This window comes from Puma concolor, chromosome A1, assembly GCF_028749965.1.
Source record: "Puma concolor isolate L17-30 chromosome A1, mPumCon1.1.hap2, whole genome shotgun sequence".
NCBI classification, from domain to species: domain Eukaryota; kingdom Metazoa; phylum Chordata; class Mammalia; order Carnivora; family Felidae; genus Puma; species Puma concolor.
The window spans coordinates 158128028-158200116 of record NC_141667.1 but is presented as its reverse complement, the minus strand read 5'-3'; the positions used below and the strand labels follow the sequence as shown (position 1 = coordinate 158200116).

The window sequence follows — 72089 nt, the reverse complement described above, 5'->3', positions numbered from 1 at the left end:
CCCTCCCCCACTCATGGTCTGTCTCTCTCTCACACACACACAAATAAACATTAAATTTTTAAAAAAATATTAGCATTAATTGCTTTTCTTTACAGTATGAGTGGTACTACTAAAAATAAGACTACTTAATGTAATGTATATTTGTTATTATTTTGTCTTTAGAATATATTTCACTAGCCTGTGTTTAGGATACTGAATTTGCAATTCTTATTTGTATTGATTTTGCCATCAACTTTTCTATTTCAGGTAAAATATCAAATGTAAAGCCAAAAATTACAACACTTATATCAAGATATTTTCTCATAAATGGCTGCTCATTTTATGGTCATGCATTATTTTGTTATTATATTTTTAACTTATCTTTTCTCTTTATTTTGATCAATCTCAATTTTCCAACCTTTGATTTTTTGGGAACCGTCTATTGTGTGTTTTCCTTAGTTGCATGTTTCTACTCTTATGCTTGCTATTCCATTCCATCTTATTCTTTTGTAGATATTTTGCTGAATTTCCCATTATGCAGATTAATATTTATCTCAGGTTTATATTACTTTCCGTTTATAATATGTGTATGTAATTCCGTATAATTTCTGTTTAAAATTCCTTATTTAAATCACACACATTTTTAAAAATTATATTATTTGTTGAAGTATACCAAATACAGGAAAAATGCACACTTTAGTGATGATTTTTCATAAAATGCACACATATATATTAAAAAATATCTCACAATTTGTAAAAAGCAACAAGCATGTTTTCTAAAAATCAATAAACACCCATCTCCCAAAAGAAACATTTTAATAAATTCCAAACAATGACAGACTCATATTGCTTATATTCAAATTTGCATTAGTAGAAAGATATACCATACATCCCTTTTTTCATGGACTCCTCAGGCAAATATTTTATTTGTGACAATCATTCATGCTTTGAAATTATCAGTTTCATTATTTACATTATTTTAGAGTAGCACCTACCACTGCTGTAAATATGAGACCCACAAATGCTAGTCACAAATATAAGGTTAATTATCTGTGCAACCACTTTAAATAAGAATAAAGCAATGGTAAGCGAATGTCATTTACTCCAATATATCCCAAACATTGCCATTTCAGTGCATAATTATTGCAAAGTTTTACTGAGATTTTTTTATATTATTTTTACATATGTAGTTTTAGCAGTATAGTGTGAATTTTACACTGGTACTATATCTCAATTATGACTGATCATATTTCAATTTCTCAATAGTTTTATGATGCTGGAGTGTGAAAACTCTACAATGTAAAAGTTAAGGGTGCTCATTGCTCAAACTATAACACGATTTATGTATATATTTAATTTGTTTTCATCTTTCATGAGGTATAATTAATATACACAATCCTTCTAATAATTAATGTATAAAATTTAGTGAATTTAGGCATATGCAATGGGTATGTTTATTACTTGGATTCTGGGGATGGTAACACAAGTGTACATTTGATTATTGACATACATTTAGGCTTTTTAGAGTTTGAAACTATCATAATAAATGATTGACATTCATATCTGTGTCTTGGTACATATCATGAACCATAAGGTTTTTATGTGTTCAAATTCAATAGATGTCAAATATATTATATTACTTTTTTATTTCTAATTTTATCAGTAGATTACTAGTGTTATCTAAACTACAGTATCTATTAAAATATCTTAAAATACATGTATGTATTTTGCATATATGAATATTTATAGTCATAGATTGTATTTAGACAAAAATAACCAAGGAATTAGGTGATTTTAAGGGAGTATAAATGAATAATTTCAAAAAAGACAATTTTAGTATTTTAGAATATAGAACCCTGAAGTAACACACCCATTAGAGGACACCTATGGTCTTTAGTAGAATGAATATTTGCCTGTAGAAAACATTAAGCACCTCACTACACACATATAATAATGTTAGTATAAGTAAATGTGTTAATCTGAGAAATATTACATCTTTAATTATACATATATATGTCATGAAATATATGATATTTCATATATACCTATTGTGTATACATATATGTATACACATGTATATGTGTATATACGTATATGTATATACATGTACATATTTGGTAAGTATTTATATTTAATAAAATTTACAGTTAAAAATAAATAAATAAATACAGTCAAAATAAATAAACATTTATTTTGCTCATTTTATAACCAAAAAGTTCCATACTCTAAAACATTTTCAGTCACTGAATCAAATAATAAAAAGTATAACATTTCTTTATTGTTAGAATATTTGATGTTATTTTGAAGTGAAAGCATATCCACTTAAAAACTTTCCCTGTTGAAGTTAAGTAAATTAATCAATTCAGTATCATTAGCCCAAATTCAAAGTTAAAAGTAACTTTATTACTAAAGTTTTTACATAAATAACTCTAAATTTGGGGTACCTGGTGGCTCAGTTGGTTAAGTGTGAAACTCTTGATTTCTGTTCAGGTCATGATTTTACATTTCATGAGTTTGAGCCCAACATTGGGCTCCACACTGAGAGTGGGGACCCTGGTTGGGATGCTCTCTCTCTCTCCCTCTTTCTCCTCCTCTCCCTTTGAATGCTCTCTCTCTTAAAAATAAATTAATAAACTTCAAAAAGAAAAATTTTAAGTTTATTGGTGTAAAGAGTGCTCTTCAAATTTTTTTTGTAGAGTTTGCAATTTCTATAACCCTGATGAAGAAAGTTAAATTATTCTTCATAGAAGATGTAAAATTATTAAATTTATATGATTATATTTATAAACTTTCAGGTTTTTCTAGCCAGATCAAAAATAAATATTTCTTTTTTGGAGCTTCAAATTTAGCTGATGCATACATAGTATACTTCTGATAAAATATAAGCACTGTCATTTGTTGTCTTAATTATTTATTTAAAAAATAATGTTTATTTATTTTTGAGAGACAGAGAGAGACAGATCATGAGCAGGGGAGGGTAGAGAGAGAGGGATACACAGAATCCGAAGCAGGCTCTAGGCTCTGAGCTGTCAGCACAGAGCCCGAGTTGGGGATCGAACCCATGAACTGTGAGATCATGACCTGAGATGAAGTCAGACACTCAACCGACTTAGCCACCCAGACACCCCTGTTGTCTTAATTAATTAAATGTATGCTATATATTATAATATATACTTGATTTCAAGATCTTGGATTGGAGTAAAAGTACAGTAAATCTTTGTAAAACTATTCAATGACTCAGTCATCAAACACCAACTAAAGACTCAAGATTTAATTTTTAATTTTTTTGGTCTCATGTTTTTATTTAAATTCTAGTTAGTTAACATTTATGGTAAAACTGAGTTCAAGTGAGAAATTTAGTGATTCATCAATTGCATGTAACATCCAGTGCTCATCACAAGTGCCCTCCTTAATAACTATCACCCATGTAACCCACCCCATGCCCACCTGCCTCCATCAACCTTCAGTTTGTTCTCTATAGTTAAGAGTCTCTTATGGTTCACTCTCTCTCTCTATCTGTGTCTCTGTGTCTCTCTGTCTCTGTCTCTCTCTGTCTCTCTCATTTTTTCCCTTTCTCTATGTTCATTTGTTTTGTATCTTAAATACCATATATGATTGTAATCATGGTATTTGTATTTCTCTGCCTGACTTATTTCACTTAGCATAATACACTCTTATTTTCATGTCATTGAAAATGGCAAGTTTTCATTATTTTTTATGGATGAGTAAGTAATATCCCATTATATATACCAAATATTCATTTCCCCAGTATTATTTATCAATTCCTATTCTGATATTAAATTAATTGAATATTAATTTTAATTCATTGGTGAGGAATCATAACATTTACAAGTATAGACAATGAATTTAACACTTATATGCATAACACATAGATTATAATTCAGAAATTTGAGCATAAATATCTTAAATATGTATCACATAGAAGAATAATGGAAATAAGGAAATATTACCATGTTTTAAATTCCAACAAATCTAGAGTTTTTACTCTGACATGGCTCAAACAACTTTTGCTATGGTAAAAGCTTGTGTTTTTGTTTTGTTTAATTTGTTTTGTTTTGCTTTGTATTTCTTTTTGGCAAAAATTGTTTGTGAAAGAGAAAATCATCCTTGTTATAGTAATCTAAATTTGTCCACAATTTTTTAAATTAGAAAATATTTTCTTCTGCAGATTTCTTCACTGGCTTGTTTTTTGGGGTATTAAGTTTGATAATTTCTTTATAGATTTTGGATACTAACATTTTGTCTGATATGTAATTTGCAAATACTTTTTTCCCATTTCATCAATTGCCTTCTAGTTTGACTGATTGCTTCCTTCCTTGTGCAGGAGATTTTCTCTTAATGAAGATCCACTAGTTAATTTTTGCTTTTATTTCCCTGCCTCCAGAGACATATCTAGTAAGAAGTTGCTGCAGCCGAAGTCCAAGAGGTTGCTGCCTTTGTTCTCCTCAGTTTTGATGGCTTTCTGTCTCACATTTATGACTTTCATCCATTTTCTTTTAATTTATTGTATGGTGTAAGAAAGTGACCCAATTCCATTCTTCTGCATGTCAACATCCAGTTTTACCAGCACAATTTGCTTAAGACACTGTCTTTCCCATGATGGATCACTAACTTCCACTTCTGAAATGAGTAGTACACTGTGTTACCTAAGTTAAATATAAATAAATACTTTTTTAAAAAGGAAAATGTTTTTGGTATTTCTGGGAGAAGTTAAAAGGGCAGAGAAACATGGATACCCCGCGCTTGTCTCATCCCTGAAATGAAGCTAGATCAGCAACAAACCATTTTGAATGCCTAGGAAATTTATCTGAGGGTTAGTACAACAATCTGCATAACTTGAGCCATGGAACTCTGCAAGTACATTGTGGGGAGGGATGAACTGGGGGAGAGAAAAGCCAAGGAGGGTAGGGAGCTGTTTTTGTGAAAAGAGGATAGAGAAAAAGAAAGAGGGAGAGTGTGGCACAATGGGATCCTGCAAGAAAAGCACTCCCCTGAAAGAATCTATAAAGAGAGATAAATACTGAAAACACTTGCAGGGGATTAGACAAGAAATCTGTTCCCCAAAACCATAATGAGAAAAAATGAGAGGGTTTCTATACCACCAGAATTTTACAAACAGTGGATCCAAGAGTCTGAGGTTTCAGAGCTCAGTGCTTGGCAGTGCTCTGGTGAGGAAGTAGGGCAAATCCCCAGGAGCAGACAGTGGGGTCTGTGGGGTCCATATGCCACATGAGGAGAAGCAATCCCCCTGCGTGGAGTGCATTTGGTAGAGGCTATACAAACTCCCCACAGGAAAAGTTCCCAGCAGAACCCAGAAAACAGCTACATTTGCTGGTATTGGGACAAAGATGCCAGAGTGTGGTGAAACCTGGTGCCAGAAGTGTGTTGTGAGTTGCCATAATCTTTGAACCTCTGCCATTGTGTGATCACCTGGTTTTCTGGGGCAAGCCAGCACCTGGCCATTGCTCAGTGAGACCTTCCCCAGAGAATCAGTGCAGGTCCAACCCTCAGGGGCCTCTGAAATGTGGAATTTTAAAACACAACATCTGATATAAAACTCTGGAGAGAGGTGCCACCTGTCAGGAGAACAGCTGGCACATGGGCAGGGTAGAGGCGGGGAGTGGAGGCCTGTGACAAAAGAGGGGCACTTGATCTCAGGCCATGAGAGAGTGAAGTTTTTGTACCAGAAACTAGGGAGATCGGTGAAGACATTTCCACCTTTCCTGTGCACCCACATGTATGCACGTGCATCCCACTGATCCACCCCAATAAGCTAAGCAGCACCACTTAATGGAGAATGGAGCTGTTACACCAAGGCACGCCCAACTGAGCCCTCCAAGCACGTCCCCTAGAAGACCAGCACTAGCCACTCCACTTGCATAATTTAAGGACCATCAAGAACTTCATATTTTCAGTTTTGGGGAAACTTGATGTAACTTCATTCAGATTTCATTCTGTTGGCTGGTTTATTTATTTGTTTTCCTTGCTTCTGTTTTTGCTTAAATTGTTTTCTTCTTTTCTTTTTTTTCTTTTCTTCCTCTTTCTGGGATACAGAAAGAGAAAAATTTATTTTTTTACTTAATTTTTTATTCCATTTCATTTTATTTATTTCATTTATTCTATTTTATTATGTGTATATATGTTTAATTTGTAAATAATTTCTTACCTTTTTTTCCATTTACTTTCCATTTTTTCACTATTCTATCAAGCTTCTTTCAACAAGAAGACCAAACACACCTAAGGTCTAGCTTTCTTTAGTTGATTTTATGTTTCTTTTTAAATGTTTTTTAAATTTAAATTTTTAATTTTATCTTTTCCTCCTCCAAAATGACAAAATGAAGAAATTCCCCCCTCAAAAAAAAAATAAAACAGTAAGAAATGACACCAGGGACCTAGTCAACACAAATATAACCAAGATGTCTGAACCAGAAATTAGAACCGTGAAAATGAGAATACTATCTGGGGTTGAAAAAATAATAGAATCCTTTTTTGGGGGAAGATAATAGAAATAAAATCTAATCAGGAAGAAATAAAAAAATACTATTACTGAGATGCAATCTTGAATAAATTCCATGACTGCAAGGGTAGATGAAGCAAATCAGCAATATACAACACAAACTTATGGAGAAAAATGGAGCATAAAAAAGAGGGGAAAAAGGCAAAAGAGCATGATATGGGACTTAGAGGACTAAGTGACTTATTGAAAAAGAATGAAAAAACATATTGAAAAGCCATAAAATACCTAGGAATAAAAGTAGCTAAAGAGATGAAAAATCTATATACTGAGAACTATAGAAATCTTATGAAAGAAATTTAAGAAGACATAGATGGAAAAACATTCCATGCTCATGATTTGGAAGAATAAATATTGTTAAAATGTCAATATTACACAAAGCAATCTACATATTCAATGCAATCCCTGTCAAATCAACACCAGAATTCTTCACAGAGGTAAAATAAATAATCCTAAAATTTGTATGCTAGCAGGAAAGACCTTGAATAGCCAAAACAATCCTGAAAAAGAAAAACAAAGCTGGAGACATCACAATTCTGGACTTCAAGCTGTATTACAAAGCTGTAATCAATAAGACAGTATGGTACTGGCATAAAAACAGACACAAAGATCAATGGATCAGAATAGAGGACCCAGAAATGGACCCACAAATGTATGGCCAATTAATCTTTTACAAAGTAGGAAAGCACATCCAAAGGAGAAATGGCAGTCTCTTCAGAAAATGGTGTTGCAAAAACTGGACAGCGAAACACAGAAGAATGAACCTAGACCACTTTGCTACACCATACACAAAAATAAACTCAAAATGCATGAAACACCTAAATGTAAGACAGGAAACAATCAAAATCCCAGAATACAAAATGAACAACAACTTATTTGACCTTGGCTGCAGCAACTTCTTGCTTGATTTGTCTCTGGAGGCAAGAGAAACAAAAACAAAAATGAACTATTGGGACCTCATCAAGATAAAGGGTTTCTTCACAATGAATTAAATAATCACGAAACTTTAAAAGGCAACTGATGGAATGTGAGAAGGTATTTGAAAATGATAATCTTATAAAGGGTTAGTATCTAAAATCTATAAAGAACTTATAGAACTCAACACCCAAAGAAACAAATAATCAACTGAAGAAATAGGCAAAGGCATGAACAAACACTTTTCAAAAGAAGACATCCATAGGGCCAACAGACACATAAAAAAATTCTCAGCATCACCAATCGTCAGGTAAATACATCAAAACCACAATGAGATATCACCTCTTACCTGTCAGCATGGCTAAAATTATCAGGCAACCACAGATGTTGACAAGGATGGGGGGGAAAAGGAACCCTTTTGCACTATTGGTGGAAATGAAAATTGGTGCAGCCACTCTGGAAAACATATGGAGGTTCATAAAAAAAGTAAAAAATAGAACTATAATACAAATCAACAATTTCACTAAGTATCCAAAGGATATAGGGGTGCTGATCCCTAGGGGCACATGCACCACAATGTTTGTAGCAGCACTGTCTACAATAGCCAAAGTATAGAAAGAGCCCAAATGTCCATTGACTAATGAATGGATAAAGAAGATTTGATATAACACACACACACACACACACACACACACACACACATTGGAATATTACTCAGCAATCAAAAAGAATGAAATCCTGTTATTTGCACCAACGTGGATGGGATTAGACTTTATTATGCAAACCAAAATAAGACAGGTAGAGAAATACAAATATACGATTTCACCCATATGGGGAATTTAAAATGCAAAACAGACGAAAATAAGGGAAGAGAAAATAATATAAAAACAGAGAGGGAGACAAGCCATAAGAGACTCTCAAATACAGAGAACAAACTGAGGGTTGCTGGTGGGGTGTTTGGTAGGGGGCGGAGGGAAGGGCTAAATGTCTGATGGGCATTAAGAAGGGCACTTGTTGGGACAACCACTGGGTGTTAAATGTAAGTGATGAATCACTAAAATTTATTCCTGAAATCAGTATTACATTTTATGTTAACTTTGATTTAATTAAAAAGTAAAGGAAAGAAAATTTTAAGAAGGTAAAATAATGATAAATTATAAAATAAGTATGTGAATTTAATTACTAATTATGAATCTAGGGACCACTGTAACTCATCTTGTCTACATTACATATTCAAAGAAACACATTACATAATGTTACATTGGCAAATACAAAAACAACACATTTGAAGTGATAAGCATCCATTTGTGTTGATTAGATCAAAAGTGTATTTTAGTGTAATACTAAAAATGACCCTGCTGACACGCAGACTACAGTATACTAATGCATGTGTTGATATAATTCTTAGAGTAAAATATGTCCCTACCAAAACAAACATTAAACTATGTTTTTTATGTTTTTTTAATATGAAATTTATTGTCAAATTGGTTTCCATACAACACCCAGTGCTCATCCCAACAGGTGCCCTCCTCAATGCGCATCACCCATCTCACTCTCCCTCCCACCAACCATCAACCCTCAGTTTATTCTCAGTTTTTAAGAGTCTATTATGGTTTGGCTCTCTCCTTTAACTTTTCTTTTTTCCTTCCCCTCTCCCATGGTCTTTTGTTAAGATTTTCAGGATCTACATAAGAGTGAAAACATACAGTATCTGTCTTTCTCTGTATGACTTATTTCACTTAGCGTAACACTCTCCAGTTCCATCCGTGTTGCCACAAAAGACCATGTTTCATTTTTTCTCATTGCCAAGTAGTATTCCATTGTATATAGAAACCACAACTTTTTATCCATCAGTTGATGGACATTTAGGTTATTTCCATAATTTGGCTATTGTTAAAATCCTGCTATAAACTTTGGGGTACAAGTGCCCCTACGCATCAGCACTACTGTATCCCTTGGGTGAATTCCCAGCAGTGCTATTGCTGGGTCATAAAGTAGATCTATTTTTAATTTTCTTGAGGAACCTCCACACTGTTTTCCAGAGTGGCTGCACCAGTTTGCATTCCCACTAACAGTGCAAAAGGTTTCCCGTTCTCCATATCATCTCCACCATCTATAGTCTCCTAATTTGTTCATTTTAGCCACTCTGACTGGCATGAGGTGATATCTCAGTGTGGTTTTGATTTGTATTTCCCTGATGAGGTGTGACGTTGAGCATCTTTTCATGTGCCTGTTGGCAATCTGGATGTCTTTTTTAGAGAAGTGTCTATTCATGTCTTCTGCTCATTTCTTCACTGGATTATTAGTTTTTCAGGTGTTGAGTTTGGTGAGTTCTTTATAGATTTTGATACTAGCCCTTTGTCAGATATGTCATTTGCAAATATCGTTTCACATTCCATTGGTTGCCTTTTAGTTTTGTTGATTGTTTCCTTTGCAGTGCAGGAGCTTTTTATCTTGATGAGGTCCCAATAGTTCATTTTTGCTTTTCACTCCCTTGTCTTTGGAGATGTGTCAAGTAAGAAATTGCTGCGGCTGAAGTCAGAGAGGTTTTTCCTGTTTTCTCCTCTAGGGTTTTGATGGTTTCCTGTCTCACATTCAGGTTCTTTATCCATTTTGAGTTTATTTTTGTGAATGGTATAAGAAAGTGGTGTAGTTTCATTCTTCAGCATGTTGCTGTCCAGTTATCCCAGTACCATTTGTTAAAGAGACTGTATTTTTTTTTCATAGGATATTCTTTCCTGCTTTGTCAAAGATTAGTTGGCCATATTTTTGTGGGTCCAATTCTGGAGTCTGTATTCTTTTTTTTTTTTTTTTTTTTTTATATATGAAATTTATTGTCCAATTGGTTTCCATACAACACCCAGTGCTCATCCCAATCTGGAGTCTGTATTCTATTCCAGCGGTTGATGTGTCTGTTTTAGTGCCAATACCATGCTGTCTTCATGATTACAGTTTTGTCATAGAGGCTAAAGTCTGGGATTGTGATGCCTCCCACTTTGGTCTTCTTCAATATTACTTTGGCTCTTCAGGGTCTTTTGTGGTTCCACACAAATTTTAGGATGTTTTGTTCTAGCTTCGAGAAGAATGCTGGTGCAATTTTGATTGGGATTGCATTGAATGTGTAGATTGCTTTGGGTGGTATTGACATTTTACAATATTTATTCTTCCAATCCATGAGCACAGAATGTTTTTCCATTTCTTTATATCTTCTTCAATTTCCTTCATACACTTTCTATAGTTTTCAGCATACATATCTTTTGCATCTTTGGTTAGGTTTATTCCTAGGCATTTAGTGATTCTTGGTGTAATTGTGAATGGGATCAGTTTCTTTCTTTGTCTTTCTATTGCTTCATTATTAGTGTATAAGAATGCAACTGATTTCTGTACAATAATTTTGTATCCTGTGACTTTTCTGGATTCATGTATCAGTTCTAGCAGATATTGGTGGAATCTATCGGCTTTTCCATGTATAATATCATGTCATCTGCAAAAAGTGAAAGTTTGACTTCTTCGTTGCCAGTTTTGATGACTTTGATTTCCTTTTGTTGTCTGATTGCTGATGCTAGACCTTCCAACACTATCTTAAACAACAGCATGAGAGTGGATATCCCTGTTGTGTTCCTGATCTCAGGGAGAAAACTCTCAGTTTTTCCCCATCGAGGATGATATTAGCTTGTGGGTTTTTCATAAATGGCTTTTATGATCTTTAAGTATGTTCCTTCTATCCCAACTTTCTTGAGGGTTTTTATTAAGAAACGATACTGAATTTTATCAAATGATTTTTCTGCATCGATTGACAGGATCATAATATTCTTTTCTTTTCTTTTCTTTTATCAATGTGATGTATCACATTGATTGATTTGCGAATGTTGAATCAGCCTTGCATCCCAGGAATGAATCCCACTTGATTGTGGTGAATGTTTCCTATTCTGTTGAATTCGAATTGCTAGTATCTTATTGAGAATTTTTGCATCCATATTCATCAGGGATATTGGCCTGTAGTTCTCTTTTTTTGCTGGGTCTCTGTCTGGTTTGGGAATCAAAGTAATGCTGGCTTCATAGAACGAGTGTGGAAGTTGCCCTTCCCTTTTTATTTTTGGAATAGCTTGAGAAGGATAGGTATTATCTCTGCTTTAAATGTCTGGTAGAATTCCCCTGGGAAGCCATCTGATCCTGGACTCTTATTTGCTGGGAGATTTTTGATAACTGCTTCAATTTATTCTCTGGTTATGAGTCTGTTCAAGCTTTCTATTTCCTCCTGTTTCAGTGTTGTAAGTGTGTGGGTGCTTAGGAATTTGTCCATTTCTTCCAGGTTGTCCAGTCTGTTGGCATATAATTTTCCATAGTATGCCCTGATTATTGCTTGTATTTCTGAGGGATTGGTTGTATTCATTCCATTTTCATTCATGATTTTATCTATTTGGGTCATCTCCCTTTTCCTTTTGAGAGGCCTGTCTAGAGGTTTATCAATTTTGTTTATTTTTTCAAAAAACCAACTCTTGGTTTCATTGATCTGCTCTATAGTTTTTTTAGATTCTATATTGTTTGTTTCTGCTCTGATCTTCATTATTTCTCTTCTGCTACTGGGTTTGGGGTGTCTTTGCTGTTGTGCTTCTATTTCCTTTAGGTGTGCTGTTAGATTTTGTATTTGGGACTTTTCTTGTTTCTTGAGATAGGCCTGGATTGTAATGTATTTTCCTCTCAGGACTGCCTTCAGTGCATCCCAAAGCATTTGGATTGTTGTATTTTCATTTTCGTTTGTTTCCATATATTTTTTAGTTTCTTCTCTAATTGCCTGGTTGACCCATTCATTCTTTAGTAGGGTGTTCTTTAATCTCCATGCTTTTGGAGTTTTTCAGACTTTTTCCTGTGGTTGATTTCAAGTTTCATAGCATTGTGGTCTGAAAGTGTGCATGGTATGATCTCAATTCTTTCACATTTATGAAAGGCTGTTTTGTGGCCCAGTATGTGATGTATCCTGGAGAATATTCCATGTGCACTTGAGAAGAAAGTATATTCTGTTGCTTTGGGATGCAGTGTTTTTGCCCTTTATCTACTTCATCCATTTCCCTACCCATCTTCTCCCTGGTACCCACCAGTTTTTTTTCTGTACCTAAGAGTCTGGTTTTTTGTTTGTTTATTTGTTTTTGTTTGTTTTTTATTGTTTTATTTGTCTATGTGTGTGTGTGTGTGTGTGTGTGTGTACACACACATATAATTTATTGTCAAATTGTCTTACATACAACACCCAGTGCTCATCCAAACAAGTGCCCTCCTCAATGCCCATTACCCATTTTCCTTCTCTCTCACCCCCCATCCACCCTCAGTTTGTTGTCTGTATTTAAGAGTCTCTTGTGGTTTGCTCCCTCCCTCTCTGTTTGTAATTATTTTCCCCCCTCCCTTCCCCCATGGTCATCTGTTTGTTTCTTAAATTCCACATATGAATGAAATCATATGGTATATATCATATCTCTATATATTTCTATATATCTCTATAATGTCATGTCATATCATATATCATATCTATCTACCTACTATCTATATATCACATCATATCTTCTTTATTCATTCATCTATGGATTGATACTTGGTATGCTTCCATTTCTTGGTTATTGTAAATAATGCTACTATAAACATACGAGTGCATATATCTTTTTATGTCTTTAATTTTAATTTGGGAGAGTGAGAGAGAGAGGCTGTAAGAAAGATGGGCAAAGGGAGAGAGAAAAAAAAAAGAAGGGAAAAGAGAAGAGAAGGAAAGAAGAGAGAAAATAATAATAGTAATAATAATAACAAAAGAGACTAACATACAAAATCACAGTCCCAGCCTGGGACTGGTGGCTGTGTGGATCTGGAGGAGAGGCCATTTGGTTTGCTCAGCATCAGTCCCATTCTGGTAGATAGGCAGTTAGCAGGCATGGAAGAACTGGGTTTGGTGTAAGTAGGTCCCGCCTCCACTGGGGGCTGCTGTCCTGTTTTCTGAAACCCCACTGTGTTGGTGATGGGGAGAAAAATGTGACATCCCAATCTCTCTTCCCCACACCAGGTCTCTCAGACCATACTGTTCAGGCAGCAGAGTAGCGTGGACACTCAGCCTGTCTTGCTCCACAGTCTCCCAGACCTCCTAGGTGCTTCAGCTGGGATTCAAAACCCATTGTCTTAAGGGATCCAAAACCATGTGGACCTGGTTCTGGGGTAGTGCTACTCCATGAAGCTGACAAAGGGCCTGTGACTGGTGCTGGAAACCATTGTCCTTGGTGGAGCGAGGGCGTGGGGGGAGGTGGGCAATAAACTCTTCCCACAGTACTTGAGGGAAGGGACTGTTGTCTCCCAGTGTGCCCCTGAGATCACTACCTTGACCCGGGCCTGGCTTCCATCCCCCATGCACATGCAGGCAGGAGAAAGATGTGGTCAGGAGAAAGATGTGCATCCCTGAAAACTCCTGTTTTCAGCTGCTAAGGCTGTTTGCAAGTAGAAACTGGCTCTCTACGTATTTCTCGTTCCCCAGTCCATGGTCTGGAGAGGTTTTTCTTTTGTCCAAATACAATACTACATTCCCACAGACTATCTTTATCTTCTTGTCTCTCCACAAACAGGTACCCACTCCTAAATATGTATTTATTAATTTTGCTTTGTTCACATTTACATAGCTTTGATAAATATACATTTTTATTTTTTTTTTAGCTTTTATACCTCAAGTATTTACATCATTTAGGTTTTAGTTTGCTAACTGACTTTTCTTTTTGATACAGTTCTATTCTTCCATAGGTGAAATTATCCCTATTGCATATTTTACCTCAGTTACATATTATTATAATAAAAATCAGCATGTGCTAAAATACTGTATTTATAGTTTCCCATTGGCTTTTCGCATGTGATGCTTTATAACTGAAATCAGTCATAATTTACTGGGATCCTCATCCTTTGGAGTCATCTCCTTTCTTATTAGTTAGTCATTAATTCAAATATTCATTAAACGCAAACTAAATGATAAACAATGCACTTTTTTAAAGGGGCTACAAGTAAAGCATAAGAGACTGTTGAGAACTGAGAACAAACTAAGGGTTGATGGGGGGTGGGAGGGAGGAGAGGGTGGGTGATGGGTATTGAGGAGGGCACATTTTGGGATGAGCACTGGGTGTTGTATGGAAACCAATTTGACAATAAATTTCATATATAAATAAAAAAAATAAATAAATAAAAAAATAAAGGGGCTACAAGTGAGCACTGTGGACCTTCTATGTAAGTTATGAATCACTAAATTATATTTCTGAAACCATTATTACACTGTATGTTAACTAACTTGGATTAAAACAATAAAATAAAAAGAGGATCCAGTATAGAAACTCAAAAAATAACATAACATAACATAACATAACATAACATAACATAACATAAATGTATAATTGTGACCCTTAAATTAAAAAAAAAGTGAGCACTATAATTTTTTCTGATTTCAATAATTTTTAATTAAGCAGGAGAGAAATAAATATGGCAGAAAAATTATAATGAATTTTATTTTATAATTTTATAATAATAATTTTAGAATAACTAAATAATTTTATAGTATGTAAATAATTTACAATTTTTCAACTTATAGCTTGAATATTCTTGCTTGATAAAATATAGTGTAGCTTATTAATTTTGAATATCAGACAACTAATAATCATTATTGATGTAAAATGCATGACACAATATTTGTGGCAAAGTTACACTAAAAAGTATTTGCTGTTTATCTAGTATTTAAATTTATCAGCTGTTCTGTGTTTTGATTTGCTTAATTTGGTAATTGGCAACATGTGCTTCTATGTAACGTACATAAGATGTAATTTGCTATGTGTTTGTTGTCTCTGCTATACCTTACATACAGAGATACATCTAAGGGGCTTGGAACTTTATTTATACTTTAGTAAGTGATGTTTTGTGACTTTGTGGCAAAGAGTTATACTTTTGTAACTTAATTTGGTGAAATAAGTAAAACTGAATTGATTATATGGTTTATATCTAAAAACATTACCAAATTCAATTGATAAATCTATTATATACAACATGACAGACCACATAAGGCAACATAAATTATTCTTGACTTTGCTCTGCTTCACGAGAGAACAACTAACAACTATACACAGACAAGACACCACTGAGACAATCCTAAAACACAAGAGGAAGGCCAAGGAACACCCCTGTGCCACAGAAACTAAGACAGACTGCACAAGAATAGTAACAGAGAGGGGTGCCTGGGTGGCTCAGTTGGTTGAGTGTCTAACTTCGGCTCAGGTCATGATCTCAAGGTTCGTGGGTTTGAGCCCCACGTTAGATTCTGTGCTGACAGCTTGTTCTGAGCCTGGAACCTGCTTCAGGTTCTCTTTCTGAACTTCCCCCATTCACACTCTGTCTCTGTCTCTCAAAAATAAATAAATGTAAAAAAAAGTAAAAAAGAATAATAATAGGGAGGTCTACATCATGACCTCATTAATCCTTTCCCTGTCCAGCACACCCCCATGCAGATGAATTCTTCCTAAACCTACAGTTGTTCAGTGGGAAAAGAGAAACCAGGGATAATACCCATCCCCACCCTCACCATTGAAGATCACTTCATGGAAGCCTCCACTTTAGTTTCGTCCCTCAGTATGATGGAATTGTGCAGGGCTCAACCACTGGGAATCTGATTGTGATGGAGAAGGAGGGAGGGGATTCCAAAAACCACCACTCAATTCTTGGCAGACTAGGTTCTTACCTGCAGGGTCTAAGCAGAAGTTCCTACCAGTGGTTTCGCTATCTGCAGAAGTACAGAGATGCAGTATGGCCAGAGAATTTAGTAGGGTGCAGGTCTGTCTGGGTCAAGTGTTGAAATGAGAAGTATGGCTCCACACACACACTATAGAGCATAGCTCTTGGCTCATGCTGACTGAAAAGCTTATTGGGAAAGTTTGGGGATTCCCATAAGTGGGTCGTCCCAGTCCTGCCAAGGTAGGAGAGCTGACTCATAGTCCAGTGGCCAAAGAGTGTGGCCTCTGCCTTAGGTGAGAGGAAGGTCCAGTGAGAACACCTGGAAAATGATTAATGCAGCAATGCTAGCATTGAAGGCTGAACATGCAGAGCATAGGGGATGGACTACAGGACTCTAAAAGAAACAAACAATACTCACATTACAAGAATTCCAGAAGGAGAAGAGAAAACAAGGACAGAAAATATATTTAAAGCTACAGAGAGTGAAGGAAATAGATCTCCATATCCAAAACGACCAAAGGATACCAAATAGATTGAGTCTGACTACAGCTACATCAGTACCCATTATAATTAAAATCACAGGTCAAAGACAATTAAGAATTTTGTTTATATTATTATTATTATTATTTTGCTCTGAATGATCTGTTTTTATTCATTACCAATTCATTTAGGTTCCTCTCCGACCATTGTATTGTCTGGTTGGATTTTATTTTATTTTATTTTATTTTATTTTATTTTATTTATTCATTCATTTATTTTATTTTTAATTTTTAATTTTTTTTAAAATTTACATCCAAATTAGTTAGCATATAGTGCAACAGTGATTTCAGGAGTAGATTCCTTAGTGCCCCTTATCCATTTAGCCCATCACCCCACCCACAACCCCTCCAGTAACCCTCAGTTTATTCTCCATATTTATGAGTCTCTTATGTTTTGTCCCTCTCCCTGTTTTTATATTATTTTTGTTTCCTTTCCCTTATGTTCAACTGTTTTGTCTCTTAAAGTCCTCATATGAGTGAAGTCATATGATTTTTGTCTTTCTCTGACTAATTTCACTTAGCATAATACCCTCCAGTTCCATCCACTAGTTGGAAATGGCAAGATTTCATTCTTTTTGATTGCCAAGTAATACTCCATTGTGTATACACACACACACACACACACACACACACACACACACACATACATATATATATACCACATCTTCTTTATCCATTCATCGAATGATGGACATTTGGGCTCTTTCCATACTTTGACTATTGTTGATAGTGCTGTTATAAACATGGGGGTGCATGTGTCTCTTCAAAACAGCACACTTGTATCTCTTGGTTAAATTCCTAGTAGTGCAATTGCTGGGTTATAGGGTAGTCCTATTTTTAGCTTTTTGAGGAATTTTAAAAGCAATAATAGAAAACAAACAAAAAATACATATAAAAGAACCCCATAAAACGATTGATGGATTATTCAACATGCATCTTTCATGACAGAAAATACTGGTTTACAAGTTCCAAATACTGAAAGAACAACTTTCTTGTTTTTATGTTTAGGTTATACTCAGTTTTATTTATTTATTTATTTATTTATTTATTTATTTATTACTATATGAAATTTATTGTGAAATTGGTTTCCATACGACACCCAGTGCTCATCCCAAAAGGTGCTCTCTTCAATCCTCATCACCTCCCCTCCCCTCCCTCCCACCCCCCCATTAACCTACAGTTTGTTCTCAGTTTTTAAGAGTCTTTTATGCTTTGGCTCTCTCCCACTCGGTTTCTGTTAAGTTTCACAGGATCCACATAAAAGTGAAAACATATGGTATCTGTCTTTCCCTGTATGGCTTATTTCACTTAGCAACACACTCTCCAGTTCCATCCACGTGACTACAAAGGGCCATATTTCATTCCTTCTCATTGCCACGTAGTACTCCATTGTGTATATACACCACAATTTCTTTATCCATTCATCAGTTGATGGACATTTAGGCTTGTTCCACAATTTGGCTATTGTTGAGAGTGCTGCTATAAACATTGGGGTACAAGTGCCCCTATGCATCAGTGCTCCTGTATCCCTTGGGTAAATTCCTAGCAGTGCTAATTCTGGGTCATAGGGTAGGTCTATTTTTAATTTTTTGAGGAACCTCCACACTGTTTTCCAGAGTGGCTGCACCAATTTGCATTCCCACCAACAGTGCTAGAGGGTTCCCGTTTCTCCACATCCTCTCCAGCATCTATAGTCTCCTGATTTGTTCATTTTGGCCACTCTGACTGGGATGAGGTGATATCTGAGTGTGGTTTTGATTTGTATTTCCCTGATGAGGAGCGACATTGAACATCTTTTCATGTGTCCGTTGGCCATTTGGATGTCTTCTTTAGAGAAGTGTCTATTCTTGTTTTCTGCCCATTTCTTCACTGGATTATTTGTTTTTCGGGTGTGGAGTTTGATGAGCTCTTTATAGATTTTGGATACTAGCCCTTTGTCTGATATGTCATTTGCAAATATCTTTTCCCATTCCGTTGGTTGCCTTTTAGTTTTGTGATTGTTTCCTTTGCTGTGCAGAAGCTTTTTATTTTCATGAGGTCCCAATAGTTCATTTTTGTTTTTAATTCCCTTGCCTTTGGGGACGTGTCAAGTAAGAAATTGCTGCAGCTGAAGTCAGAGAGGTCTTTTCCTGCTTCATCCTCTAGGGTTTTGATGGTTTCCTGTCTCACATTCAGGTCCTTTATCCATTTTGAGTTTATTTTTGTGAATGGTGTAAGAAAGTGGTCTAGATTAATTCTTCTGCATGTTGCTGTCCAGTTCTCCCAGCACCATTTGTTAAAGAGACCGTCTTTTTTCCATTGGATTTTCTTTCCTGCTTTGTCAAAGATGAGTTGGCCATACTTTTGTGGGTCCATTTTTGGAGGCTCTATTATATTCCATTGTCTATGTGTCTGTTTTTGTGCCAATACCATGCTGTCTTGATGATGACAGCTTTGTAGTAGAGGCTAAAGTCTGGGATTGTGATGCCTCCTGCTTTGGTCTTCTTCTTCAAAAGTACTTTGGCTATTCGGGGCCTTTTGTGGTTCCATATTAATTTAAGGATTGCTTCTTCTGGTTTTGATAAGAATGTTGGTGCAATTTTGACTGGGATTGCATTGAATGTGTAGATAGCTTTGGGTAGTATTGGCATTTTGACAATATTTATTCTTCCAATCCATGAGCACGAAATGTTTTTCCATTTCTTTATATCTTATTCAATTTCCTTCATAAGCTTTCTATAGTTTTCAGCATACAGATCTTTTACATCTTTGGTTAGATTTATTCCTAGGTATTTTATGCTTCATGGTGCAATTATGAATGGGATCAGTTTCTTTCTTGGTATTTCTGTTGCTTCATTATTAGTGTATAAGAATGCAACTGATTTCTGTGCATTGATTTTGTATCCTGCAACTTTGCTATATTCATATATTACTTCTAGCAGACTTTTGGTGGAGTCTATCTGATTTTCCATGTAAAATATCATGTCATCTGCAAAAAGTGAAAGCTTGACTTCATCTTTGCCAATTTTGATTTCTTTGATTTCCTTTGTTGTCTGATTGCTGATGCTAGAACTTCCAACGCTATGCTAAACAACAACGGTGAGAGTGTACATCCCTGTTGTGTTCCTGACCTCAGGGAGAAAGCTCTCAGTTTTTCCCCTTTGAGGATGATATTAGCTGTGGGCTTCTCATAAATGGTTTTTATGATCTTTAAGTATGTTCCTTGTATCCCGACTTTCTCCAGGGATTTTATTAATAAAGGATGCTGAATTTTGCCAAAGGCCTTTTCTGCATTGATTGACAGGATCATATTGCTCTTATCTTTTCTTTTATTAATGTGATGTATCACATTGCTTGATTTGCGAATGTTGAACCAGCCCCGCATCCCAGGAATGAATCCCACTTGAGCATGGTTAATAATTCTTTTTATAAGCTGTTGAATTTGATTTGCTAGTATCTTATTGAGAACTTTTGCATCCATATTCATCAGGGATATTGGCCTGTAGTTCTCTTTTTTTGCTGGGTGTCTCTCTGGTTTAGGAATCAAAGTAATACAGGCTTCATAGAATGACTCTGGAAGTTTTCCTTCCCTTTCTATTTTTTGGAATAGCTTGAGAAGGACAGGTGTCATCTATGCTTTAAATGTCTAGTAGAATTCCCCTGGGAAGCCATCTGGTCCTGGACTCTTATTTGTTGGGAGATTTTTGATAACCAGTTCAATTTCTTCACTGGTTATGGGTCTGTTCAAGCCTTCTCTTTCCTCCTGATGGAGTTTTGGAAGTGTGTGGGTGCTTATGAATTTGTCCATTTCTTCCAGGTTGTCCAGTTTGTTGGCATATAATTTTTCCTAGTATTCCCTGATAATTGCTTGTATTTCTGAGGGATTGGTTGTAATCATTCCATTTTCATTCATGATTTTATCTATTTGGGTCATCTCCCTTTTCTTTTTGAGAAGCCTGGCTAGAGGTTTATCATTTTTATTTTTTCAAAAAACCAACTCTTGGTTTCACTGATCTGCTCTACATTGTTTTTAAATTCTATATTGTTTATTTCTGCCCTGATCTTTATTATTTCTCTTCTTCTGTTGGGTTGGGGTGTCTTTGCTGTTCTGCTTCTATTCCCTTTAGGTCTGCTGTTAGATTTTGTATTTGGGATTTTTCTTGTTTCTGGAGATAGGCCTGGATTGCAATGTATTTTCCTCTCAGGACTGCCTTTGCTGCATCCCAAAGCATTTGGATTGTTGTATTTTCATTTGTTTCCATATATATATATATATTTTAATTTCTTGTCTAATTGCCTGGTTGACCCATTCATTCTTTAGTATTATTTTCTTTAACCTCCATGCTTTTGGAGTTTTTCCAGACTTCTTCTTGTGGTTGATTTCAAGCTTCATAGCATTGTGGTCTGAAAGTATGTATGGTATGATCTCAATTCTTGTATCCTTATGAAGGGCTGTTTTGTGACCCAGTATGTGATCTATCTTGCAGAAGGTTCCATGTGCACTCGAGAAGAAAGTATATTCTGTTGCTTTGGGATGCAGAGTTCTAAATATATCTGTCAAGTCCATCTGAACCAGCGTATCATTCAGGGCCCTTGTTTCTTTATTGACCATGTGTCCACATGATCTATCCATTGTTGTAAGTGGGGTATTAAAGTCCCCTGCAGTTACCACATTCTTGTCAATAAGGTTGCTTATGTTTGTAATTGTTTTATATATTTGGGGGCTCCCGTATTCAGCACATAGACATTTATAACTGTTAGCTCTTCTTGATGGATAGACACTGTAATTATTATATAATGCCCTTCTTCATCCCATGTTACAGCCTTTAATTTAAAGTCTAGTTTATCTGATATAAGTATGGCTACTCCAGCTTTCTTTTGACTTCCAGTAGCATGATAAATAGTTCTCCATCCCCTCAATTTCAATCTGAAATTGTCCTCAGGTCTAAAATTAGTCTCTTGTAGACAGCAAATAGATGGGTCTTGTTTTTTTATCCATTATGACACCGTATGTCTTTTGGTTGGCGCATTTAGTCCATTTACATTCAGTGTTATTATAGAATGATATGGGTTTAGAGTCATTATGATGTCCGTAGGTTTCATGCTTGTAGCGATGTCTCTGGTACTTTGGCTCACAAGATCCCCCTTAGGATCTCTTGTAAGGCTGGTTTAGTGGTGAAAAATTCCTTCAATTTTTGTTTGTTTGGGAAGATCTTTATCTCTCCTTCTATTCTAAATGACAGAGTTGCTGGATAGAGGATTCTTGGCTGCATATATTTTCTGTTCATCACATTGAAGATCTGCCATTCCTTTCTGGTCTGCCAAGTTTCAGTAGAGAGATCAGTCACGAGTCTTATAGGTCTCCCTTTATATGTTAGGGCACGTTTATCCCTTTCTGCTTTCAGAATTTTCTCTTTATCCTTGTATTTGCCAGTTTCACTATGATATGTCGTGCAGAAGATCGATTCAAGTTACGTCTGAAGGGAGTTCTCTGTGCCTCTTGGATTTTCATGCATTTTTCCTTCCCCAGTTCAGGGAAGTTCTCAGCTATGATTTCTTCAAGTTCACCCTCAGCACCTTTCCCTCTCTCTTCCTCCTCTGGAATACGAATTATGTGTAGATTATTTCTCTTTAGTGTATTACTTAGTTCTCTAATTTTCCCCTCATACTCCTGGATTTTTTTATCTCTCTTTTTCTCAGCTTCTTCTTTTTCCATAAATTTATCTTCTAGTTCACCTATTCTCTCCTCTGCCTCTTCAATATGAGCCGTGGTCATCTCCATTTTAGTTTGCAGCTCATAAATAACATTTTTTAGCTCCTCCTGGCTGTTCCTTAGTCCCTTGATCTCTGTAGCAAGAGATTCTCTGCTGTCCTTTATACTGTTTTCAAGCCCAGCAATTAATTTTATGACTACCATTCTAAATTCACTTTCTGTTATATTGTTTAAATCGTTTTTGATCAGTTCATTAGCTGTCGTTATTTCCTGGATGTTTTTTTTTAGGGGAATTCTTCCGTTTTGTCCTTTTGGATCGTCCCTGGAATGGTGTGGAACTGCAGGGCACTTCCCCTGTGCTGTCTTGAATAACGCGTTGGTGGGCAGGGCTGCAGTCAGACCTGATGTCTGCCCCCATCCCACCGCTGGGGCCACAGTCAGACTGGTGTGTACCTTCTCTTCCCCTTTCCTAGGGCGGGATCCACTGTGGGGTGGTGTGGCCCGTCTGGGCTACTTGCACATTGCCAGGCTTGTGGTTCCGGGGGCGATTGGCAAGCTGCACAGGGGCAGGCGGGGCAGGCTCAGCTCACTTTTTTTTAGGATATCTGCTTCAGGATAGGCCCTGTGCCCCCCAGAGGGAGTGAGACCTGCCACCGGAGGGATGGATCCACAGAAGCACAGCCTTGAGTGTTTGTGCGGTGCAAGCAAGTTCCCTGGCAGGAACTGGTTCCCGTTTGAGATTTCAGCTGGGTGATGGGCGAGGGAGATGGTGCTGGCGAGTGCTTTTGTTCCCCACCAAACTGTGCTCTGTCTTCTGGGGCTCAACAACTCTCCCTCCCCTTGTCCTCCAGCCCTCCTGCTCTCCTAGCAGAGCTGATAACTTATAACCTTCCAGATGTTAAGTCCCACTTGCTGTCAGAACAAACTGTGCCCAGCCTCTCAGCTTTGCAAGCCAGAGTCAGGGGCTCTGCTTTGCTAGCGAGCTGCCCCTCTGCCCTTGCTCCCACCCGCCAGTCCATGTAGTGCGCAGCACCTCTCCATCCTTCCTACCCTCTTCCGTGGGCCTCTCGTGTATGCTTGGTTCTGGAGAATCTTTTCTGCTAGTCTTCTGGTGGTTTTCTGGGTTATTTAGGCAGATGTGGGTGGAGTCTATGTGATCAGCAGGACACGGTGAGTCCAGTGTCCTCCTACGCTGCCATCTTCCCGCCTTCTGAAAGAACAACTTCAACAAAGAATGCTATACCAAACAAAGTTTCCCTTAAGAAATGAAAAAAGATAGACAAACGCTGAGTGAAATCTTCACCACCAGACCACCAATACTTCATTTAATACTCATGGTAAGCTCAAAGGAAAAAATCTGTGGTAGTAGTATAAAAGAGCATGATGAAGTCAAAGCATACTGCCCCACATGACACCAAAATACAGAAATAGTTAGAAGGATAAATTACAAGAAAAAAAAAGGAATACAAAAGAAGAATACAATTAACAAAATGCCAACAATAATTGCTCATTTAACAATATTTTCATTTGTAAATGAATTCAATCATCTAATCAAAAATACAACATGGTTTAAAGATTTGAAAAAGAGCAGGGGCTAATAATATGCTGCTTACAAGAGACTGACTATATTCTTACAGATACACATAGACCAAGAGAGGAGGGAGATATTTAAAGCACGTGGGAAGAAAAAGGAAGGATGGCTATACATTTATCAGAAATAATAAACTTAAAACTAAAAATAATGGAGACAAATAAATTCTTTAAATAAATATAAATGGGACAATTAATCAAGAAAATAATTGTAATAGTTATACATGCAAGAATGCAACAATAGAGCACTTAAATAAACAAAGCTAAAAAAGTAACACAGCTAAAAGGAGAAATAAAACCCAACAAAATGATAGGAAGTTTAACACCACGTCCCCAACACTCAAAAGATCATCCAGACAAAAAAGAGATAAAAATAAGAATACCATGGATTTAAAAAACAGTGTACACAAAAGGACCTAAAATATATATACAAAATACTGAAAATAAGTGGATAAACACCTTTCTCAAGTACACATGATGTATTTTCTAGGATATACATATGTTGGATCATAAAAGAAATCTCAGCAAAGTCAAGAAGACTGACATACCAGGTATCTTCTGTGAATTCAGTGTTATGAAACTAGAAATGAATAACAAGAAGAAAACTGAAAAATTCACACTGATTATTTTTTAAAAGGAGGGGAGGGTGGGTGATGGGTAATGAGGAGGGCACCTTTTGGGATGAGCACTGGGTGTTGTATGGAAACCAATTTGACAATAAATTTCATATATTGAAAAAAAATGAATAAATATTAACAAAAAATTTAAAAAAATAAATAAAAGTCTTCTAAACAAATGATGATGTAATGAAATAAGACAAATTTTGAAAAAAGTATTTTGAAATAAATTAAATGGAAGCACAAAATACCAACCTTATGGGATGAAGAAAAATCATTTTGAAGTGTAAGTTTGGAGCAATACATGCCTACATTAAATACAAGAAAGATTTCAAATAAACATACTAACACTATGCCTTAAGGAACTAGAAAGGAAGAACACAATGAAAATAAAGTTAGCAGAAAAAAGGGAAATAATTAAGATTAGAACAAAAACAAATAAAACAGAAAATGGAAAAACAGGGTTCACCTGACTAGCAATTATTTCTTTGAAAACATAAACAAAATTGACATTTACCTCAACTAATCAAGGAAAAAAGTGGATCCAAATCAATAGCATTATAAATAAAAAAGGAGATATTACAAATGATACCTTTTCAATATACAAAGGATTATATGATGAAAAGGTCAGAAGAGATACTATGAACAATGAAATGCCAACAAGCTAGACAACCAACAAATGGACAAATGCTAAGAAACATACAAACTAACATGACTACATAGTAATGTAATAAAATGTCTACATAGATATTTTACTAATAAGGAGTTTCAATTAGTATTCCAACATCTGTAAAGCTGAGTGAAGACCAGATAGTTTCACTGTTGAATTTTACCCAACATTTTAAGAAAAAATAAATCTGAAATTTGTTCACAAATCCAGAAGCTCTCGAAGCCCTATATGATTGTAAATTTTATGGAGGCTACATCACACAGGTGTGATTGATTATTAACTTCATTTCCAGTCCCTTTCTCCTTCCTATAGAATGCAGGGCAGAAATGAAATTTCTAATCGTCTGAGGGGCCAACATGGCAGAGAAGTAAGGGGTTCCATATTCCTGCATCTCTCAAACAAAAAAGCATTGAAGCCAAGAGACTTTCAACCCCAAGAGACTGGGAGGAAAAGAGACTGAGTCTACCAGGGAGACACCGGGAAAACCTGACAGGCTGTAGCTGGGTGATTTCAAACTGGGGGAGATAAAACAGGTCATTTATCATGGAGGGGAGGGATCCCCTTCTGCAGAGAGACAAAGGGAAGAGAGAAGGTGGCTGGGGAAGTGTAGGACTGTGTCTGGACAAAAGCAAAACCTCGGACTGGGATGGAGAAGGAGCCCATCTCTTACTGCCAGGCTTTTTTGGACTAGGGCCAGCTGCCCTGTTTGCGTATCTGGGGAAGAAGGGCATCACACCGAGGTTTGGTGGTAGGTAGGGGTGCAGTCTGCAGTAGGAGAAAGCTATCCCCTCCCTAGACTACTGTGGGGAAAAGCCTGCCACATATCTGGTGGTGCCTAGTGGCCCTTCCCCAGTACCTGGCTACACAGAGTGGGAGTTTGAATCCCAGCCAAGCACCTGGGCATGGGAGTTGGTGGAGCAAGACAGCCTCATCTACACTCCCACACAGTAAGGAAAGCTCAAACTGAGCGATTTGGGACACAGGTCCCTGGAGAAGAGACTAAGGGTTCGCCATTTTTTTTTGCCACCACCACCAAGGCGGGGCCTCAGGGATTGGTCCTCAGGGCCCACAGTGGAGGCAGGACCTGCATATACCAAACCATGCCCCTCTGCACCTGGTGACTGTAAATCTACTGGAGTGGGATAGATACTGAGGAACCAGACTGCCCCATCTTCCAGACCAGCTTTGCTGCATTGTCTGGATGAATTCTAGGACAATTCTTGTTACTTAGGTATATTCTTCCTTCCTTTTCTCCTTATCCTTCCCTTATCTAGCCTGGTTACTCTAGTTGTTGGTTTTTTTAAGCAGACATGTTTAATCCATTCTCTTGATACATGTTCTATACTCCTTTCCTTTTCTTTCTCTCTCTCTGGAATAATCAAGTCATATAGTTTCTCTGTCTGGGTAACTAACTTCTTTTCTTTTTCTCCACCTCCTTCATTATTTTCCTTTTTCTACTTCCAGATTAAGCTCTTTAGTCTCTCAGCATGGTCATTGTTTATTTTTTCTTTTTCCCTGCCCCTGTAATTTCTCTTTATATGTGCTAGTCCATCAGCACCATCTCCACCATGTTCTTGTAACTGGTGTTTCTGGTTTTATGCTTTTGGACTTGTTTGTTTGCTTGCTTCATTTGTTTGAGTGTTTGTGTGTTTTTGTTTCCTATTTGTTTGCCTGTTTTTTTTTTTTTTTTCCTTTCCAGGGCTACTTCAAGGAACAAATCAAAGCCCACCCGGTGGAGGGTCCAAAACATCACTACAAGTAAAGAAATAGAATAACCAAAATCACAACAACAGAAATGAAGTAACACTCTCCAAAAAACACTTCGTGAAGGGCCTGGCCATGGACAGTGTACAGTAATATAGCAGTGCTTGCAGGTGCAGAGTACATAACAAGCTTTTAAAACTCATTAGGGACAGAAAACTAGCCAAAATGAAGACATGGAAGAATTCTCATGAAAAGAAATTCCAGGAAGAAGTGACAGATAAAGAATTGATCAAAAACATATTTAAGCAACATAATTGAACAAGAATTTAGAATAGCAGTCATAAGATTAATTTCTGTCTTGAAAAAAGCATAGAAGACAGTAGAGAATCTATTGCTGCAGAGATCAAGGAACTAAAAAAATAGTCATGATGAATTAAAAACTGTTGTAAATGAAGTGCAACATAAAATGGAGGTGGCCACCACATGGATTGAAGAGGAAGAGGGGAGAATAGATGAATTAGAAGATAAAATTATTGAAAAAGAGGAAGCTGAGAAAAAGAGAGATAGAAAAATTCAGGATCACGAGGAGAGAAGTAGAGAACTAAGTGATTCAATCAAACAGAACAATATCTGTATCATCGGTTTTCCAGAGGAAGAATAAGAGAGAGAAAGGGGCTGAAGGTGTTCTTGAACAAATAATTGCTGAGAACTTCCCTGATCTGGGAAAGGAAAGAAGCATTTAAATCCAAGAGGCACAAATAACTCTCTTCAGATGTAACTTCAATCAATGACATATCATACTGAAACTGGCAAAATACAAGGAAAAAGAGAAAACTTGAAAGCAGCTAGGGATAAACAGGCTATAACTTACAAAGGTAGACCCATAAGAGTAGTGGCAGACCTGTCTACTGAAATTCAGCAGGCCGGAAAGGAATGGCAGGAAATCTTCAGTGTGATGAAAAGGAAAAATATGCAGCCCAGAATCCTTTATCCAGCAAGACTGTCATTCAGAATATAAAGAGAGATAAAGGTCTTCCCAAAGGAACAAAAACTGAAGGAATTCATCACCACTAAACCAGCCCTACAAGAGATCCTAAGACGGACTCTGTGAGTGTAATGTTGTAAGGACCACAAAGGACCAGAGACATCACTACAAGCAAGAAACCTACAGATGACACAATGACTCTAAACCTATATCTGTCAACAATAACACTGAATGTAAATGGACCAATACTCCAATCAAAATACATAGGGTATCAGAATGGATTAAACAAAAAAGCAAGATACATACATTTATTGTCTACAACAGACCCATTTTAGATCTCAGGACACCTTCAGATTGAAAGTGAGGGGAAGGAGAAATATTTATCATGCTACTGGAAGTCAAAGGAGAGCTGTAGTAGCCATACTCATATCAGACAAATTAGGCTTTAAATTAGATTGTACAAGAGATGAAGAAGGGCATTATATAATAATTACTGGGTCTATCTTTCAGGAAGAACTAACAATTATAAATGTCTGTGCACCGAATTCCAGAGCACACAAATATAAAAAAAAAATAATCACAAACATACCAACCTTATTGGTAAGAATGTGGTAATTGCAGGGACTTTAATACTCCACTTACAACAATGGACATATCTAGACAGAGAATCAGTGAAGAAACAATGGGCATGAATGATACATTGGATCAGATGGACTTTACAGATATATTTAGAACTCTACATCCTAAAACAGCAGAATATATTTTCTTCTCAAGTGCACATGGAACATTCTCCAAGATAGATCACATACTGGGTCACAAAACAGCCCTCGATAAATGTAAAAGAATTGGGATGATACCATGCACACTCTGAGATCACAATACTGTGAAACTTGAAATCAACAACAGGAAAAAATGTGGAAAACCTCCAAAAGCATGGAGGTTAAAGAACATCCTAATAAAGAATGAATGGGTCAACCAGGCAATTAGAGAATAAATTTAAAAATATATATTTGGAAACAAAAGAAAATGAAAACACAACAATGCAACCCTTTGAGATGCAGCAAAAGAGGAAAATACATTGCAATCCAGGCTATCTCAAGAAACAAGAAAAATCCCCAATATGAATATAACAGCACATCTAAAGGAACTAGAAACAGAAAAGCAAATACACACCAAACCCAGCAGAAGAGAAATAATAAAGATTAGAGCAAAAATAAACAATATAGAATCCAAAAAAAAAATCCACAGACACAACAACAACAAAACCCCCACAAAAAACAGTAAAACAGATCAATGAAACTAAGAGATTGTTTTTAAAATAAACATAATTGATAAACCTCTATCTAGGCTTCTCAACAAGAAAAGAGAGATGACCCAAATAGATAAAATCATGAAAGAAAGTGAAATTATTAGAAACAATCCCTCAGAAATACAAGCTATTATCAAAGAAAACTATGGATAATTACATGCCAACAAACTGGACTACCTGGCAGAAGTGGACAAACTCTAAACACGCACATATGTACACACACACACACACACACACTACCAAAACTCAAAGAGGAAGAAATAGAGAATTTGAACAGACCCATAACTAGTGAAATATTGAATCAGTTTTCAAAAATCTCCCAACAAATAAGAGTACAGGACCAGATAGCTTCCCTGGGGAATTCGACCGGATATTTCAAGCAGAAATAATACCTATCCTTCTCATGTGGTTCCAAAAAAATAGAAATGGAAGGAAAACTTCTGGATTCATTCTATGAAGCCAGCATTACTTTGATTCCCAAACCAGATAGAGACCCATCAAAAAATTGAATTACAGGCCAATATCCATAATGAATATGGATGCAAAAATTCTCAACAAGATATTAGCAAATCTAATTCAACAGCATATAAAAAGAATTATTCACCATGATCAAGTGGGATTCATTCCTGATCTTCAGGACTGGTTCGATATTAGCAAATCAATCAATATGATACATCACATTAATAAAAGAAAGGATAAGAACCATATGATCCTGTCAGAGATGCATAAAAATCATTTGACAAAATACAACATCTTTCCTTAATAAAAAACCCTGAGAAAGTCGGGATAGAAGGATCATACCTAAACATCATAAAATCCACTCATGAAAAGCCTACAGCTAATATAATCCTCAATGGGGAAAAACTGAGAGCTTTCCCCCTGATATCAGGGACACTACAGGAATGTCCATTCTCACCGCTGTTGTTTAACATAGTGTTGGAAGTTCTAGCATCAGCAATAATACAACAAAAGGAAATCAAAGGCATCAAAATTGGCAAAGATGAAGTCAACCTCTAGCTTTTTGCAGATGACAGCATACCATACATGGAAAACCCAACAGACTCCACCAAAAGTCTACTAGAACTGATACATGAATTCAGCATAGTCTCAAGGTACAAAACTAATGTACATAAATCAGTTGCATATTTTACACAAACAATGAAGCAACTGAAAGAGAAATAAAGAAACTTATCCCACTTACAATTGCACCAAGAACCATAAAACACCTAGGAATAAACCTAACCAAAGATGTAAAAGATCTGTATGCTGAAAACTATAGAAAGTTTATGAGGGAAATTGAAGTAGACATAAAGAAAGGGGAAAACATTCCATGCTCATGGTTTGAAAGAGTAAATATTGTTAAAATGTCAATACTATCCAAAGCAATGTATGCATTCAATGCAATTCCAATCAAAATTGCACCACCATTCTTCTCAAAGCTAGAACAAACAATCCTATAATTTGTATGAAACCACAAAAGACCCAGAATAGCCAAAATAATATTGAGGATGAAAACAATGTGGCAGACATCACCATCCCAGACTTTAGCCTCTACTACAAAGCTGTACTAATGAAGACAGTATGGTACTGGCACAAGAACAGACACATAGAACAATGGAATTGAATAGACAGCCCAGAATTGGACCCACAAATGTATGGCCCACTAATCTTTGACAAAGCAGGAAAGAGTATCAAATGGAAATAAGACAATCTCTTTAATGAATGGTGATTGGAGAACTGGACAGCAACATGAAGAATGAAACTAGACCACTTTCTTACACCATTCACAAAAAGAAACTCAAAGTGGATGAGAGACCTGAATGTGAGACAGGAAACCATCAAAACCCTAGAGGAGAAAGCAGGAAACACCCTCTTTGATCTCAGCTGCAGCATTTATTTTAATATGAAATTTATTGTCAAATTGTTTTCCATACAACACCCAGTGCTCTTCCCTACAGGTGTCCTCCTCAATTCCCATCACCCACTTTCCCCTCCCTCCCATTACCCATCAACCCTCAGTTTATTCTCAGTTTTAAGGGCCTGTTATGGTTTGCCTCCCTCCCTCTTTAACTTTTTTTCCCCTCCCCTCCCCCATGGTCTTCTGTTAAGTTTCTCAGGATCCACATAAGAGTGAAAACATATGGTATGTTTCTCTCTATGATTTATTTCACTTAGCATATCACTCTCCAGTTCCATCCACGTTGCTAAATAAAGCCATATTTCATTCTTTCTCATTGCCAAGTAGTATTCCTTTGTATATATAAACCACAATTTTTTTTCCATTCATCTTACATGACACATATCCAAAGGCAAGGGAATTGAAAGCAAAAATGAACTATTGGGACCTAATAAAGATAAAAAGCTTCTGAACTGCAAAAGAAACAATCAACAACACTAAAAGTCAACCAATGGAATGGGATTACATATTTGAAAATGATATATCGCATAAAGGGCTAATATTAAAAATCTATAAAGAACTCACCAAACTCCACACTGAAAAACAAATAATCCAGTGAAGAAATGGGCATAACACATGAATAGACACTTTTCCAAAGAAGACATCCATATGGTCAACAGACACATGAAATGATGCTCAGTGTCACTCATCATCAGAGAAATACCAATCAAAGCCACACTGTGATACCACCTCATGCCTGTCAGAGTGGCTACAATGAACAAATCAGGAGACTATAGATGGTGGTGAGAATGTGGAGAAACACTGCACTGTTGCACTGTTGGTGGAATGCAAACTGGTGCAGCCACTCTGGAAAACAGTGTGGAGGTTTCACTAAAAAAAATAAAAATAAAAATAGAACTACCCTATGACCCAGCAGTAGCATTGCTAGGAATTTACCCAAGGGATACAGGAGTGCTGATGCATAGGGGTGCATGAACTCCAATGTTTATAGCAGCACTTTCAACAATAGCTAAATCATGGAAAGAGCCTAATATTCATCAACTGACGAATGGATAATGAAGATATTGTTTATATATAGAATGGAATACTAATTGGCAATGAGGAAGAATGAAATCTGGCCATTTGAAGCAATATGGATGGAACTGGAGGGTATTATGCTAAGTGAAATAAATCATTGAGAGAAAGAGATACCATATGTTTTCACTCATATATGGATCTTGAGAAACTTAACAGAAGAATATGGGGAGGGGAAGGGGGGAAAAGTTACATACAGATAAGGAGGGAGGCAAACCACAAGAGACTCTTAAATACAGAAAACAAACTTAGGGTTGTTAGGGGGTAAGGGAGAGGGGAAAATGGGCGATGGGCATTGAGGAAGGCACCTGTTGGGATGAGCCCTGGGTGTTGTATGGAAGCCAATTTTACATTATATTTTTAAAAAAGAGAATAAATCCTAATATTTCTCCATCTCTTCAAGAAAATAAAAAAGGAGATAAGACTCCTAAAATCATTTTATGAGACCCACCTAACTTTGAAACTAAAGACAGAAAAGGACATTACCAGGAAAGAAAACTACAGACAATATCCTTAATGAATGTCAGTGCAAAAATTCTACAACAGCAACAATAACAACAACAAAATTTGCTTTTTAATTCACAGCACACTAAAAGAATTATTCACCATGATCAAGTGCCATTCATATGGGATATCAATATCATTGCAAATGGCAAGATTTAATTTTTTTTTTTATGGCTGAGCAAAATTCCATCAGAAATACAAACTTCTCGTTTATTCAGTCATCAGTCAATGGACATTTTTGGTATTTCCACAATTTGGCCATTGTAGATAATGCTGCTATATAAAGATAAGGGTGCATTTTCCCTTAGAATTACCGTTTTTATATTCCTTTGGTAATTAATTAGTAGTGTAATTGCTTAATCAAATGGTAGATCTATTTTTAACTTTTTTGAAACCTTCATACTGTTTTGCAGTTTACATTTCTAACAATAGTGCAGGGATTTTCCTCTTTCTACACCTCCTCACCAACACCTGTTATTTCTTGTGTTGTTGGTTTTAGCCCTTCTGACTAGTGAGAAATGATATCTCATTGTATTTTTTATTTGAATTTCCTACATTATCATCATATTGAGTATCTTTCCATGGGTCTTCTGGCCATCTGTATGTCTTCTTTGTAAAAATATTTATTTATCTATGCTGCCCATTTTTAATTGGATTATTTGAGTTTGGGGTTCTGAGTTTAATAGTTCTTTATACATTTTAGATAATAACCATTTACCAGATTTGTAATTTGAAAATATCTTCTCCCAGTGCATAGGTTGCTTTCAGTTTTGTTGTTTCCTTCACTGTGCACAAGTTTTTAAATTTGATGTAGTCCCAATAGTTAATTTTTTATTTTGTTTTATTGCCTCAGCAAATGCATCTAGAAATAATTTGCTACTGCCAAAAGGGACAAATTTATTGCCTATGTTCTCCTCCAGCATTTTTACCATTTCAAATCTCACATTTAGATTTTTAATCTATTTGGGCTTCACTTTTTTGTATGGTGTAAGTTTTCCAGTTTCATTCTTTTGAATGTTTCTGTCCAATTTTTCCAAACCATTGGGTGAAGAGATGGTCTTTTTCCATTGAATATTATTTCCTGTTTTGTCAAAGTTTAATTGATTATATTGGTGGCGATTCATTTCTGGATTTTCTTTTCTGTTCCATTGATCTATGTGTCTGTTTTGTGCCACTTCCATACTGTCTTGATCCCTATAGCTTTATAGTATAGCTTAAAGTCTGCAGTTGTGATGTCCCCAACTTTGCTTTTCTTTTTCAAGTTTCCTTTGACTATCTCCATCTTTTGTGATTCTGTACAAATTTTAGGATTTTTTTTTGTTCTAGCTCTGTGAAGAGTGCTGTTGGAATTTTGATAAGGAATGCATTGAATGTGCAGGTTGCTTTGGAAAGTGTAGACGTTTTTACAATATCTGTTTTGATCCATGAGTATTGAATGTCTTTCCATTTCTTAGAGTTATCTGCAATTTTTTCATCAATGTTGCATAGTTTTCAGGGCACAGTTATTTTATCTCTTTGGTTAGGATTATTCCTAGATTTCTTATGGTTTTTTTTTTGGTGCAATGTGGTGCAACATGGCATTTATTCCTTAATTTCTCTTCTGCTGCTTCATTATTGGTCTATAGAAATTAAACACATTTATGTACATTGATTTTTTTCGTCCTGTGACTTTACTGAGTTTATCAGATACAGGAGTTTTTTGGGGGAGCCTTTCAAGTTTTCTATACAGAGTATCATGTCATCTGCAAGCAGTGAAAGGTTGGCTTCTATCTTCCCAATCTGGATGTTATGTATGTATGTATGTATGTATGTATTTATTATCTGGTTTCTGCTTTTAGGACTTACAGTACTATATTAAATAACAGCGGTGATACTGCATATCTCTCTCTTGGTTCCTGACTTCAGAGAAAAAGCTCTCACATTATCTCCTTTGAGGAGGATATTAGTTGTGGGTTTTTCATATATGGACTTTATTATGTAATGGTATGTTCTCTCTAAAAGTACATTCTTGAGGGTTTTTACCATGAATGAATGTTGGGTTTTGCCAAATTCTTTTTCTGCATCTATTGAAATTATCATATGGTTCTTATCTTTTTTTAAAAAGAATATGTTGTATCATGTTGATTGGTTTTTAAATACTGATCCACACTTGCAACCCAGAAATATACGCCACTTGATTGTAGTGAAGGATTTTTTTAAATGCATTTTTGGATACAGTTTACTAGTACTTTATTGATTATTTTTAAAATCTAAGTTTATCAAGGATATTAGCCTTTGTTGTTGTTGCCGTTGTTGTTTTAGTAGTATAATTATTGTCATTTTCTGATATTGGTATCAGGTTAATCCTGGCCTCATAAAATGAATTTTGTGATTTTCTTTGCATTTCTTTTCTTTTTCTTTTTCTTTCTTCTTTTTTATTTTTTAAACAGTTTGGCTATGGGTATCAACTCTTCTTTATATCTTTGGTAATATTTCCACTAGAAGCTGTTTTTTAATATTTTTAATGTGTATTTGTATTTTTAATTTTTAATGTTTATTAATTTTTGAGAGAGAGAGAGAGAGACAGAAAGATTGTGAGCAGGGCAGGGTCAGAGAGAGAGGGAGACATACAATCTGAAGCAGGCTCCAGGCTCTGAGCTGTCAGCACAGAGCATGACATGGGGCTCAAACTCAAGAATTGTGAGATCACACCTGAGCTGAAGTCAGAGGCTTAACTGACTGAGCCACCCAGGCACCCCCTTGGAGACATTTTTCATGAAATTTGTTCACTGGGAGTTTTTGATCACTTAATGTCTTTGTTGGTTATCATTCTTTGTTGTTCAAGTTTTCTACTTCCTGTTTTCATTTTGGTAGTATATATATTTCTAGAAATTTATCCATTTTTTCCAGGTTGTGTAATTTACAGGAATACAGTTTTTCATAAAACTCTCTTATAATTGGTTGTAGTACGTTTTGTATGTTCTTATTGCTCTTCTTTCATTTGTTATTCTATTGAGTTCTTTTGCTTTTGTTTTTGATAAGTACAGGTATAGCTTTTGCAATTTTATTGATTTTTTTAAGAACAAGTTCCTTATTTCATTCATCTGTTCTTTATTTTTCTTGTTTTCATTTTTATATCATTTAATTCTACTCTAATACTTATTATTTTATTTCTTCTGCTGGTCTTAGGCTTTGTTTATTGTTCTTTGCCTAACTCCTTTATTTGTAAGGTTAGGTCATTTATTTGAGATTTTTCTTACGTCTTGGAGTAAGCCTGTGTTGCTTTATGCTTCCCTTTCAAGATGGCTTTGGCTGCATATGACACAGAGCCCAATGTGGGGATCAAACTCATGAACTGTGAGATCATGACATGAGATGAAATTGGGCACTTAACCGACTGGGCCACCCAGGTGGCTCTTTCTTATTTGATGCCTCCAACATAAAATTTATTACATTTGATAAACTCACTGAATTCCTTAATTCAATTCTCATGTTCCATATTTCATTGCTTTCCAGGCTTCTGTGTCATTACTTTGTTCCTTTGTTTCTTGTAGCTTGCTGCTCATTGCATCAAGCCTGTTTTTCATCTCTACTTTTGCATTCTTCCACTTTTTAATGTCTTTTATCTCTCTCTGGGAAATTTGCACTGATGTCTTTTATGATGTTTTCAAACACAACTAGTGTCCTTTGATCATTGTTTTAAATTATCCATCAGACATATTACTTACATCTGATTTATTTAGTTCTGTTCATGTTGCCTTATACTGTTCTTTCATTTGTGATAAATTACTCCATAATTACATTTTGTCTAATTCTCTGTCTTTTCCCCTGTTTTAGAAAGGGAGTTATGTTTCCTGCTCATGAAAGTAATGGCAATATGAAGAAGAGGTCATGTACTGCCCCAGATCTAGTGGGTTAAGTAGTGCCTCTGGTGTGAGTTATATTCACTCTACTATTGTGTTTTGGCTACACTATCCTTCAAGCCAGTCATCTGCAAAAGCTCTCCTGGGATGATTTGTGGAGTTTTTCATCTCTGGCTTAAAAGTGGTTTTAACTAGGTGTTCTCTGTTATGCTTGTGAAATGAGACTTGACACCACCTGCACTGGGACTCAGGCTCTGCAGAACTCTCTGGTCAGGAGACCTGGTGTGGGGAGATGTTTTTGCTGGTCTTCTGAACGAGGGGCTCACCATGTTGGTATTAGCCAAGCTTGACTGAGAAGGGTAATTCTATCAGATATCTTGAGGGCAGGGCTTGATGTAAAAAGTTAGACAACCCTGTTTGGTCCTGATTCTTCCTGAAGGTGGCACTGTGTTAACACTAGTGGCAAGGAAGAGAAAATTGCCAACCAACTCTTTTGTTCCCAGAGAGTCATCTCAATGAAAGCTGCCACTCAGGGAAACACATTGCATAGAGCAAATAATCTTTACCCTGTGTTCCCCAGATATTCTTCAAATTGCTATTTTCATGCATTTTGCCCCCATGTTGTTTGTCTGAGTCTCTCCAGGGGCAGGGCAGTGAGTGCACTCTGGGCTCTATCTGGTCATCACTTGCTGACCTCTATAACTGTATGCTTAGAAACAGAACAATCTGAGGGTTGATGGGGGGTTGGAAGGAGGGGAGGGTGGGTGAAGGGTATTGTGGAGGGTACCTGTTGGGATGAGCACTGGGTGATGTATGGAAACCAATTTGACAAAAAAAATCATATTAAGAAAAATTAAAAAGAAAACACATATGTTGCAAAAACTCATGAAGTTCACCTCCTCTAGTTTCCCAAGATAATGGCTTTGGAAAAAAATGATCTCCTTGTGCACGTCTCTGTGTACTGCTCTCTTTCTCTCACCCACCTCTGTGGCCATGACTCCCTGTCCTCCCTAGTTCCTGTGATCTGTTTCTCCCCTAAACTTGGTCTCCACACTTCCTACCCTCTTTGGTGTGGTCTCTTCTCTACCTGTAGTTGTGAAGTTTGTTTTTTCAGTCTTCAGGGCTACTTTTGATATATGTGGGATGATTTAATAGGTACCTACTTGTCTTTATGGTATGACACCAGCTATGTGTCCTCCTAGTCCATCACCATCCTCTGTATCCCTTATGATCATTTTAATAGATGGAGACAAATAGTTTGAAAAAAAACTTAACATCTGTTTGTGATTAAAAACTCTTAATAATTAAGTATAGAAATAATTAATATCTCAAAATAATGAAGACCATATATGACAAGCCCAACACTAACATCATACTCAATGATCAACAACTGGAAACTTTTCTCTATGATCAAGGATAAGACAAGAGTGCATACTCTCATTGATCCTATTCAGTATTTTTACTGAAGTCTTTGAGTAATCAGACAAGAGACATAAATAAATGCATCCTAATTTGAAAAGGAGTAAAATTGTCTCTATATGAAAATGACGTTTTTATTTACATAGAAAATCCTTAATAGTCCACGAAAAAAACCTCTTAAGTGTAATCCATGATTTCAGTAATGGTGCTGCATACAAATCAATATACAACATTTAGTAGTACATCTCCACACTTATAACAAATTATCTGAAAAAAGCAATAAATAAAAACATACAATTTACAAAAAAATAAAAATAAAATACTTAAAAGTAAACTTAACCAAAGAAGCAAAAGATCTTTACCTTGAAAACTACATTATACAGGTTGCAAAATTTAAGATAGATAAGTGGATATATAACTCATTTTCAAGAATTGGAAAAATTAATGTTGTTAAAATGTCAATACTATCAAAAGCCATCTATAGATTCAATGAAATCCCTGTCAAGATTTTAATGGCACACTTTGCAGAATAGAAAAAATAATCTAAAAATTTATGTAGAGCACAAAATATCTGAAGTAGCCAAAGCTATCCTGAACAAAGATGAGGCACCATACTTCCTCATTTCAAGATATATTATAAATCATGCTAGTGAAAAGAGTATTGTCTTATTGTAAAAACAGATCAATGCAATAGAATTAAGAGCTCAGAAATAAACCCAAGTATATACCTTCACCTAATGATTGACAAAAGAGTCAAGAATACTCAATGGAAAAAGACAATACCTTCAACAAATGTTGGTGGGAATATTGGATATTCACATATATAAGAATAAAATTAAACTATCTTATACCACTCACCAAAATTAACATGTAAAGAATTAAAAATTAAATCTAAAACCTCATATCATGAAGCCCCTGAAGGAAAATACAGAAAAATAAACCTCTTTAACTTGACTTTTAGATATGATATTTTTGGATGTAACATGTAAAGCTTAATGACTAAAAATTTTAAATATGAGATCATATCAAAGTAAAAGGCTTCCGCAAAACAACATGAGTAAACACAAAGTTAAAATCCAACCTACACAATATGAAATCTATTTTTTCATGCCGTATTTCTGATAAGGGTTGAGTATCCACCATATATGCAAAAAATAACTTCATACAACTTAATAGCTAAATATATTTCAATTAAAAAATAAGCAAATTACCTGATTATAAATTTTTCCAAAGAATATATATTAATTACCAATGGATATATGAAAAGATAGCTTCAGCAGTATTTAAGAATAGGGAAATTATAACCACCATGACATTTTACCTCAAACCTATTAGAAAGGTCATCATCAAATGACAAGAAATGATAAAAAGTGGCATGAATGTGAAAAGAGGGGAATTTTGGTGGGGTTGTAAGCTGGTAAAGACACTGTGTAAAATAATGTAGAGGAACTTCAACAAATTAAAAAATAATAGAAGTACCATGTGTTACAGTATTTCTCCTTCTGAGAATATACCCAGAGAAAATGAAAATGCTAATTTAAAAATGTATCTGCAACCCTATAATTATAGCAGCATTATGCACAATATATAAGACATGGAAACAATGTAAATGTCCGCAGATAGATGAATTGATAAAACTGTTGTGTTGTGTATATATCTATTGAAATATTTTTCAGCCATAATATGATGATGAAATTCTTTCATTTGTTACAGCACAAATGGAATTTGAGGACATCATTTATGTAAAACAATTAAGAAAAACAAAGTAATACTGTATGACTTCCCTTGTATGTGAACCAAAACACACACTCTTAGAAAAGAGATCAGACTCATATGAGGACTTTAAGAGACAAAACAGATGAACATAAGAGAAGGGAAACAAAAAAATATAAAAACAGGGAGGGAGACAAAACATAAGAGGCTCACAAATATGGGAACAAACAGAAGGTTACTGGAGAGGGTGTGGGAGGGGCGATGGGCTAAATGGGTAAGGGGCATTAAGGAATCTACTCCTGAAATCATTGTTGCACTATATGCTAACTAATTTGGGTATAAATTAAAAAAAATAAAATAAAATAAAGAGATTAGATTTTTTTTTCCAAATAAATATTAGGAATGCAATGTAATACATAATGACTTTAGTAAAAACTGTTGTACTGCTATGGCTATATATGAAAGTTAAGATGATAAAAAAGACAAAGAAAATTAAATGGGTGGATCCTAAGAATTCTCATCACAAGAAAAAAATAAGTCTCTTCTTTTGGTTTTTCTTTATTTCAATTTATACAAAAAGATAAATGTTAACTCAAATATGTGGTAATTATTACACAATATGTATGACTGAAATAACTATGCTGTACTTTTTAAACTTGTACAGTGCTGAGTTTGAATTGCGTCTCAGTAAACCTGAGGGGGGAAAATGATGATGAATGAAATAAAAATAAAATGTTCTCAACATGGAAAAAAAAAGAAAGAAAGAAAGAAAGAAAGAAAGAAAGACTTGCTAGTTCTTGCTAAATAGGTTCAATGGGCATAATGTCATCAATAAGTGGAGCAGTGTGAGGATTTGTGCAGTATCAAAACAACAAAGATTTCAATGGGCAATGTTCTGGCAAAGAACTGATGCAGCCCTGAAGCAAAACTGTAAAGGTACATTGTTGACCAAAACAGGCAAAAACAAACTGTTTCAAGCGGTATTTACAAAGTAGTATAGGAAGAAAAAAAGCATGTTAATAGATGTATACTAAATACCAGAAGTTGTGCTAATTGTCTCCAGCAGAGATGATATATCAGGACAGAAGCTATAATTAGATTTATCCCTTGATTAATTTTCTGATAATACATAGTTATACTCTGAGATTCATCTGAGTCTGTATAGGCCAAACTAATTAATTACATGGGAATCTCGTAGTTATCACTAATTTGCATTTTTCATGTTTTGATGATGGTATTAATTTCTGCACTTCCCTTGGGGATGTAGTATTGTTTCTGTTTTACCATATGGGCTAAATTGGATAAAATGAAGCGTTTCACATTGCTCTTTTAACCATAATATCCTCATCCTATAGATTAAATATTGATCTAGTGATTCTCCTGGTTGTCAAGTATATTTATTCCAAGTATACATTCAGTACTGAAGGAACAACAGGAAGTATAGGTCATGGCCCCAAGAACACCATAAGACTTACTTTGACTTGCCAACCATATTGGTATTTGAGGTCATTAGAAATCAGAATTATTTGGAACCAATGTTTAGTAATCTTGAAAGGGTTGAGACTTCATTTTTTTATGTATAGTCACTTCAGACCAAATGGGGAATGATTGAATTAAGATAGCATTGAGCTCATATAAATTAATTTAGCTATATCTAGTGTCATATTTTCCCCTCTTTTGTGTAGTACCTAGAGAATATAGGGCAAGCATGTCCTCCTGGAGTCTATCAATATATAATAGCTAGATCTTGCAATTTTTTTTGTTATATAAATGTTTTTTTCTTGGATCAGAATGTGAACCCAACTTCTTAGAATGTGATTGGTCTGACCCTCTGGTCCATAGGCAACTCCTTCCACCCTATAGCAGGGCTTACAGAGAAAATATGGATAGGCACCAGCATCCAGGATACACAGGGATCTGCTTTCCATTGTAAGAGGGTAGGGAATATTAGTGCCAAGCCAAAGTTCTAAGATAATCAATGAACAAGATTGGAGACTTTTAAGATATAAGAAAACATAGAAGGAAGAAGGAAGAAAACAGGAAGAATTGTCAGTTTCCACATATAGTACAGTGCATTTGTTTGTTTTGGTTGTTTGAAAAAAAGGGACAAGAAAAAAATGAAAAAATCTATACACAATGTTAAGTATTCCTTGGCAATCAGAGCATTGGTTGAACGTGATTAAAGGATGTTAACCCACAAAAGACATAAAAAATTGGGAATGCTTATATATATAAGGTCCATTGTAGACTTCTCTATAAATATACTGCAGACTCACCGAAGACAATTTGGTTAAGCAGACAGAATAAACAGATAATTCAGGATCTCTTTTTCCATGACAACACATTAGAAACAAGAGCAAAGATGTGTGAAAAGTCCTCAATTTTGTACAAAATCTATGTGGTTACCATAATTGACTAGGAGTTATGAAGATTCACTGAAAGAAAGAAGCTGACATGAAATACATGAGAAAATATGTCCATCTATGATGATCCAGAATAAAAAAAAATACACATTAGTATGTGAGTATAATTGGATTTCTCATGGAAACAGAATCCCTCAAAATCCTGAAAATAATTCAACTAGGCATTACAGAAACCCAATTAACTCTTAACATTATTTTAAAAAGACAGTGTAGGGGCGCCTGGGTGGCTCAGTTGGTTGAGTGTCCAGCTTTGGATCAGGTCATGATTTCAGGGTTCATGAGTTTGAGTCCCACAAATGGGCTCTGTGTTGACACCTCAGAGCCTGGATTTGGATTCTGTGTCTCTCTCTCCTTCTGCCTTTCCCCTGCTTGCACTCTATATTGAACATTGTATAAATTTAAAAATCCCAGTGTATGAAATCTTCACCTAAAATGACTCTAAAGTGACTGCATTAAGTTTTGGGTTTACCACATGGTGAAAGAAGCTTTGTTTGTTACCCAGATATAAGTCACAACATTCCTGATAACTTTAAATCAACCTATAGGGTCCTTATTCAAGAAAAGGTCATAACTGTAAGGTCATAAACTGTATTTAATCATAATGTAATTAAATATAGAATAATAATAACAATTTGAAACAGTTTTATTTAAAATCAAGGATTTGTGTGTTGCCCATGAATGTGTTATTCCAAAAATGTGCACATAAGTGTCACATTTTACAACTGATGAAAATAAAAGGAGCACTAAAGAGATATTGGCAAAGCATGAAAGTAATTAAGCAAATTATTCTCTATACTTGGAAGAATTCTCTTTCCCCAACACCTTCATGAATAGTCTGGCCAATTATTCGTTGCAGAGGCTATAGATGACAGGATTTAGCATGGGAGTAAGGATGGTGTAGAAAACAGAAACAATTTTATGCTGAGTGGGAGAACAGTCTGAAGTGGACAACATGTATATGAACAAATTTGCTCCATAGTACGTTATGACCATCATGAGGTGAGAGGAACAGCTGGCAAAAGTTTGTGGGTATCCTCTCCAGAACCCATGCAAATGACAGACAGAATAACAAGCATAGGAAGCAATGATGATTGCTACAGGGAAAACAATCATTATGATACAACAGTAGAAAATAACTTCTTCAAATGTTGAAGTATCATTGCATGAGATGATTAGCATGGAAGGAAAATCACAGAAGTTGGCTATTTCCTTGAACCCACAATAGGAGAAGGAAAGTGTAGCTACAACATCAATGAGACCATCAGTAGAACCCAGGATACAGAAAGACACAGTCATAAGTCCACAAATTTTAGAACTTATAAGATCATTTTATCTTAGAGGGTGGCAAACGGCAATATAACGGTCATAAGCCATGACTGCCAACAGGAAATATTCACAACCTATTAATTATGCATAGAAGAAAATTTCTGTAACACCCTGCCACAGAAATGGACTTGCTGACAGATAGGTAGTTGAAAACCATCTTAGGTACAGTGGTGCAGATGAGCATGAGGTCCATGAGGGACAGTTGGCTGACAAGGAAGTACATGGGTGTGTGGAGTTGGGTTTCCAGGTAGATGAGGAGAACCATGACACTGTTTTCCGTGAAGGCCACTGTGAAGATGCCCAACACCAAAGAGAAGAGGAAGATGTGGTTGGGGCTGTGACTGGATATTCCTAGAATGATGATATCAGTATTAAATATCTGATAGTCCTGTGCCATGATGAATGTTTTTTTGATTAAATACAACAAAAAGTGACATTACTTAGTTAATTTGATAAATATGTACCCAGGGCCTTACAAACCTTGTGATTGTGGTAAATTCTACAGGTCAATGATTAAGATGAATTCACCAGGATTAGGAAATTCAAAGTTCAAGAACTATAATATTGAAAAGAAATATGTCTGTTGGTATTGTCAGTCTGTAAAAGTGTTGAACATTTGCTAAGTTCAGCTTCTAAGGACCCTTTGTCGCCCTTTGAGAATTAAGCAAATAATATACATTTTTACATAATTTATAATGCATCTTCAAAAAGGAAACTTCCCCAAAGCTATTAGACAGTATGTGGAAATATCAAACGTCCTTTAAAGATAAGTTGATTTAAAAATTCAGCTTAAGTCAGCCTGTGGCAGAAAAAGTAACAGAGATAAAGAATACAATATGAACATTTGCTCTCATGATACTAGGCACTTTTTTTTACCAGTGTTAACAAAACATTTACATTTATCTATTACTTCACAGTTTAGAGTGTTTCATTTGTATTTATAGAAAATATTCTGTCCAGTAGTTGATGAATTGAGAAAGATTTTAATTATACAAATATGGAAGCTTTGTACTTAGTAAAAACTTTGTACTAAAATAGCCCAGTGTGATAGGGTGACTTGTGTTTCATCAAAACATATGTCAAGTCTTCAACCCCAGCACCTCTGAATGTAAACTAATTTGAAAATAATTAGTTAAGATGAAATCATACTGGATGGAGTTGGGCAAACCCCAATTCAATATGACTGATGTCCTTATAAGAAGAAGGTCAAGTAAAGACAGACACAGGTAAAATTAATGATAATAGAGGCAGATATTGGAAGAATTGATAGGCACCTGGGTGGCGTAGTCAGTTAAGGGTCTGACCTTGGTTCAGGTCATGATTTCACAGTTTGTGAGTTTGAGCTCCACAATGGGCTCTGTGCTGACAGCTTAGAGCCTGCAGCCTGGATTAGATTGTGTTTCCATCTCTCTCTGCTCCTCTCCCACTTTCTCTCTCTCTCTCTCTCTCTCTGCCAAAAATAAATAAACTTATTTTTTTAATAATACAAGCATTATATGAAAAAAATCATGGACTTTTAACAAACTGCTCCCATCTGTGAGCTGAAGCAAATAACTTAACTCCTGCCACAATTCTTATATCCTTACAAACAGGGTACTACTATTTTCCTCAAAATAATATTGTACAGATGAAATGAAAGAATGATATAAAATGTTTAGGACAAAAATCATATAAGAAATGAAACCAATTATCTCTGTAGCTTCATGTTCAGCAGAAAATTTGACATTAATTTCCAAATATTCTTACCTGATTGTTTATACTGTCTCTTAGTATGAGCCTAAGTAGTATATAATTCCAATGAAATAGTACATTACTGCAAAGGAAAACTACATATATTGCATGTTTTTTTGTGTTTCCACAATAAAAAATAAAAGCAGCACCTAATACACAATTGGAAATTTTGTCATTATTCATAAATGAATGGAAAGATATACTAATGAAGTATAAACAAGATGCACATTTAAGGATAGTTACTCATAGTAATCATGAGAGGGATCAAAGTCTTCATATCACCATGTATTTAAATATAATTTTTCAGTTTATTATATTACTTAGCCTCCCAGAAAAAACATCAGTATTCTAATTATAGGGCTATGGTATATCCATTAATATTAATATGTATATAGTACTGAGAATATAACTATCTTCTTAAAGATTTTAAGCTGAAAATTATGAGTGTATTTTCAATTAAATTCTAGAAACACTCATAAGACCTTGTGTCATACCTGCCGTTAATTGTTTTATTGAAATCTCACCCTCTGTAATTTCGCAGGAAGACAAAAAGCAGCAGTATAAATGAAAACACTTTTTTGTTTTTTAAATACTTACCCTGGGTAGATAATTACATCTCCTTCCTTAAGTACTAGAGGAGTACTGAAACTTCTGCTCCCCATCACTTACATAACAGTAAGAGAAAAAACATACTAAATTGGAACTGTGGCAAGCACATGTCTAAACTCACTGACACTTACAAACATTGCACATGTCAGGTATTCTTATCGATAATTTTTTTGTTTAATTTCTTCAATAATAAAACTACTTAAGTAAATTGTCCAAAGTAATGGTTTTGAAAAGTAGGAGACAAGATATTCCAATGTTAACATCAGCTCCATTTTTCTGCTTTATTAAGGTATAATTACCCAGTAAAAATTGCATATATTTAAGATATTCACCTTGATATTTTGATATATGTATACATTGTGAAATGGCATTCAAAATAAGTTAATATAACTAGCACCTCTAATAACATTATTCCTGTGTAGGGAGAACACTTGATATCTACACTTTTAGTAAATTTTAAGTATATAATACAGTTGTGTTAACCAACTTTGGTCACCATGCTATACATTAGAGATCCAGAAATTATAAAATGTTGCAGCTTTACTCTCCCTTGCTTCCTGTCTTCCAATATAATACAAGATGTGAGTCTCTTAACTTGGGAAGAATTGACATTTTTTAATATCTTGAAGTTCCCTACATACTTCTCAATCTATCAATATTTTCCTTCATGTGTTTTACCACGCACAAAATTGCTGTTTTTAAAGTTATTCACTTTGTTGGATAGAAAAGCTCCTGAATGTTTTACATTTGATTGTTCTTTTGTATTTATTTATTTATTTTTTTTTTTAATTTTTTTCTTTTTGTATTTTTCTATTACTTTTTCTTTGTTTTTGATGAAACATAGATATATATTGAGTGTTTTATGTTTGTTGATCTTTTTTTTTTCTTAAAATTCAAGTTAGTTAGCATAGAGTGTAGTTTTGGCTTAAGGAGTAGAACCAACCCAGTGATTCATCTCTTACATATGACAGCCAGTGCCCATCCCAAAAAGTGTCCTTAGTTTGCTAACCCAAAAGGTCTTAGAGTACACTTGCAATGAGCACAGGGTGCTGTATGTAAGTGTTGAATCACTAAATTGTACACCTGAAAATAATATTACACTTTATGTTAAATAATGGAATTTAAATATTTTTTAAAAGAAAATAAGGTCCTGGAAATACCACCACCAGAGGATTTGGTGATTGTGCTCAAATCTGGGATGGATTAACGTGGGGTGCTCTGGGTTATGGGCATTTGACTACCTGGGGATCCCTATGTTGGGAACAGAACAATCACTCTAAACAGAATCAACCCACTGTACTAGTAATATGGGATGAATACCATGGGGTTGTGTAGTCATTCTGATATATTAAGGGAATATGACTTGTTTGGCACTGATTGATTGTAACACCTGTGTATTTATTGGATACCATCAAATGAAACCTCTTGGCTGTATGACACAAATCTTTGGCTGAGACTCCCATCTGGATAGTTGGGCCATTGGATATTTTGCTCTCCCTGGGGAGAGGTGAGAATCTGACTCACAGAAACAATGCTGCAAATATCTCTCTTCTCATGGTCAAATGGACCCATTCTTTAACTGGTATGATCATTCACCAGTTTAAGTACATTTCATACACTTGTGTTTTAGTGGTCCAATAAAGCCTATGCAATTAGAATTACATTATTCCCATTGAAAGAAATATGACTGCAACAGAGTTATAAATATTTTATACTTACTATTACATAATAATATGCTTTCTTAGAAAACAATAAGTTTATATCCTGAATTTCAACGTAAGACCTATAATCATTAATAAAATTTACAAGTATCCATGCCTGATTGATGACCACTGGTAATTTTTCAATTCCTTTGGATCTGAATAGTAAAGTTGTTTCTTTTTTGAATTGATACATGGAGATTAGGTGAGTCTTTACCACTTGAAGGGGTGCCTAGGTGAATATCTCAGCTAAGCATCCAAATCTTGCTTTCAGCACAGTTCATGATCTCAGTATTACTGAGTTTCCAGTCCTGAACTGAGTTCTGTGTTGACTGGTGGAGTCTGCTTTAAATTTCCTCTTTAGCTTTTTCTCTTTACCCTTCCCCTCTCACACAGGCATGAGAGCTCTCTCTCTCTCAAAAATAAATCAATAAATATTAAAAAAAAATTTAAGAAAAGGAGTTTGGATCTGGAATGTTAAATAAAAATTTCATATTTGTGATGAAGAAAATAGAAAGTGTGATTTAAAAACATCATCTTCTTTCTTTTTTAAAAAAATAAAGTTTATTCATTTTTGAGAGACAGAGAGAGAGAAGGGAAACAAAGTACGAGCAGGGAAAGGACAGAGAGAGGGAGACACAGAATATGAAGCAAGCCCCAGTCTCTGAGCTGTCAGCACAGAGCCTGACATGGGGCTTGAACTCACGAACTGTGAGATTATGACCTGAGTCAAAGTTGGGCGCTCAAAAACTGAGCCACCCAGGCACCCCAAAAATCATCATCTTATTTCAAGTACTACATTGCTTTATTCTTCAAGCCTGGAAAAATGAAAATGAAGAATAAAAATAAAATATAAAACACTAAGTAAATGTAAAAAGCCCAGTGCACCAAATCTTAAAGTGACTCCAAGTGACTGAATACATATTTCGGTTTCCAACACAGAAAAAAGAATATTTGTTACCTGGACACATGCCACAAAATTCCTGATACCTTTTAAACAAACTATAATGTCCTTATTCAAGAAAATGCCATAAATGTACTAAGTTAAATACAAAATAATAATAAATATTTATAATTTTCTTTAAATTAAAGAATTGAAAAAACCACCAGAAGACTAGCAGAACGGAGTCTCCAGAGCCAAGCGCAGATGAGAGGACCACGGAAGAGGGTAGGAAGGGCTGAGAAGAGGTGCATGCTGCAAGAACTGGCAGGAGGGAGCCGGGGTGGAGGGGCAGCCCGCCAGCCAAGCAGAGCCCCCAAGTCTGGCTTGCAGAAGCGGAGGGGCCGGACAGAGTGTGTTCAGACAGCAAGTGCAACTTAGCATCTGGGAGGTGGTAAGTTAACAGCTCTGCTGGGAAAGCTGGAAGGGTGGAGGACAAAGGGATGGAGAGTTGCTGAGCCCCGGGGGCAGAGCTCAGTTTGGCAGGGAACAAAGGCGCTCCCCAGCGCCATCTCCCTCGCCCATCCCCCAGCCCAAATCCCAAAGGGAACCAGTTCCTGCCAGGGAACTTGCTCGCTCTGCGCAAACACCCAACGCTGTGCTTCTGCAGAGCCACCCCTCTGGCAGCGGGTCTGACTCCCTCCTGCTGCCACAGGGCCCCTAAGGAGAAGCAAGCTAAACCTGCCCCTCTTGCCCCCATGCACCTTGCCTACCCACCCCAGCTAATATGCCAGATCCCCAGCACCACAAGCCTGGCAATGTGCAAGTAGCCCAGACAGACCACCCCACCCCACAGTGAATCCTGCCCCTAGGAGAGGGGAAGAGAAGGCACACACCAGTCTGACTGTGGCCCCAGCGGTGGGATGGGGGCAGACATCAGGTCTGACTGTGGCTCTGCCCACCAGCTCCAGTTATACAACACAGCACAGGGGAAGTGCCCTGCAGGTCCGCACCACTCCAGGGACTATCCAAAATGACGAAATGGAAGAATTCCCCTCAAAAGAATCTCCAGGAAATAACAACAGCTAATGAATTGATCAAAAAGGACTTAAATAATATAAAAGAAAGTGAATTTAGAATAATAGTCATAAAATTAATCACTGGGCTTGAAAACAGTATAGAGGACAGCAGAGAATCTCTTGCTACAGAGATCAAGGGACTAAAGAACAGTCAGGAGGAGCTGAAAAACGTTTTAAAGGAAGTGCAAAACAAAATGGAAACGATGACGCCTTGGATTGAAGAGGCAGAGGAGAGAATAGGTGAACTAGAAGATAAAATTATGGAAAAAGAGGAAGCTGAGAAAAAGAGAGATAAAAAAATCAGGAGTATGAGGGGAAAATTAGAGAACTAAGTAATACACTAAAAAGAAATAATATACGCGTAATTGGTATCCCAGAGGAGGGAGAGAGAGGGAAAGGTGCTGAAGATGTACTTGAGGAAATAATAGCTGAGAACTTCCCTGAAGTGGGGAAGGAAAAAGGCATTGAAATCCAAGAGGCACAGAGAACTCCCTTCAGACGTAACTTGAATCGATCTTCTGCACGGCATATCATAGTGAAACTGGCAAAATACAAGGATAAAGAGAAAATTCTGAAAGCAGCAAGGGATAAACGTGCCCTCACATATAAAGGGAGATCTATAAGACTCGTGACTGATCTCTATTTTGAAACTTGGCAGGCCATAAAGGATTGGCACGAGATCTTCAATGTGCTGAACAGAAAAAATATGCAGCCGAGAATCCTTTATCCAACAAGTCTGTCATTTAGAATAGAAGGAGAGATAAAGGTTTTCCCAAACAAACAAAAACTGAAGGAATTCGTCACCACTAAACCAGCCCTACAAGAGATCCTAAGGGGGATACTGTGAGACCAAGTACCAGAGACATCACTACAAGCATAAATCATACAGGCATCGCAATGACTCTAAACCCGTATCTTTCTATAATAACACTGAATGTAATGGATTAAATGCACCAACCAAAAGACATAGGGTATGTCTATGGATAAAATGGATAAAAAAACAGAATGGATAAAAAAACAAGACCCATCTATTTACTGTCTACAAGAGACTCATTTTAGATCTGAGGACACCTTTAGATTGAGAGTGATGGGATGGAGAACTATTTATCATGCTACTGGAAGTCAAAAGAAAGCTGGAGTAGCCATACTTATATCAGACAAACTAGACTTTAAATTAAAGGCTGTAACAAGAGATGAAGAAGGGCATTATATAATAATTACAGGGTCTATCCACCAGAAAGAGCTAACAATTATAAATGTCTATGCGCCGAATACGGGAGCCCCCAAATATATAAAAGAATTACTCATAAACATAAGCGACCTTATTGATAAGAATGTGTTAATTGCAGGGGACTTTAACACTCCACTTACAGAAATGGGAAGATCATCTAGACACACAGTCAATAAAGAAACAAGGGCCCTGAATGATACATAGGATCAGATGGACTTGACAGATATATTTAGAACCCTGCATCCCAAAGCAACAGAATATACTTTCTTCTTGAGTGCACATGGAACATTCTCCAAGATAGATCACATACTGGGTCACAAAACAGCCTTTCATAAGTATACAAGAACTGAAATTATACCATGCATTCTTTCAGACCACAATGCTATGAAGCTTGAAATCAACCACAGGAAAAAGTCTGGAAAACCTCCAAAAGCATGGAGGTTAAAGAACACCCTACTAAAGAATGAGTGGGTCAACCAGGCAATTAGAGAAGAAATTAAAAAATATATGGAAACAAACGAAAATGAAAATACAACAATCCAAACGCTTTGGGATGCAGCGAAGGCAGTCCTGAGAGTAAAATACATTGCAATCCAGGCCTATCTCAAGAAACAAGGAAAATCCCAAATACAAAATCTAACAGCACACCTAAAGGAAATAGAAGCAGAACAGCAAAGGCAGCCTAAACCCAGCAGAAGAGAAATAATAAAAATCAGAGCAGAAATAAACAATATAGAATCTAAAAAAACGGTAGAGCAGATCAACGAAACCAAGAGTTGGTTTTTTGAAAAAATAAAATTGATAAACCTCTAGACAGGCTTCTCAAAAAGAAAAGGGAGATGACCCAAATAGATAAAATCATGAATGAAAATGGAATGATTACAACCAATCCCTCAGAGATGCAAACAATTATCAGGGAATACTATGAAAAATTATATGCTAACAAACTGGACAACCTGGAAGAAATGGATAATTTTTAAACACCCACACTCTTCCAAAACTCAATCAGGAGGAAATAGAAAGCTTGAACAGACCCATAACCAGCGAACACATTGAATCAGTTATCAAAAATCTCCCAACAAATAAGAGTCCAGGACCAGATGGCTTCCCAGGGGAATTCTACTAGACATTTAAAGCAGAGATAATACTTATCCTTCTCAAACTATTCCAAAAAATTGAATGGGAAGGAAAACTTCCAGTCTCATTCCATGAAGCCAGTATTACTTTGATTCCTAAACCAGACAGAGACCCAGTAATAAAAGAGAACTACAGGCCAATATCCCTGATGAATATGGATGCAAAAATTCTCAATAAGATACTAGCAAATCGAATTCAACAGCATATAAAAAGAATTATTCACCATGATCAAGTGGGATTCATTCCTGGGATGCAGGGCTGGTTCAACATTCGCAAATCAATCAACGTGATGCATCACATTAATAAAAGAAAAGAACCATATGATCCTGTCAATCAATGCAGAAAAGGCCTTTGACAAAATCCAGCACCCTTTCTTAATAAAAATCCTTGAGAAAGTCGGGATAGAAGGAACATACTTAAACATCATAAAAGCCATGTATGAAAATCCCACAGCTAACATCCTCCTCAATGGGGAAAAACTGAGAGCTTTTTCCCTGAGATCAGGAACACGACAGGGATGCCCACTTTCACCGCTGTTGTTTAACATAGTGTTGGAAATTCTAGCATCAGCAATGAGACAACAAAAGGAAATCAAAGGAATCAAAATTGGCAAAGATGTATTCAAGCTTTTGTTTTTTGCCGATGACATGATATTATACATGGAAAATCCGATAGACTCCAGCAAAAGTCTGCTAGAACGGATGCATGAATTCAGCATAGTTGCCGGATACAAAATCAATATACAGAAATCAGTTGCATTCCTATACACTAACAATGAAGCAACAGAAAGACAAATAAAGAAACTGATCCCATTCACATTTGCACCAAGAAGCATAAAATACCTAGGATTAAATCTAACCAAAGATGTAAAAGATCTGTATGCTGAAAACTATAGAAAGCTTATGAAAGTAATTGAAGAAGATATAAAGAAATGGAAAGACATTCCCTGCTCATGGATTGGAAGAATAAATATTGTCAAAATGTCAATACTACCCAAAGCTATCTACACATTCAATGCAATCCCAATCAAAATTCCACCGGCATTCTTCTCAAAAGTAGAACAAGCATACCTAAAATTCATATGGAACCACAAAAGGCCCCGAATAGCCGAAGTAATTTTGAAGAAGAAGACCAAAGCAGGAGGCATCACAATCTCAGATTTTAGCCTCTACTACAAAGCTGTCATCATCAAGACAGCATGGTATTGGCACAAAAACAGACACACAGACCAATGGAATAGAATGGAAACCCCAGAACTAGACCCACAAACGTATGGCCAACTCATCTTTGACAAAGCAGGAAAGAACATCCAATGGAAAAAAGACAGTCTCTTTAACAAATGGTGCTGGGAGAACTGGACAGCAACTTGCAGAAGGTTGAAACTAGACCACTTTCTCACACCATTCACAAAAATAAACTCAAAATGGATAAAGGACCCAAATGTGAGACAGGAAACCATCAAAACCCTAGAGGAGAAAGCAGGAAAAGACCTCTCTGACCTCAGCCGTAGCAATCTCTTACTCGACACATCCCCAAAGGCAAGGGAATTAAAAGCAAAAATGAATTACTGAGACCTTATGAAGATAAAAAGCTTCTGCACAGCAAAGGAAACAACCAACAAAACTAAAAGGCAACCAACGGAATGGGAAAAGATATTTGCAAGTGACATATCAGACAAAAGGCTAGTATCCAAAATCTATAAAGAGCTCACCAAACTCCACACATGAAAAACAAATAACCCAGTGAAGAAGTGGACAGAAAACATGAATAGACACTTCTCTAAAGAAGACATCCCGATGGCCAACAGGCACATGAAAAGATGTTCAGCGTCGCTCCTTATCAGGGAAATACAAATCAAAACCACACTCAGGTATCACCTCACGCCAGTCAGAGTGGCCAAAATGAACAAACCAGGAGACTATAGATGCTGGAGAGGGTGTGGCGAAATGGCAACCCTCTTGCACTGTTGGTGGGAATGCAAATTGGTGCAGCCACTCTGGAAAGCAGTGTGGAGGTTCCTCAGAAAATTAAAAATAGACCTACCCTATGACCCAGCAATAGCACTGCTAGGAATTTACCCAAGGGATACAGGAGTACTGATGCATAGGGGCACTTGTACCCCAATATTTATAGCAGCACTCTCAACAATAGCCAAATTATGGAAAGAGCCTAAATGTCCATCAACTGATGAATGGATAAAGAAATTGTGGTTTATATACACAATGGAGTACTACATGGCAATGAGAAAGAAAGAAATGTGGTCCTTTGTAGCAACGTGGATGGAACTGGAGAGTGTGATGCTAAGTGAAATAAGCCATACAGAGAAAGACAGATACCATATGTTTTCACTCTTATGTGGATCCTGAGAAACTTAACAGAAACCCATGGGGGAGGGGAAGGAAAAAAAAAAGAGGTTAGAGTGGGAGAGAGCAAAAGCATAAGAGACTCTTAAAGACAGAGAACAAACTGAGGGTTGATGGGGGGTGGGAGGGAGGGGAAGGTGGGGATGGGTATTGAGGAGGGCACCTTTTGGGATGAGCACTGGGTGTTGTATGGAAACCAATTTGACAATAAATTTCATATATTGAAAAAAAATAAAAAAATAAATTAAAGAATTGAAATAATAAACAAACAAACAAACAATTAAATTGTGTGGTTGGCCAGGAAAATGACATTCCAATAACGTGTATGTGTCAATTTTTAGAGCTGAATGCAAAGAAGAGGGACACTAAGGAGATTCTGTCAAAGCATTAAAATGATTCAGCAATTTATTCTCCAGACTTGCCCTTCCCCACATCTTCATGAATACTCTGGCCATTTGTTGTGGAGTCTATAGATAAGGGGATTTGGCATGGGCATAAGGATGGTGTAGAAAACAGAGATCATTTTATCTTGGATGGGAACTGAAGTGTGCAGCATGTATATGAACAATACTGTTCCATAGTACATTCCCACCACCCTGAGGTGAGAGGAACAGGTGGCAAAAGCTTTTCAGCGACCATCTCCAGAACCCATGCAAATGACAGCCAGCATGACACAAGCATAGGAAGAAATGATGGTTGTTACAGGGATAACAATCCTTACAATACAGCGGTAGAAAAGAACTTCTTCAAATGTTGAGATATCATTGCATGAGACGATTAGCATGGAAGGAAAATCACAGAAGAAGTTGGCTATTTCCCTGAACCCACAATAGGAGAAGGAAAATAATACCATCAGTAGAGCCCAGGATCCAAGAAGATGCGGCCATAAGTCCACAAATTTTAGGGCTCATAGATTGAAATATCTTAGAAGATGGCAAATGGCAACATAATGGTCATAAGACATGATTGCCAACTGGAAACATTAACAACCTATTAGTGATGCATAGAAGAAAATTTGTGTGGCACACACTGCCACAGTAATGGACCTGCTGCCAGACAAGTAGTTGAAGGCCATCTTGGGTACAGTAGTGCAGATGAGTATGAGATCCATGAGGGACAGTTGGCTGAGGAGGAAGTACATGGGGGTGTGAAACTGGGTGTCCAGGTAGATAAGGAGAACCATGACAGTGTTTCCCGTGAAGGCCACCATGAAGATACTAAAGACCAAAGAAAAGAGGAAGATGTGCATAGGGCTTTGATCAACGATTCCCAAAAGGATGAAATCAGAGGTAAAATCTGATTGTCCCATGCCATGATGAATGTGTTCTTTATCTATTACAACAAAAATTGATGCTAATTAATTAATTTGGCAAACATGTACCCAGTGCCTTACAAAAGCTTGTGGTAATTCTACAGGTGAATAATTAAGATGACATCACCAGGATTAGGAATTTCAAAGATCAAAATGTATAATATCAGAAAAAATATTTTCTGTTAGTACTGTCTAGTTTATAAAAGTGTGAAACATTTAAGTTCATCTTCTAACTATCCTTTGTCTTCCTTGGAAAATTAAGATAATAATATACATTTTATATAATTGATAATGTTTCTTAGAAAAAGAAACTTCACCTAAAAAAATCAGACAGTGTGTGGTAATATTAGAAGTCCTTTACAGGTATGTTGATGAGAAATTAAGCTTAAGTCAGCATGTGAAAGAAAAATATATTAGAGATAAAGAATACAATATGTACCTTTGCCCTCAAGATGCTAGAAATTTTTTTTTCTATCAGTGTTAACAAAACCTTTACATTTGTCAATTTCTTTACAGTTTAATGTTTATTTATTTTTGAGAGAGAGAGAGAGAGAGAGAAAGAGAGATAGCACAATCATAGAAGGAGCAGAGAGAGAGGGAGACACAGAATCTGAAGCAGGCTCCAGGCTCCAAGCTTTCAGCCAGAGCCCCATACGGACTCGAACTCATGAGCTGTGAGGTCATGACCTTAGCTGAAGTCAGACACTCCACTGACTTAGCCACCCAGGTGCCCCAATTTCTTTACAGTTTAGAGTGTTTCCTTTGTACTTACAGAAAATATTCTATACACCAAGTGGATGAGATGAGAAAATATTTTAATTATACAAATATAAAACTGTTGTACAATTTTTCTTTAGCTCAATGTGATATCCCTCCAAAAGGGATATGTTGAGTCCTCAACCCCAGCATCTCCAAAAGTAAACTACTTTAAAAATAATTAGTAAAGATGAGATGAAATCATACTGAATGATTTGTGCAAATACCACTCCAATAGGACTAGTATCTTTATAAGAAGATAGCCATGTGAAGACAGAGACACAAGTGGAATGCATGATAATAGAGGCAGAGATTGAAGTAATACATCTACATACCAAAGAATTTCAATTATTGTTGGTCCTCACCAGAAGCTAGGAGAGAGATTTGACTTCTTTCTTACAAGCCCCAGAAGTAACCACCCCTGCCAGTATCTTCAATTTTTACTTGTAGTAGTCTCCATTACTGTAAGATAATATATTTGTGTCATTTTAAGACAACCACCATGTGGTACCTTGTTATGCTTTTCTAGGAAACCAATATATCCAAAATGTCCTCTAAATAATTACTACATAAAAAAACAGAAATTCACAGAAACTCAATGTCCAAACATTCAAACAATGTTTCTGAAGTTCTGTCTATGTGTTGGGCACCGGAAGTAAAGCAGCAATCACAACAGGCACAAAAACAAAACAAAACCAAACAAAAAACAACAACAAAGAAACTTACCCTTACCAATAGAGACAAAAACAAACAAACAACAACAAAAACAAAAAAGACACCACTATGAAGGTGTGGAAACATAATTGAAATGGAGTGCTCCATTTTGAAGAGAGTACTCAGGGGGACCTCACTTATCTGGTGGTATTTGACTAAATGCTGGGGGGAAGTTAAAAAAAAGACAGCACATAATAATAAAGAACAATCCATGCATAAATTCCACAAAGTGGAACATAAGTGAAAAATTTACATATATACAAGATTTTAGAAAAACAGATATTGCTAAGTTAATGTTTCATGTTCATCGTAGCATTTAAAATTTATTTTTGATGTGATTATTTATGTATGATAAAAGTTTGTATATGAAGCAGGTCATTCCAGGTAATAAAAACAATGTCATAAACAAAAAGACTAGCCTGATGAATATAACAATGAACATGAATATACTTTTATTAATCCATGCATCACATTTTTTGAAGAGGTAAAAAACCCAAACCAAACCAAACCAAACCAAAACAACAATAGCAAAACCTTAAGTAGCAAGGAAAAATGTAGCTGAGAGGAAGCTAGAACCTTGAATCCAGCCTCATGAGTTTGAATTTATTTTTCATTTTTTAAAAGAGGGTATGTAGTTCTTTAAGTTGTAATCGTGTATACAAATTGTGAATGATGCTGTGAGTGAGAAAGAGAAAAACCTAAAAATATTTTAAAATTTCAATTCATGAATGATCACCACCTACAAATACTAATCTACCAGAATGACTTCTCTGTATTTTGATCTCATTAAGTCTCAAAGAAGAGTGACTTGATTCCGTGACAATGAATTTCTGTGTATGTGTCCATAACAAGTTCAACCCATAAATCATGGAAACCATTCCCAGATATTGAGAAAAGAATCACTGAACGAATTAATTGATATGTACACTGACTGGCCAGGATTTGACCAGAAAAATTAAGCAAAACAGTATGCGAAATGATGCCAGGCTACATATTGATGTAATTAATTCTGGATGCTAAACTAATTATACTCGTTTGTAGAGGAATGGTCAGAAAAAAAATAGATGAGAACAGGAAAAAAATCTCATGAGCAAAAATTTCCATAGTAACCCTTTTTCCAATAGCAAAATACAGCCTTAAAGTACATTAATTCCTGTTTTAAGAGCATAGCTACACTCTCTGATAGCTATACTATAATTAATGAACCTCAATAATGAAATGTTGAATTAACAGATCATAGTTAACTCACAAATTCTATGATATGAAATTTAAATACAGATGATACATTATTTAAGAAATAGAGCAGTATCGAAATAATGGTTATTATTATAACCAAACCAGGAGGTTATATAATTAGAGTCAGACTGATTTCCAAAAAACATTGGTAATGTTATTGTAAAGCCTTTACAAAAGTGCTTTATGCATAATAAATTTGTTGTTAAATTTGAAGTTATATGAATGTATTTAAAAATACATATAAAGGTCTTAGAAGAAAACATAACAAGTGTACAGGTTCTGTGAGTGTGAGCTGTGCTTACTAAAAGAAAAAACAATGAGGTCTCAAATTGCATTTCAAATGATGCACTCATATTCTTATTCTCATTCTATTCTCATATTCTTATTCTCAGCATTATATGAAAATAAAACATGGATTTTTACCCAATTTTTTCCATGTGTGAGCTGAGGCTTAACACCTGCCACAATTCTCATATTCTTACAAGCAGAGTACTATCACATTCCTCAAAAAAAAAAAAATGCACAGATTAAATGAAAGAATCACATAAAGTGCTTAGGACTAAAATCACTTAAGAAATGAAACCAATTATCCAGATCTCCATTTTCAGCAGAACGTTTGGCATTAACTTGCAAACACTCTTACCTGATTATTTATACTGTCTCTTAGTAGGAGTCTAAATAGCATATAATTTCAATGAGATATTACACTACAGAAAAAGAAAATTACATATTTTGCATGTTTTTATCTACATAATAAAAAAGAAACACTTCACACACAACTGGAAACTTTATCATTATTAATAAATGGAAAACATACTAAAGAACTAGAGAAAATAAACACATCTAGGGATACTCATAGTAACCCCTAGTAATCATGAGAGTTACTCATAGAAATCATGAAAGGGTCCAAAGTCTTCATAACAGCACTCATTTAAATATCATTCTCAGTTTATTATATTATTTAACATCCCAGAGAATCAGCATGACTCTAATTGCATGTGTATGGTACATCCTTGATCATGAATACACATATACCTGTCAAAATATAACTTTTCTTTTAAAATGTTTTAAACAGAAAATTATGAATATATTTTCACTTTATTCTAGAAGCACTCATAGAATGTGGCATCATACCTGCTCTGAATTATCTTATTGAAATCTCACTCTCTTTAACTTCCCTGGAAAACACAAATCATCAGTCTAAAGTAAAAGATTTTTTATTCCTAGATAAACCCTACCCAGCCTGACCATGGGAAGAAGATGGAAAATTAATGTGTTACCCCTCTGGAGATTCCATTCCCTTTTCTTTAATTATAATAGCTTTCATTGTTTTTCATCTCCTCTCCTAGAACAATGAAAAAAACTAGCTTTTATGCTTTTTGAAAATAGTTACCCTGGGTAGATAATTATGTCTCCTTCTTAAAGTATTAGTGTGAACTCACTGAAATTTTCTGCTCCACCTCACATCCATAACAATAACAGGAAAACCATATTGAGTGCTTCCTATATGGTTGGCACTGAGCAGGATGTATGTGAACTCACAGACATTTACAAACATTGCATGTATCAGGTACTGTTATTATTATTTTTTTCTTTTCTTCCATAATAAAACTGCTTAAGGAAATTGTCCAAGGTAATGGCAAACTGTTCAAGCTAATGAACAAAAGACAGGATATTCCAATGCTTGCATCAGTTCGATTTTTATGTTTTATTAAAGTATAATTAACCATTATAAATTACACATATTTAAGATATTCAGCTTGATATTTTGATGTATGTATACACTGTGAAATGACTTCCACAATAAGTTAATTGACATAATTATCACTTCCAATACCATTACTATTGTGTAGTGAGAACATTTGAGATCTGCACACATAGTAAATTTTAAGTATATAATACAGTTGTGAAAACTAACTACAGTCAACATGCTATACATAGGACATCCAGAACTTATACAATGGAATGTTGTTCATTCAGCTTTTTAATTTTTTTTAATTTTTTTAAATTTACATCCAAATCAGTTAGCATATAGTGCAACAATGATTTCAGGAGTAGATTCCTTAATGCAACTTACCCATTTGGGCCATCTCCCATTCCCACAACCCTCCAGTAACCTTCTGTTTATTCTCTCTTATGTTTTCTCCCACTCCCTGTTTTTATATTATTTTGTTTCCCTTCCCTTATGTTCATCTGTTTTGTATCTTAAAGTCCTTATATGAGTGAAGTCATATATTTGTCTTTCTCTGACTGACTAATTTCACTTAGCATAACCTTCCACTTCCATCCATGTAGTTGCAAATGGCAAGATTTCATTCTTTTTGATTGCCGAGTAATACTCCATTGTGTGTGTGTGTGTGTGTGTGTGTATATACGTATATATATATATATATATATATATATACATATATATATATATACGTGTGTATATATATATATACACACGTATATATATATATATACACATACACACACACACACAATGGAGTATTACTCGGCAATCAAAAAGAATGAAATGAAATGAAATGAAATGAAATACGTATATATATATATATATATATATACACACACACACATATATATACGTATATATATACGTGTATATATATATATATAATGGATAAGGAATTGGTGGTGTATATATATATATATATATATATATATATACCAATTCCTTATCCATTCATCCATCGATGGACATTTGGGCTCTTTCCATACTTTGGCTATTGCTGAAGTGTTGCTATAAACATTGCATATGTCCCTTCAAATCAGCACACCTGTATATTTTGGATAAATACCTAGTAGTGCAATTGCTGGGTAGTAGGGTAGTTATATTTTTAATTTTTTGAGGAAACTCCATACTGTTTTCCAGGGTGGCCGCACCAGCTTGCATTCCCACCAACAGTGCAAAAGAGATACTCTTTCTCTGCATCGTCACAAACATCTGTTGTTGCCTGAGTTGTTAATGTTAGCCATTCTGACAGGTGTAAGGTGGTATCTCATTGTGGTTTTGATTTGCATTTCCCTGATTATGAGTGATTTTGAGCCTTTTTCATGTGTTGGCTGGCCATCTGAATGTCTTTGGAGAAGTGTCTTTTGATATCTTCTGCCCATTTTTTCACTGGATTATTTGTTTTTATGGGTGTTGAGTTTGACAAATTCTTCATAGATTTTGGATACTAACCCTTTATCTGATATGTTGTTTGCAAATATCTTCTCCCATTCAGTCGGTTGCCTTTTAGCTTTCCTGATTGTTTCCTTTGCTTTGCAAAAGGTTTTTATTTTGATGAGGTCCTAGTAGTTCATTTTTGCTTTTGTTTCCCTTGCCTCCAGAGACGTGTTGAGTAAAAAGTTGCTGCAGCCAAGACCAAAGAGGATTTTTCCTGCTTTCTTCTCAAGGATTTAGATGGTTTCCTGTCTTACATTTAGGTCTTTCATCCATTTTGAGTTTATTTTTGTGTATGGTGTAAGAAAGTGGTCGAAGTTCATTTTTCTGCATGTCGCTGTCCAGTTTTCCCAGCACCACTTGCTGAAGAGACTGTTTATTCCAATGGATATTCTTTCCTGATTTGTCAAAGATCAGTTGGCCATACATTTGTGGGTCTGTTTCTGGGTCCTCTATTCTGTTCCGTTGATCTTACTGTCTGTTCTTGGGTTAGTACCATACTGTCTTGGTGATTATAGCTTTGTAGTATAACTTGAAGTCCAGGATTGTCATGCCTCCTCCTTTGGTTTTCTCTTTCAAGATTGCTTTGGCTATTCGGGTCTTTTCTGGTTCCATACAAATTTTAGGATTATTTGTTCTAGCTCTGTGAATAATGCTTGTGTTATTTTGATAGGGATTGCATTGAATATGTAGATTGCTTTGGGTATAATCGACATTTTAACAATATTTGTTCTTCCTACCAAGACGCATGGAATATTTTTCCATTTTTTTGTGTGTCTTCCTCAATTTCTTTCACGAGCTTTCTATACTTTTCAGTGTATAGATTTTTCACCTCTTTGGTTAGATTTATTCCTTGGTATTTTACGGTTTTTGGTGTAATTGTAAATGGGATCAATTCCTTGATTTCTCTTTCTGTTGCCTCATTGTTGTTGAATAAGAATGCAACCAATTTCTGGCATTGATTTAATACCCTGCAACTTTGCTGAATTCATGAATCAGTTCTAGCAGGTTTTTGGTGGCATCTTTTGGGTTTTCCATATATAGAATCATGTCATCTGCAAAGAGTGAAACTTACACCCCCTCCTGGGCAATTTGGATGCCTTTATTTCTTTGTGTTGTCTGACAGCAGAGGCTAAGACTTCCAATACTATGTTGAATAACACTGGCGAGAGTGTACATCTTTGTCTTGTTCCTGACCTTAGGGGTTAAGCTCTCAGTTCTTCCCCATTGAGGATTATATTAGCGTTGGGTCATTCATATATGGCTTTTATGATCTCGAGGTATGATCCTTCTTTCGCTACTTTCTTGAAAGTTTTTATCAAGAAAGGATGCTGTATTTTGTCAAATGCTTTCTCTGCACCTATTGAGAGGATCATATGGTTCTTGTCCTTTCTTTTATTGATGTGACAGATCATGTTAATTTTTTTGTGGATATTGAACCATCCCTGCATCCCAGGCATAAATCCTACTTGGTCGTGGTGAATAATTTTCTTAATGTATTGTTGGATCCAGTTGGCTAATATCTTGTTGAGGATTTTTGCATCCATGTTCATCAGGGAAATGGGTCTATACTTATTTTTAGTGTGGTCTCTGGTGTTGAAATCAAGGTAATGCTGGCCTCATAGAACGTGTTTGGAAGTTTTCCTTCCATTTCTATTTTTTGGAACAGCTTCAAGAGAATAGGTGTTAACTCTTCCATAAATGTTTGGTAGAATTGCCCTAGAAAGCCTTCTGGCCCTGGACTTGTTCTTTGGGAGGTATTTGATTAGTAATTTGATATATTTACTGGTATGTGTCTGTTTAAATTTTCTATTTCTTCCTTTTCCAGTTTTCGTAGTATATATGTCTCTACGAATTTGTCCATTTCTTCCAGATTGCCCATTTTATTGGCATATAATTGCTCATAATATTCTCTTATTATGGTTTTTATTTCTGCTGTATTGGTTGTGGTTTCCCCTCTTTCCTTTTTGATTTCATTTATTTGAGTTCTTTCCTTTTTGTTTTTGATCAAAGTGGCTAGTGGTTTATCAATTTTGTTAATTCTTTCAAAGATCCAGCTTCTCATTTTGTTGATCTGTTCTACTGTTTTGTTTTGTTTGTTTCAATGGCATTAATTTCTGCTCTAATCATTATTATTTCCTGTCTTCTGTTGGTTTTGAGTTTTATTTGATTTTCTTTTTCCAGCTCTTTAAAGCACAAGATTAGGTTGTGTATCTGAGGTCTTTCTTCTTTCTTTAAGAAGGCATGGATTGCTATGTACTTTCCTCTTATGACGACCTTTGCTGTGTCCCAGAGGCTTTGGGTTGTGGTGTTATCATTTTAATTGGCTTCCATATACTTTTTAATTTACTCTTTAACTTCTTGGTTGGCCCATTCACTCTTTACTAGGATGTTCTTCAGTCTCCAATATTTGTTACCTTTCCAGATTTTTTTTTCTTGTGGTTGATTTCGAGTTTCATAGCATTGTGGTCTGAAAATATGCACTGTATGATCTCAGTCTTTTTGTACTGGCTGAGGGCTGATTTGTGTCCCATTCTGTGGTCTATTCTGGAGAATGTTCTATGTGCACTGGAGAAGAATGTATATTCCACTGCTTTAGGATGAAATGTTCTGAATATATCTGTTAAGTCCATCTGGTCTAGTGTGTCATTCAAATCCATTGTTTCTTTCTTGATTTTTTGATTAGATGATCTGTCAGTTGCTGTGAGTGGGATGTTGATGTCTCCTACTATTATGGTATTACCATCAATGAGTTTCTTTATGTTTGTGATTAATTGATTTATATATTTGGGTGCTTACACATTTGGTGCATAAATGTTTACAACCGTTAGGTCTTCTTGATGGATAGACCCCTTAATTATAGTACAAGACCCTTCTTCATCTCTTGATACAGTATTTATTTTGACGTCTAGGTTGTCTAATATAAGTATGGCTACTCCAGCTTTCTTTTGTTGACCATTAGCATTATAGATGGTTCTCAATCCCCTTATTTTCAACCTGAAGGTGAATTTAGATCTAAAGTGGGTCTCTTGTAAACAGCATATAGATGGATCTTGTTTTCTTATCCATTCTGTTACCGTATGTCTTTTTATTGGAGCATTTAGTCCATTGAAATTTAGAGTGAGTACTGAAAGATGTGAATTTATTGCCATTATTGCTTGTAGAGTTGGAGTTTCTGGTGGTGTTCTCTGGTCCTTTCTAAGCTTTGTTGCTTTTGGTCTTTATTTATTATTATTTATTTTTATTTTTTTCATCTTTTGTCCCCTCAGAGAGTCACCTTTAAAGTTTCTTGCAGGGCTGGATTAGTGGTCACAAACTCCTTTAATTTTTGTTTGTCTAGGAAACTTTTTATCTCTCCTTCTATTTTGAATGACTGCCTTGCTGGATAAAGAACTCTTGGCTGCATATTTTTCTGATTCAGCACATTGAATATACCCTGCCACTCCTTTCTGGCCTGCCAAGTTTCTGTGGATAGGTCTGCTGCATACCTGATCTATCTTCCCTTATAGGTTAAGGACTGGTTTTTTTTTTTTTTCCCCCTTGCTGCTTTCATGATTCTCTCCTTGCCTGAGTATTTGTGAATTTGACTATGATATGCTTTCTTGATGGTTGGATTTTGTTGAATCTAATGGAATTCCTTTGTGCTTCCTGGGTTTTGATGTCTGCGTCTTTCCCCAGGTTAGGAAAGTTTTATGCTATGATTTCTTCACATAGCCCTTCTACCCTATTTCTATCTCTTCCTCTTCTGGGACCCCTATGATTCTGATGTTGTTCTTTTTTAATGAGTCACTGATATATCTGTTTCTTAAATTGTGTTCTTTTGCCTTATATCCCCTCTATTTTCTGCTTCACTGTTCTCCATAAGTTTGTCCTCTATATAGCTGATTCTCTGTTCTGCCTCATCCACCATTTGAGATTGCAGCTCAGTTATAGGATTTTTTATTTCATCCTGACTAGGTTTTATCTCTTCAGAAAATGATTCTAATCTGTTTTCAATCCCAGCTAATATTCTTAATATCGTGATTCTAAATTCTGATTCAGACATCTTGCTTGTATCTGTGTTGTAAATTCCCTGGATGTCATTTCTTCCTGTTCTTTCCTTCAGGGTGAATTCCTTCATTTTGTCATTTTGAGGGAGAAAAGCAATTAATAAGGTAAACAATTTAAAATTAAAAAAATTAAAAACTCCACAAAAATCAAATAAAGTAATCTAGATCCTAGGTGTGTCCTGGTGTGTTTTTGAAAGGAGCTTGAGAGATTAGAGAAAAAAGGAAAGATATAAAAGAAAAGAAAGGAAAGGAAAAGCAAAGAAAAGAAAGGAAAATTTCTGAAAATTTGAAAAAAATGAATACAGTGAAATAGTATAAAATGAAATGATGGAAGTAAAAAATAGAATTTTAAAAAGTTACAAACAATAAAAATATAGTAGAAAACAAATAAATAATATTATTTTTAATAGAAATGGAAAGTAAAAATAATTTTTCCTCTTTCTGTATTCAAGGATAAGAAAAGAAAAAAAATTGGATAGATGGACAAGCAAACAGACCGAAGTATGATTGAAATTACATGGGTTTCTGCTACAAGTCGAAATATGAAGCACTTTATAGTCTGTAAACTAAGTAAGTGGAAAGACTTGTGTTGTTCCTGAAGAGGGAGATTGGCCCAGTTGAGCATGGCTTAGTGTAATGGCACCATTGTACATTAGATGGTGGTGCTTAGATTACTGGGGTGGATTGTTGTGGCAGCTATAGGTGTGTATGCACATGCACAGGAGGGGTGAAAATGGCATCACCCAGCTACCCAGTCTCTAGTATCAGAACTCTGTGCTCTTCCTGATTAGCAATCTTGCATCTTTCCTTTCTGTCCAGCTTCTGTCCACTCCCACTTTTACACTGTCTGTGACCAACCAATCAAGTTTCCAGGTGGCACCTCCCTCCTGAGTTTTATCTCACACGTGGCTGTGTTTCCCAACCCCCCACTTCTGAGGGACTGTGGCTTTGTCCCACTCAAACATTCTTGGGGAATGTCTCACTGACCAATGGCTGGCTGCCAGCCCACTCCCAAGAATGGGAGACCGTGCTGCTGCTGATGCCCAGAGCATCAGCCCGCCGCAGAAAAGTTCACACAATTGTGTAACAGCAGTGTTTCAGGGATTATGGAAAATCACAACTCACATCTGGCACCAGGCTTCCCCCTTAATGTTTTTGTTCCAGCACCAGTGAATATGGTTGTTCTCTGGGCTCCATTAGGACCTTTGCCTATGGGGAGACCACACAGCCTCTACCAAATGTCCTCCCAGCAGGGGAACTGTCTCTCCCCCTGTGGCTCAAGGACCCCAAGGACCTCCCTCTCTGCTTGTGAGGATTTGCACTTCCCACCAGAGCACCACCAGGTATGGATCTACAGAGTTTCAGACTCTGCACTCCTCCTGTTTGTAAAGTCTTAATGGAATTTAAACACTCTCTTTTCTCCGTTTTTTGATCAATCCCTTGCATACTCTTTCTTTTCTCTCCAGATGCTTTCAGGTGGGGGTAATGCTTTCCACACTCTCCACCCCTGGCTCTGTCCTCTTTCTGCAAGCAAAACCAGCTCCCTGCCCTCTGCAGCTTTCTCCCCTAGTTCACTTCTCTGTGCTGCATACCTGCTAAGTTCTCTGGTTCAAGTTGTGAAGATTTTTGTGTTAATCCTCAAATCAGTTTTCTAGGTGTGCAGGATGGTTTAGTGTTGATCTGGCTGTATTTCATTGACGAGAGACACAAAAATCTTATATGCTATTCCGCCATCTTGGCACCTCCTTCTGAATGACTAAATTCTACTCCTGAAACCAATATTACACTACATGTTAGCTAACTAGAAATTAAATAAAAAATTGTAACAAACAAAAAATATCCTTTTTGTAACAATGGAAATTTATCATTAAATATGCATTGACATACTCTATTTTAATAAAATATTAATTAGCACCAAATATGCATTTGGATTTTCTGTAATACAGGATATTGTTGATACTATAAATGGTTACTTCCACTACTACTTCTGGAATTATTTGATGAGAACATTCTAAAAATAAGTACAAGTTTTATTGTTATTAATGAAAACTTCTTATCTGTTATTTTAAATTGGTGCATTAATATCGACAAAGCAGTATTTTTATGGTTTGTTTTCTTTGATAAATCAGATTGAAGCTCCATGCTTCTTTATTTGACATAAATCTGATCATCCATTGCTAGTTCTATGAAATGACCTAATGAACTGATGCTTTTAACTCTCAATCCTCTTTTTCAAAATTAAGCACACATGAAATAATAGAAAATATCAGGAAAATAAAAATAAAGTTATGACATTTGATTTATTCATCAAAATCCAAAAGCTACTTTTCTAAATTGACAATCTTAAACATTCTCCAAGCATACTTATAATTTTATTTAATCTCATGAGGACTTCTCATTCATTACTTGCCCTCATCAACCCTTCCTGACTTAACTCTTTTCTATTAACAAATTAGTACTCATGATACATATTCAATCTTTTTCATTTCCAATGCTGTAAATTCCATTGTCCTGCACCTTCTGGAGAATGGCCTAACCAGTTCAATCCATTTTTATATTCTGAGAGCTGATGGAGCAAAATTCCACAGCTTTTTTGTTTGTGTTATTACCATAAATAATTTTTGTTTTGTGTGTCCTCAAAACCATCCATTTTTTCAGAATTTCTCAAGAATTACTCAGAGGTTTCATCATAGAACTTACTCACAGGTAAGATTTGTTATAATGAAATAGGATACACGGTAGGATACTGAGGAGAAAAGACAGAGTCCAGATGAATCCATATGCAGTCTTCCTCACACTTCCTCCATCTGTGAGATGTCACTTGGAGCAGACTTTTCTCTCAGTAATGAAAATGGAACACTGATAATGTGAACCTGGTGGCTTTCTGTTTCCTAAATAATTAATGGTTCAGCTGTTAGAAGTACTGTTAGCAGACAGCTTTCATCTATATACCCCCTCAGGGATTCCTTCACCTTTAGATAGCTCCTCTCTCGAGAGGAAAAGAGAGAGAGAGGGAGAGCGAGAGGGAGAGCAAGTTGGGGGAGAGAGAGAGAGAGAGAGAAAGATCTTGCTCTCTCTCTCTCTCCTAAAGTGTAAAGTCATAATCCCCCCTCGCCCATAAACTCATAACCCCCCTCCCAGCTCAAACTCCTGAATTGTAAGATCATGACCTGCGCTGAAGTGGGACAGTAAACTGACTGGGGGGGGGGAGGAGAGAGAGATCTCGCTCTCCCTCTCGCTCTCCTCCTCTCTCGAGAGAGAAAGAGGAAGAGAGAGAGAGAGAGAGGAGAGCGAGAGGGAGAGTGAATGAGAGAGAGAGAGGGAGAGTGAGAGGGAGAGCAAGCGGGGGGAAGGAGAGAGAGAAGAGAGAGAGCGGAGAGAGAGGAGAGAGAGAGGGACTCCTCCCACCCTCAGGCTCAAACTCCTAAAGTGTAAAATTATAACCCCCCACCCATCTCTCTCTCTCTCTCTCTCTCTGTTTTCCTAAGGAAGGGAATAATTCATGATCAGTGTGGGAATGTGAAAATCCATTCATGTCCACCAACTCAGGCCAAATCCAAAGGGCTATTCCAACTGTGTACTTCCTTACTGGGTAAGCCAAAACTGTTTTATAAAACTAGAAATTGGGTCACTTGCCATGCAGAAGTCAGTGTGGGCTACATCCTTGCATGTATGTAGAGCACAGGGTCCTTGCTTCAAAGTAGGGGTCCAAGTTTTAGAACAGGGAATGGAGAAGTGAGATAATACATAGAAGGGCATTCAATAACTTGTGCAATATGTCAGGTTTTTGAGAAACATGGGGAAAATAGTAACTGTAACTGAATAGGATATCTATCACTAAGTCAATTGATGATCTGGAAGAATAACCAAAAGAAGAAATTAATTAATTATCATTTGAAAGCTAAATGTGAAAGCCAGAGGGGCTCCTTTGGAATGGCTCATCTTCTGCAGTGGGAAACCAGAGAAAATTGAAGCCAAGGCCAAGCATCTAATAGAGCAAGTAGTGGAGCTCCAATGAAGTTGTGTTATCAATCAAGGAAGGTCTGCTATGCCAAGGCCATGGGTAGGAAAAAATGAGTCCTACATTACAGGACAACACTCCTAAATTTATTGTGTCCCTATATTTGTTTAAACCATCTTAAGGTACTAAACAGGTCTGCTCTCCTTCAATACCTATCAATCTTCCCTTAATCAGAGGTTTTGCACAGGATTCTAGTGCCCAAAATGCCATATGCTTCTTTATGATATACCTCAATTTCCCCTCTTGGAAATTAGGTCAATCAATGGGTTTAAGTTATAGTGTAACTTGACGGGGGAGATGAATCTGGTAAAAGTGAAAAGGAAATATACCCCATAGAGTTGCAATCTCTGATCTGTATTTATCACCAGGAGCTGGTAGATTACAAGTGGAAGTGGATCCTTAGCATGCTTTTCAAGCAAGGCAAAATATATACCAATAAGAGTGTTTAACAACTCAAAACACTCTACTGGGACACAGAACATAACACTCTAGTAATCACTCAAGAAATGTCCCACACTTGCTACTTTAATACCTCCTAGAAGCATTAGAATTTGGGTCCATATAAAAAAAAATCTCCTGAAATGGACAAAAATAAACGTTAGTATATTATGACAACTCTGTAATTTTTAGTCACTCTATGTAATTGATTCCCTAAAGCAAAAATAATGCATTTCAAAGTTTATAATGTAAGTTAGGGTACTACTTAAAAACAGGTTCAATAGGGGCGCCTGGGTGGCGCAGTCGGTTAAGCGTCCGACTTCAGCCAGGTCACGATCTCGCGGTCCGTGAGTTCGAGCCCCGCGTCAGGCTCTGGGCTGATGGCTCGGAGCCTGGAGCCTGTTTCCGATTCTGTGTCTCCCTCTCTCTCTGCCCCTCCCCCGTTCATGCTCTGTCTCTCTCTGTCCCAAAAATAAATAAACGTTGAAAAAAAAAATTAAAAAAAAAACAAAAAAACAGGTTCAATAGAATATCAACGTAAATATAGATATATACTTAAATGGAAATAAATTTATTATGTGTGATTGGCTCATGTGACTATGGTAGTACCAAGCTCTGCTGTCTGCAAGCTGAACACCCAATATAGCAGATGCTGTACTTCCAGTTCAAACATGAAGACTTGAGAGTCAGGGGGAGGCAACGGTGTAAGTCTCTGTCTGAAGGCTTGAGAACCAGGAACAATAATGCCCAAGGGTAAGAGAAATTGAATATACCAGTGTATGCACATACAAATGTGTCCTTCTGCATTTTCATTGTATTCAGTCCCTGAATTGAAGTACATCTGCATTGGTAAGTGAAATTTCTTTACTCAGTTCACATACTCTAATGGTACTCTCTTCTGGAAACACGCAGACACTCTGAGAAATGTCTTTTTTTATTTTTTAATTTTTTTTTCAACGTTTATTTATTTTTGGGACAGAGAGAGACAGAGCATGAATGGGGGAGGGGCAGAGAGAGAGGGAGACACAGAATCGGAAACAGGCTCCAGGCTCCGAGCCATCAGCCCAGAGCCTGACGCGGGGCTCAAACTCACGGACCGCGAGATCATGACCTGGCTGAAGTCGGAGCTTAACTGACTGCGCCACCCAGGCGCCCCCACTCTGAGAAATGTCTTAACAGCTATCTGGGCATCCCTAACTCCATTAAGTTTACACATAAAATTAACCAACACAATTAGTATAAATAATTTCATAAAAATAATTATATTGTTATAAAGTTATACTACTATATGCAAAAGGATACAATGTTAGTCAAAGATAAATTCTAATGAATATAATATGTATACTGTAAATTCTATGACAAAAAAAATAAAGAGTTAAATAAATTATGCTCCATGCCTTACAAGGGTGGTAGGTTTTCCATAACTGGATATTAGGGAAATATAAATCAATGCCACAAATGATCAATAAGGTAAGATGCTCAACATTATTAGCCATTGGGAAAATGAAAATTGAACTCCAGATTATATACTATCAGTTATTTTCCAGAACAGATAAAAATTAGAAAAAATAACTGACACTACTAAAAGAAATATACTTGGCAACATCTATTGAATTTGAACACACACCTTGTGAATCCATACCTGCAGCAAGAGACATAGACATGAATATTTCATTTCATTTCATTTCATTTCATTTCATTTCATTTCATTTCATCTGGAAGCAACCTAAATGTATATCAGTAATCAAATGCATAGACTCATGTTACCATCACCATGATCTAAATAATAAACATATTATATATATGTGTATGTGTGTGTGTGTTTATATATATCCCCAACTCATGAAATTTCATACATTATATGAAGTTTCTTGTATATGTGTTATACCTCTATGTAACTGGAAAAGTAATCAAATTTATACATAAATTGCAGTATAATTGAGCAATGGGTGCTTAACAGTTACATTGTACAATATTTTATACCAGCCATATGAAATTATTAAGCACCAAAGATAATCAGAATTGGTTTATACTCTAAATATAAAATGCACAGTATGTGTTTAACATCACACGTAAAAATAACATAAAATATTTCAGCAAAGTTTTTGTAGCAATTGCATATGTTAATAGCATTTTAGATATGTGGCAATAAATAAAATATGTTCCTAAAATCATTTTTTTTA

At 36.0% G+C, this 72089-nt stretch overlaps 2 pseudogenes; both read right to left on the bottom strand.

The window, feature by feature from the left end:
• Nucleotides 1-42941: 42941 nt before the first annotated feature.
• On the bottom strand, nt 42942-43881 carry LOC112856918 (olfactory receptor 2M3-like; annotated as a pseudogene).
• Nucleotides 43882-54619: 10738 nt separating this feature from the next.
• LOC112856922 (olfactory receptor 2M5-like) lies at nt 54620-55528 on the bottom strand (annotated as a pseudogene).
• Between the last annotated feature and the right edge of the window lie 16561 nt (nt 55529-72089).